Source organism: Dermacentor andersoni, chromosome 1 (genome assembly GCF_023375885.2).
Source record: "Dermacentor andersoni chromosome 1, qqDerAnde1_hic_scaffold, whole genome shotgun sequence".
In the NCBI taxonomy this organism is placed as follows: Eukaryota; Metazoa; Arthropoda; class Arachnida; order Ixodida; family Ixodidae; genus Dermacentor; species Dermacentor andersoni.
Genome location: NC_092814.1, coordinates 216,389,287 through 216,461,375, shown reverse-complemented (window position 1 = coordinate 216,461,375; position 72,089 = coordinate 216,389,287). Strand labels below are relative to the sequence as shown.

General features: G+C 46.1%; 1 protein-coding gene, 1 long non-coding RNA gene and 1 pseudogene across 2 annotated transcripts in view; 1 reads left to right on the top strand and 2 right to left on the bottom strand.

Moving 5' to 3' along the window:
* LOC140215291 (uncharacterized) overlaps positions 1–18,966 on the bottom strand; it is a 23,073-nt gene extending 4,107 nt beyond the window's left edge. The window contains exon 1 of the long non-coding RNA XR_011892248.1: positions 18,845–18,966. This is a non-coding gene — a long non-coding RNA (uncharacterized lncRNA). The remainder of the gene's footprint in view (positions 1–18,844) is intronic.
* On the top strand, positions 4,972–8,843 carry LOC126547909 (uncharacterized; annotated as a pseudogene).
* A 15,179-nt stretch (positions 18,967–34,145) lies between the features above and the next one.
* On the bottom strand, positions 34,146–36,608 carry LOC126548624 (uncharacterized). Its single transcript, XM_050196875.3, has one exon. It carries the CDS (start codon positions 36,323–36,325, stop codon positions 35,678–35,680), a length of 648 nt encoding a protein of 215 aa, XP_050052832.1. The 5' UTR covers positions 36,326–36,608; the 3' UTR covers positions 34,146–35,677.
* Between the last annotated feature and the right edge of the window lie 35,481 nt (positions 36,609–72,089).

Genomic DNA, 72,089 nt, shown 5'->3' with positions numbered 1-72,089 from the left:
GCTCTAATACATTGCAGACAATACCTGTTGAAGATATCGACCTGTAATTGCTAACTATTTTGTCTCATTCTATGCTCCATACACTGACACTTAATGATAACGAAAGAAATGAACTGCGGTTGGTTAGTGGCTATGCCATAAAGGCAATGGCTATGGCATAATTTCGGACTCGGCTCCCCGTACCAAAGGCCATATTCCGGTCTCCGCGAAAGGACAGATCTCCGGTTCGCTGAGATTTCGACGCACGCTAAAAGAATCCGAAGCGACCAGAATTAATTAAACCGGAACACTACGCCGCCTTCAAGAGGCAGGGTGTTCGATTATAATGCCATGAAAGAGCGGTAACTATAGGACCGTTAAACAAAAAAGACGCACTTCGGTTGTCTTATCGTTTTATCCCCTACACAACAATGGTCGCCCGCCTTCGGCACGCGCGCTAGCGAGCCTCGAGGCGTTTCTCGCCATTAGTGCGCGGTCTTCGATAGCGCAACGCGTTGTGCGCGCGCGCCACCTGAGCGTTCCCGTTGGCGAGCCAACAGCAACCTGTCGAAGTGGGCTCACGTTTTATCACCAAGCGCGTCGCTTGGGCGCACTCCAAGCACGCAGCGATCTATGCGTGTTGCTGCCGTCGCCGCGCTGCCCTTGGGAGAGGGCATCGCCGAGTGTCTGTAGTAGTAGACACTACGTGCGAGATGCGAGGAAACTGTATATCTGCGCAATCGAGCGGCAATGAATCAACCGGGAGCCCCCCTTCCCCTCCAAAGCACGCAAAACAGCGCCGACGAGTAACAGGTGAGCGAGGCCTGCGCATGCGGCGATCATTGCGCAATGCGCACCCATCGCATATCCTCCCGTTTCTTCGAACTCGCGTGCCAAAAGTTTGGAAATTGAGACGCGCACCGGGCACTCTGGCGGGGTATTTAGGGAGAGGGAGTGAGATTAGCGATTCAGCAGCAGGTTGGCCAGGAGTGAGGATCGCGGGCAACGCACACGCCGAGGCGGAGCCTGGCGCGGGCTGTGTGCCAGATATACGCGCACGCGAGCTCGCGCTTCCAGGGCGGGCGCGAAGTTCGATACGTTGCGAGCGTGCGCGTCCTTGTACGGGGTGAGCGAGGCGGGCAAACCCCGCCTGTATTCAATTTCTGTAAGAACCCGCACCAACATCTGATTAACGGCGCGAGTGAGCCGATTTTCGGCTTGCCGTGTAACGTACTAAGGTGCCTGCATCACTTTGACGACCTTGGCGTGTGGACATGGGAAATTTCGACGCAACAACAGGAACACAGGACTGTGGTCGTAGAACGAGATAGGTAGTGTTTGGTGCAGAAAACTATGTACCTGCAGTATCCTAAAGAGATGGAGACACGGATTCCGCAAGCTATTTGACGAACTGCGCTTGTGAAGCACTATATTTCAAGCAATAATCATTATGCATGTGATTGTAGTGTTGAAAAGTTATTAGTAGTGCCAAAGAAAGACAGCGCTTGTTGTAGATCTAAAGACAACCTCTTGCACATGCATTAATATGACTCAGTCAGTCAGTGAGTTTGATCTATCTATCCAAGTCAGTTTTGCCATTACGCTCACAAACTTTTAATGCGTTACCATTCTTCGCACTTTCCGAGGACGAACGATGTTAGTATCTATGTATGCTTCTATCTAGCTGTTTTCCAGCCTACCTGGGTCACTGTGTAGTCCCTGGTCAAATGGCTAAGGCATCGGGCCTTTGTTCTCAGGGAACAGGATCAAAGACCAACCGTCGGACCAACTATAGAGTCACTGAGTATATGCGGCAATGTGTACATATACAACGGTCTTCAACGAACCACTTTGCCGCCGACAAGGGTCACCATAGATGCGGGACTGGATATGTTCCGCAATTCAATGAAGCTCTTTGACGCGGACTTGGAGCACTGGGTATGTACCAGTAGGTGTAGGCCACACACAATTACGAAAAATATGTTTGAAGTTTATCCGATGCCGGGCGGAATTGAACCCACGTCACACGGTTTCCACAAGGACATCAAACCGACGCCTTAGCAGGCTTCGCCACAAATGCATCGGGCATGCGCCGCTTTTCAATGGACGCCTTTCACGCCAACGCTTTAGAGAGCTGCGCCATGAATGCACTGCAGGGCCGCTATTTTGTAGCGATGCCTTATGCCTTATTCTATGCTATTCTTATCATCCACCACACACGGCCGCCTGACCGCGTTGATAATGTCGGCAGACCGTCGCTCTGACCAGTGGCCAAGCGCGAAAAGCCTGAAGAAGCATAGAATCGGAAAAGGCATCGCTACAAAATACCGGCCCTGGGTATGTGCCGTTCTTCGATGAGCCTCTCGCCAGCTTGGGTCACAGTGTGTGTGCCTCTGGGTGAACGGCAAAGGAAGGAACAATTCCCAGCGTTCGGACGCGCGAACGCGCCATGCGTTTCAGAGGCCATGCGTTTCGGAGGCCATGCGTTTCGGAGGCTATACGAAGGCTTTGTGACGGAGCCGCTAGACGGCGCCGAGCGTTCTGAAGGAAGCGCGAAAGTGAAGTTCCGCTGCAGTGCACGCCTCACACACAGCTCGTTTCGACGGTGGCAATATGTTGTGTCACTACACTGATTCAATGTTAAACGCATTACCATCGACAGTCATCGTGTGATGGGTTCTGCCGAAATTTCTTCCCATTTAACTTACGCTATTATTCGATGAATTGTTTTGATCTCAAGACGCTACGAGGCTACAATAATTACCGCAAACAAGAGAAACTACAGCGCATTACATAGGTAGGGTTACTTCAAGTACAACTCGGCTTCTTCTGCTCATAAGTCCTTCCTTGTCGATTGGAATTCGAATCTCGAAACTGTATTCTCTATATTTCAGCTAGCACGGGAAAAGAAGTTAAGGGGAAGCTTTAGCTTGTGGCGAACTCCGAATTCCCCATTCAAATATACGTAAAACGCAGAAATGATTTTTGAGAGAACCGCATGACCAATATAAATGAAATCTGTTGCATTTGACATAAAATTAAATTCTCAGAATGGTAGAAAGCAGAATTTGATATCAGGACCTAGAATTTTTACAAAAATTTCCTGAAAGTGGTATGTTTCGAAAAAATTAAAGCGCGTAGTTTACAAATCTGTAAATCTGCACGAAAAACTGCTGTCGCAGTTCTGTAAACTTAGTCTTTTAGACGATCGAAAGCGGACAAATTTGACACATGAATTTACAATTTAAGTCACATTTTTACCACGTTTGTAAAAGTTTGGCAACAGTCGATCCTGCTCACAATTTAACGGTGTACTACAGGGCGGTCTATAATACATCAGTTTTGTCCGCTTTGGATGTAGCGTGAGTTGCAGCTTACAAAATTGTGATATAGCTTTTTTTTATTCCCGAGTTGGACAGTTGTAAACTTGATCCTTGAATTTTTTGAAGTTTTGCGATCTTCTATAATTTTCAAGAAGTCACTAGATTTTAACTTTTGCTTTTAATTACAACAAATCTAATTAACATCGCTTACAATATGGTTGCCGAGAAAAACGATTTCTGCGTTCCGATGTATTTAGATAGGAGCTCGCGAGCTAAAGCTTCCCCTTACATTCGATATGCCTGACATTAATCAGCTTAAGTTCCGTGTTTTATGCGTATCACTAATTAGAATATTTAAACTGGCGTTGCAAGTCGCGAATGATACTGACTGCTTCCACAAAATCACACACAACACTGCATGCAATTTCGTAACCAGTTACGCCAGCGTATATAGTTAAATCAGTACCATACTTCGCAAGTTGTAGTGATAAACCCCAAGTTAACCCTGTTAGCATTACTAGGCGGGAAAAGCGCCGTCTTGCTCTGACGAATTCGCTTGTATTAATCCTTGTGAAAATGTTCAGCATCATGGTAGTTAACTTATTTATTTCATTTTTCGATGTTTAGTGTGCGTAGCAGCGTGCAATAACCTTCTTTCTATTTGCTTAAAGCGGGGGAATTCTTTAAGGAACTGCCAATAAGACCAACTTTCTGAATTAGCGACGGCATCATAACCTTAATGACCCTCATTAATCTATTGTGCTAACACGCACATCGGAAAGCCGATAGAACACGTCATAAGGTTATCTGCACACACCATTAGAGAGAGAAGTCAAAAGAAAGTTTCGTTCGATTGGACGGGTCTTACTTTCTGTCACACAATACCTATATCACTTAATAAAGGTATACTCGCATACTATCTGTCTTAGTCCGGTCGAACGGATTTACACATGCATGGTAGCCGTGTGTAATTCAAAGTATTCGCGTCCTACAGTTACATGGCGGGCTACGAGATACATCGCGATGGAGGTTCCCGGAAATATTTTCGTACTTTCAAAGGGCACAGAAGCACTTTTTGAACTCGGCAAGAAAAAGAAATTGTCAACCCGTACACAGTGCTGCCGTGTACATGCGAGCTACATAATTTTTTGCTGCATTCTTTCACACATAGATTGCGTGCTCACTACTTACCGGTGCCGCCCCAGCTGAGATGAAAGACTGCGTTGAGGGAGAATAGGCATAAGAAAACATTGCACTCTATGTACACATGCATCCGTTCCGAATAGGCCCTTTTCCAATATATCCCCATAAATGTATCCCTTGAAATACGTACAGCGCACATTATTCCAGCGTGTTCATCAGTTTCAAGGAAAAGTGTTTCAGGGCCCCTTTCTGGTACGTTCTCATGCACTTTACGTTCTGTACTTTCACTTTCATTAAAAGTGAATGCCGTGGTCGTGCCGAACATGCTTCGTTCTCAGTAATATATTGCGATATAGTGCGCAGTTGTACTTGAAGCTTTAATCGAGGACAATGATGTGCATAAAGAAAGCGAAATTACAGACTTCAGCGATTACCCCGGCTCTGGACTCATTTGCTGCGACAGTAGCCGGCTCTGACAACGGACGCCGTCACCTTCTAAAGATGATGGTGCTGGGGACCTCAAGCCATGGCGCATGCCTTCCGGCTGGACCGGCCAATTACAATCGAGTGGCGCAGGCAAAAAATGTAATAACTGAATAGACCTTTAAAGACCAGCAAACGAAACAAAGCCCGTGAGAAAAATGAGCGAATTGACCAGCCAGGCGCGGATGATATAATTTTTGTGTTTTTATTGAAAGAACAACTTCCTCACGAGGCGCACAACTTCGTCTTCCTTCGCTACACCATTGCGCTGCGTTCTAAATGCACCCACCACTCTCAGAGTCTGCGCGTTACACAAAACACCGTGCAGACTGTCAAGCGCGAACGTTGCGCGACGTAACACGCCCGGCTCCCATCTGCGCGCTGCCGCTGGGTGGCAAGAGTTTGGTCCCGGCGGAGGGAATGATTTCGGCCCTTCACCGGCGGGGTTGGAAGACTGGGAAATAGCATGGCGACGACAACACATCAACGACAACGTGGCTGTGACAGCGCGATAACAGTGGCGCGACAGAAAGGATGTACCACGAACGGATACAGCGAAAGGCAGTCAGTTTCGAGCTACACTGCTGCAGTCGCAGAAAACACGGATGGGCCATATTTCGGAGCGGAGACAGAGAGATAAGTGATAACGAAAAGGCGGAGATGGCAATCAAGCTGAGCCCGGTTGGCTACCCGGCACTGGAGAAGGGGACTGAAAGATGAGGAGGAGAATTGACAATATACGAGCGCGCACACACGCATGTGTGTGCTTGTAGAAGCGGAAAAAAGCCGAACCGGATCACGAGCCTCAGAAAATTCATTCTCTCACCCTGGAAGTAACATACAAGAGAAACGGCAACAATGCATATTCTTTCGGGAAATCATAACCACGTATTGACGTATATTCACCAAACCTTGCTTTCAGTGCAACGTCGAAGTTCAGTGGTATACTGGAAAGCCCGTAGAAATAGACTTAGCCATAGGGAATCAGATGGGGAGGTTCGAAGCACGCACTTCCTGATGCTTCCATTTCACTTATGGGCTAGGCTAAACAGCTATGAGTAATATATAAAACGCGGCTTGGAGAGTGACGATTCGAGTGACAAAAAAAAAAAAAGTGCTCTGTACCTTTCAAAAATGTTTAGCGCTCTATGTGCCGTAAGTACATTCACACGTCGGCGCCGTCAACAGCAGCAGCAGCAGCAGCAGCAGCAGCAGCGGAAGCCCATGCAAAAGCGCTGTACGGTGGAGAAAGAAACGGGGCGGGCCATAATACGAGTGTACGGGGGCAGACCACTTTGGCTGGACGACGTAAGTGGCGCCGCCGACGGTCAGACGCCAAAGCTCCAGGCACGCGCGACCGCGCGCGCGCGCGTGCGCGCGTCAGGTGCGCACTTGAAAAGAAACACAAGCAACGGCGACCCGAAGGTGCCCCCGCGTAACCGCCTGCCGCCCCCCCCCCCCCCCCCCGTCTCCGCCGCCCCCTTCAGCGCGGTTCCTCTAGCAATGCCCCGCTGCTATTGCTGCCCCAAAGTACCGCCGAGGACGAGTCACGTGACAGCGGCATACGGCAGATGGCCTACCGCGCCGCCGCGGCACGGATGCTCGGGCACACGACACGCACGCTGTCCCCTCCAGCGAGAGAGCACAGGTGGGCGGAGGAGTGGAAGGGGAGCAGCGATGTGTGCACGGGGAAATTGCGGATGATATCCCCTTCCGTTCCTCCGCGCACTCGCTTCTTTATCGATTGTCCGCGATCGTATCGGTATAGCTGCCCGTGTTTGGCTGCCTTCGCCCCTCTCCAACTTTTGTTGTTTTCTTTACTCATTTCTCTTGTCCTGTTCTGTTTTCCCTCCTGTTTGTTTTGGTTCTTGCTTTCCATTAATCTCTGCGAAGCGAGGAACCCGTTGGTTCGCATAATTGCCTCTTTCCTTTTTCGTCAGTTTTTTTTTTCTTTTTTTTCCCCCTCCAATTGCTGCTACATCGCCCTGGTTAAATATTTGTTGGTGAATGCTGGATGTGACAAGTGGCATATTCATCCCATGGTTAGGAGGGGATGATGATGCACGTATGGATCACAAAGAAGCACGTGTTCTCACCGCTTTTCAAGCACACCTATCCACGCCGCAGCACACATATGCATCGCAGGCTAGCATGCATTACGATTAGTGCCTGTCTGTACAGTAGGATGGATACTGGCGCCTTTCACAGAGTATTGTTTGGGGTAGCAACCTTCTCCAAGTACACCGGAGGGATGCATAAGAAACGTGAGAAAGACCTCTGTGGGCATTGCCGAGTCATGAAGCAGCTTATTCCGAAGAGAAACATCTTATAATTCGGAGCATTCTTGGCGAATCATTCTTGAAACAACCCAATATTCTGTAACGACTATCTGGCGACTATCTCGCCGTTTTCGTGCGCCGATCCCGAAAATAGTGCAGTTTAAAATGTGGGACGTTCTCACGCGTACGTGCTACCAGGTATGTACCGCTCTTCAATGAACCTTTCCTGACAGACAACTTGGCTCACTGGGTGCCCACAACGACAGCCTCTCGCGCTACACTCCGCATCAGTTCGCAACACGTGGCAAAAGTATTAACCGTTCGCTGGAGAACCCTTGAATGATTCATTAGAACGATTCTCTACCAAACCGTCATTGTTTTGCATTACGTATATGTCAGTGGGAGTGTAGTTTGCTTATATTTTTTCTCAGCGACGGATTCTTCCTTATTCAAACGTAAAAAAGAAACAAAGAAATACTTTGTTCCATCGATGCAGAATTCCCCGCACAAGAAAAGAATGAACTAAGGAAATGCTCCAAGAAAAATTGCTCTTTTCTTGCATGTAAACTTCGTAGCCAAATCAACTCCACGATTTATTTATTTATTTATTTATTTATTTACTTATTTATTTATTTATTTATTTATTTATTTATTTATTTATTTATTTATTTATTCTCTTGAACATGTGTATTTGGCAGGGACTGCCATATATGATGTATTTTCTCCAGCTTGTCAGCAAGAATATTCCATGCTTTGTCATGAAATCGTTCGTATGCTTTCTTCTACTATCAACCTTAGTTTGCACTTATTACCATATTAATATTACATCGCACTTTTTAAACAAGTCCAAACAACTTGTCGGTGCGTTATATTTTTTGTTTAGAATAAGATTACTATTAGCTGGTGACGTCGAAGAGAACCCTGGCCCTCTGTCGGAAAAGCAAGAGCGTGAACTAATGGAAGCAATACGTTTGTTACCAAAGATATTGGCAGGTCAAGACAAAATAATTAAACAGTTAGAAACACTGCGAACTAAGCACAAGCAAATCGAAGACAAAATTGGGAATCTAACGTCAAAAGTTGCGAAATTAGCTGAGGATTTATCTGTTTTGTCTGCGCTTGGGGACAGAGAAGTGCAAGCGCAGAATAACCAGCTCTCAGAAGCTATGCGAAACGTCTTAATCAATCAGGACGAACTCGAAAATCGTTCACGTAGGAATAATTTACTGTTTTTCGGCATAGACGATGAGAACGAGAAGGAAACATGGGATGAATCGGAACGGAATCTGTCTGCTCAGCCAAACTGGGTATTACTGTTGAACCGACAACAATTCAGAGAGCTCACAGGATGGGGAAACATAATAACGATAAACCAAGGCCCCTTATTGTGAAGTTTGGACTATTCAAGGACAAACAGCGTCTTCTTTCTTCGGCTTCGAAATTGAAAGGCAGCAGAATATCACTGAGTGAAGACTACTCCCAGCAGGTTCGGCGATGTAGAAGCAAACTGATTGCTTATGCGCGAGAACATAACTCTGGAGCTAGATATAAGCTGAAGTACAACAAGATGACTTATGAGGGCAAGACTTATGTTTACGATGATACAACGGATTCCGTAAGGGAGTACATTCAATAGCAAACGAAGCGTGAGCCGCCGTGGCTCAGAAGAAACTCGGCGGATCGCCTGTCCGTCCTCGTTATCAATTGTAGGAGCCTGAAGAATAAAACAGACGTATTCTCTAGCCTTCTGCGCATTTCACAAACAGATATTGTCATCGGAACAGAATCGTGGCTCGACCCTGGCATATCGGATTGCGCAGTATTTCCATTCGAATACATAGCTTATCGAAAAGACCGTAATCACCAGGGAGGAGGTGTGTTCATTCTTGTACATGACGGAATCAGAAGTGTACCGTTATACTGTGATGTTTCTTCAGAATGCTTTTGGTGCAGAATATTGGTTTCTGGTGGTAACAGCCTTGTGGTGGGATCGTTTTACAGGCCACCATCTTCAACAAGCGTAGAACCATTTCACAGCCTTGCACGATCACTGTCGGTCTTATCATCGGAAAATATCCTACTTGGGGGCGATTTTAACATGCCTGACGTTGTATGGCGTGACCGCTATCCTGTAGCGACGAGCGCCTCGGCACTTCACTTGGCCTTCATTGAACTAACACGTAACAATAAACTTGCTCAGTTTGTAAATTTCCCAACGCGTTATGGTTCAGCAAAGGACAGTACGTTGAAGCAGTTACGGCAGCACCAGGAATAAGTCATCATGAGGTCGTAAATGCAACAATAGTGTGCAAGAAGTTACAGGTTAGCAAGAATGGCCCGAGAAAGATTTTTATGTATGAACAGGGGAATTATAATGCCATAGACGAAGAGTTACACTTATTCCTGCCAGTATTGCTGGAATACAGCAGTCAGTACAGCATAGAAAGATTATGGGCTCTGTTCAGAGACAAAATCCTGTTTTTGGTAGCTAAATACATTCCCTCGAGAGTGATATCATCTAGACGTAGAATGGATAAACCTTGGATTAACAAAGAACTGCGTCTGTCAATAAGAAAGAAGGCCGGAGTATACAAGGCATTCAAGATAGCACCAAGTCAGAACTTATATGACAAGCTTAGAACTCTAACTAAAAACTTGAAACAAGAATTAAAGGCAGCAAAAATAACATACTTGTCGTCGCTAGCTGATAAAATAAGATCTAATCCTAAGGAGCTATGGCGATATGTCAAAAGCAACAGAAAAGACAGTGTCGGCGTTCCGGCTCTCCGGCATGAAAGTGATATGTTAACTGATGACACAAAGAAGGCTGATTGCTTTAACGAATATTTTCACTCCGTCTTCACAGCATGTCGTCATACTCCGATACCTGAATTACGCGAACAATTACCTCAAATGCATGACATCGTTTTAAATGAGGCTGGAATTAGGGCTCTGTTGTGCCATATTATTCCTCATTCTGCTCATGGTCCGGATGGTATATCAAACCACGTCTTGAAACGCTGTTCCCACAGTATTGCTCCTATCTTGGTTGAATTATTTACCAAGTCAATAAATTCTCAACAATTACCTAATGACTGGAAAATGGCCAATGTAACTCCTATATTTAAAAGTGGTCGTCGTGATTTGGCAAGCAATTACAGACCGGTGTCTTTGACATCAGTCTGTTGTAAAACACTAGAACATGTTATTTACTCTGGTCTTATTGAGCATCTTCAGGACCATAATTTTTTTCATCCCGACCCAGCATGGATTTCGCATGGGATTATCCTGTACCACTCAACTTACTGAATTCATACATGACGTTGCACTCGGCTTTAACAATAGTACAGAGATTGATGCTATATTTATTGATTTTCGAAAGGCGTTTGATGTAGTCCCGCATAACTTACTTTTGCACGAACTATCATTTCTTGGCCTCCCCGATTCACTTTACGGTTGGATTAAAGATTATTTGTATAAACGGCAGCAAAAAGTGGTTCTGAACGGTGCGACGTCGAGAACGGTTAATGTTTTATCAGGTGTGCCTCAAGGGTCGGTCCTTGGGCCGCTGCTGTTCCTCGTATTTATCAATGACTTAAGTGAAGGCTGTGTTTCAAATATCTGACTGTATGCGGATGATTGCGTTGTGTACCATCCTGTGTCTTGTGTCGAACATACGAGTGTGTTGCAGTCTGATCTCAAAAAAATTTGTTCCTGGTGTGCTAAATGGAAAATGGATTTGAACGTAGCAAAGTGTTATCATGTTGAATTTACGAACAAAAAGAAAAAGGTGCCCAGTTCATACTTAATAAATAATGTTTTAGTACAATGCGTTGAAGAAGTCAAATACCTGGGCGTCACGTTAACTACGGCATTAGACTGGACATCCCACATTGACGCAACAAGCGCTAAAGCGTGCCGCCTTTTGCACCTTTTTCACAGAAACTTCAACTATGCACCAAAACCACTGAAGGAAGCTTTGTATCTTACAAATATTAGGCCGGTGTTAGAATACGCTTGCGCAGCATGGGACCCCTTCACAAAAGTTCTTGAAGATAAGTTAGAGCGTGTTCACAAAAGGGCTGCAAGATTCGTCACGGGCATCTACGACTACAAAATTAGAGGTTCGCAAATCAGGGAAAATCTAGGATGGAAGTTGTTGTCCACACGCAGAAATATAATCAGGTTAAAGCTTTTACACAATTTTAACAGCGGTAACACAGGAATCGATAAGAACATATATTTAAAACCACCTCATTATCAGTCTAAAAGACGCGACAATTCCAAGAAAATAAGGGCCTACCAAAGTCGTATTAATGTATTTAAGTTTTCATTCTTTCCGCGAACAATTGCAGAGTGGAATTTGCTCCCGGATGAGATAGTGTCTGCACCCACTTTTTCATCTGCCATAGAGAACTTTATGTGAATCTGTTTTAGACAATATTTCCAGTGTGCCATTTTATGCATTGTGTAACAAATCTTATAATCGGATGTTGTTAGTATTGGATGTGTTGTCTTTCTTTAATAATTACGATTATTGTATTTCTAATACGTACCACAGATGATATGATGCCGTTGTTCGCGAAGTTGACTTTTATGTTTGTAATTAACCCCCCTACGATAATGCCCAACTCGGGCGCTGTAGGTATTTGTAATAAATAAATAAAAAACAACAGAGTATTTCACATTTGTTGAACAAGGTACGCAGATCTATAGTCAACGTTTCGAAAAGAGGACTCGTCTGCTGCAGGGCAACAGCAGAACTGCCACGAAGTGATAGCGTATCGACGAAGATTTCGTTAACGAAAACATTAATTATGCGTAAGTCAGTGAAAAACTTAGTATCATTCTCAGTGGATAGAAATTCCGGCAGAACCCATCTCCCGGTGACTGTCGATATTAATGCGACTAGCGTTGAAGCAGCAAATGCGTCCATACATGGACGGGCCGAAATGCGTCGTGCATGAAACGCGTATGATGCAGCGGAAGGAGGGGTCTCCTCTCTCGCGCGCGCTCTTAATGATGAAATTTACCAATAAAAGTGAGAACGTGCGCTCTTCTAGCTTACAATAAAAAATAAAGCTTTGCGCCCGAAAAGGAAGCCCGTGCAATCGTGCCGTTTTTCGTTCGAAGTCGGTTATGCTGAACCTCCATTCTACAGCGCCAGGTGGACGAAACTGGCTGCGGGTGGGAGGCCGCGTTTATTGAAGCTTTCATTGCGGCGTCCGCGAGTCCGACGCAAAGGACATGTAGGAATAGCCGGCGGAGACTGTAAACAAAGGTGCCTTCAGCAATCCGGTGTGTCACACGTTCCTTGAATGCTAATCACATGAACGTCGACAGTCATCGTTAGATGGGTTCTTCAGGATTTTTTATTCGTCAAAGCTTGAAGATACACGTTAATGTTTATTGCATTAAATATTCGCCGTAAGATGAACTTTACTACGAGGGAAAATCTTGTAGGAGGTGTTCTTTATGTATCTCGACAGTACAATATATTGAGCGCTCTTTGGGCGCATAAGAATCAGCATGTAGTCACAATCGATAGACGCTTTTGTATACCCTGTGCGCTATAGCTAGCACTACATTTACTGCATATGGCCCCGTTAGTAACTCAAGCTAGAACGAGGCAGCTAGACTCGGTCACCCTTTTAAAAGGACAGATGCCTTTCCTCGAGCAGTCCTCGCAAAAATGCTGGCTGACCATTTACTGCGTTCTCGCGAGATGGCCCACGCTGGCATTAGTGCCAGAATAGGAACAACGCAAGCAGAAGTGAATGGTCGACATGAGCGCTAATAACTGTGTGTTGCCTGGACCAAACCACGTAGTATTAACGTTCCTTATTCCATGGTCGCGTACACGTATACGAAGGCCACTAGGGCCCACGCAATCAGTAATTCTGTCGTTCACAGGCGCGTATCGTGTGCGCCGCGTCATTGAAACTGCGAATCGCTATGGCTACGAGTCATTTCGGTAACATGCAGGCACGCCTATATAGGAACGTGTTGTTCCGCACAGCTGTGTTACAGCTGATAACTGACCGACCTAGGCCAGCACGTTATGCTGCGTTCTGCCGTTTTCAAAGAGCGGTCCTGTTGAGAGAATACGAGAAAAATATCGGAGAAGAAAACTAACTAAGAAGCCCGCAAAGCGCTTTACTTTGAGGCCTTTCTGCTCCTCGACTACTGGCGAGCTAGCTGTGCAAGCGGCGGCGTGCGGTTCGGCGCGCGACAGCCGTCGCATCTTGCCCACTGCATGGCCGGCGGGCTCAGCGATGGCACGAGCCGGTTCGATTACAATTACGGGTCCGCCAAGTGCGTAAACGGCCGGCACACGAGCCGGAACGCATGCTTCGCGTTTGTCGCGCCCGCCCTTCGCGTGAAGAATAAATAGGGGAAAAAGATGCGCCGCTGTTGCCTCCGGGTGCCGCTGCCGACCGACGCGTTCGCGCTGCCTGTCGTGCCCAAAGGATGTAATTTTAGCGAGTGCGCCGCTGTTGTCAGGCTCTCTCGAGGCGCAATATCGCAGACACGCTATACGTGCCTCACGGATTCGCACAGTGAGCGAAATACGCACCATGTTGATGCGCAGTATAACCAGTACAATTTCAAAGGAGCCCGCGGTGACAGCTTTATCGTGTCAGCATGAAGTCTCTGTGACCCGATAGCAATAGCACGCGTTGCGCTCCCCAGGCTCAGACATTTTTGTGATTCCTCTGGTTTTGTACTTTTGGGGCTCGAAGAGCTAGGCGAGCGACTGATGGTTAAAGTTAATTTCGCGGTTACTGAGGCGTTTTTCGTCGCATTGTTCACATTCAGAATATTTGAGCGGGATGATAATAGAAATTGTCCTTAGAATGTCTTCTCCGGAGTCAACAAGTCACACCACAAGCTTGCGAGAAACACTACAATTACTATTTTTCCTATGAATCGTTCGCTACGCATTCGTAGGACAAAGTTACGTAAAACAAGTTTCAAGATCGGTAATATGGGGACGAATTTTTCGAGACGCTCTAGTTAGAGGATTTTTTATCACACTGACTGATTTCGGTCCTGCAATTAAAATACGTGCTTTGCAGTAAATAATTTAAATGCTAACTTGTGTAACGTAATTATGCGTTCATCAGTCACTTTCACAATTCAATATTGCCTGTCAAAAAACGATGTTATCTCCGCTATGTTTTCTTCAAAACAATTGGTTCTCCCTTGAAAGTAACGGAATATGACGTGATTGCAGTGGAGGACAAAACTTGTCTCTCTCTGTGACAACCCCGAAAATAGACAGTTCGGAGGGCGGATTCACCATTTGATGCTTGAGCTTTTTTGTTCATCATGAGCAGTGCAAATCCCACTGTGCGCGGGTATTAAAGTTGCGATCACATACTTATGTCATCCTTTATGTCGCGTATACTTCACATACCGGGTGTTTGAGCGAACACTTTCAATTCTTATTTTTAATTGCCTGTGGCAGATAGCACACTTCTAGTCTATGAGCTGGTCTACTCGAAGGGGCGGGCGCTGCTTGCACAAAAAATTGAAATACATAATCGGTTAACTAACAAAAAAGATACTAATTAAGTTTTTGACTAACTACCTTACGACACATCTTGCAATTTAAAAATTCTATCGGGTGAGACTGCAAGGCATATCCACTTGAAAGGAATTGGGTGAGTGACACCATTTACGAGATATGTGTCGTCAAACTTCTCAGTACCAAATGCACTGTCGTTCCACTTACTTTCTTAAGGAAACGCCGCTTTATGCAATTAAGCAGAAAAGTAACTGGAACGCCCGTGCATTGCTCTGCAAAATTCGGGAATAATTATCGCGAAACTGGTGTCGTCTATAGAATTCGTTCCAATTCGAACCAGAATTCGTGCCAGAATTCGAACTCCTCGGCTAGAATTAGTAAATTGCAATACTTGGCATAAGACAGTCAGTAAAAAAATTAGTAATTTTTGTTAAGTCGTCAGTTATCTACTTCAATTTTTTGTGCAAGAAATGTCCGCCTCTTCGAGTAGACAAGCTCTTGGACTAGAGTTGTGCTGTCTGCCCCAGGCAATTTTTAAAAATTCATGAAAATGTTCCCTGAAATACCCGGTATAGAGAATAAAGCGTTTGAACACCCCTCAAATCAGTGTGATTGCGCCGAGAGTCTGCCCTTCTCAAAGGCCTGCAGTTGTATAGCTCTCAAAAAGGAGACCACACCTCCAACTATATAGCATTGCGGCATTCCGCGCAGTGTATAATTCGCATAAGCGGAAGGCTCAAAATAAATGTCACGTCGGACCACCTCGACGGCGAAGGAAGAATCGACGGCGATGCGCCGTCCATGGAGACTCTCGCAGATAAGAGAGCAGAGCTATAAAAAAGATACAACACTGACAGAAAGATAAAAAAAAAAGAACGATCTCCTGGCCGGCGTCATCGCTCCCTCTCCAAGCCTATTCAAGTTTTTCTTTCAATTTGGTTGCCTTTTATTTTGTTTTGTTTTTTTCCTTTCCTTTCCTTTTTTTGTTCTTTTGTACACTCGAGAGTTGCGAGCTAACGTGCATGACCAATCCGCGAATTACGATTTGGCTCGCGCGCCCACCACCGTCCTTGTCCGAGGTAGCTCCGGCAGTAAAAAGACCTCCAACTTGTTAAAACTGAAGCGAGGGCTGGAAAGAAAGCAGGATGGCCACCGGTGTCCGCCGTGCACAGAAGCGTCGGTGGTGCCTGTGGCGTAGCGGGGCAGGCGGACTAATGACCCGACCGATGCTCGCGTTATCGCACCGAGCTGGGCGGAGGAGGACCTAATATGGCGCAGAGGTATAAGGCATCGATCTGTCCGGCTGATCTAGTATATCGCAGTGTGTGGCCCTCCGAAGGCTTTATGTGTATGAGCTGCATTTGCGCCCACTCTCGCCAAATGTGGCCATGCACGACTGACTGCTCCTGGCGGCTTCGCCCTCACCTCGAGCCCCGTTACTACGTACCGCACTTATGGCGTTCCCTTTCCTTCTTTTTTTTCCACCGTGGTTTCTTTTCACGTTATCGCTGTAGCTGATGGTTTTATTTTTCATTCACCTTCTCTCTGTCTATCCCTCTGTTAGCTAAAGAGACAAGCTCTGCTGTTCAAGGGCGTATACTATACACGAAGACGCGTTCATTGTGTCCGGGCTGTATGCGTTTAATGAGCGATCTTTGGGCGAAAGGCGGCGGCTACCTTCAGTAGCTCGAGTGCATCAACTCGTGAAGGCCATACCGTGCACCCAGCGACAAGTCAGCCTGGTTTCTTTTTTTTTTTTTTTGTGTGTGTGTGTGTGTGTGTAAGCGAGAGAGAGAGAGAGACTGAGTGAAAACAATCACTCAGTTGGGAAGCATCCCTGTTCGCGTATTCTCCACGTACGACAAGGAAATAAATTCAAACCGATTCTGGAATGACCTAAGGAAAACATTTCAGAACTTCGTAAGTTCGCTTTTTTAATAAAGCGTGCCATAAAGCTACGTCTCAACTCAGAGAACCTTCAAAATGACCGATTTCGCTACTGATATTTACCTAGGAAGTACCGCTTGTCCGTCCGTCCGTCCGTCCGTCTGTCTGTCTGTCTGTCTGTCTGTCTGTCTGTCTGTCTGTCTGTCTGTCTGTCTGTCTGTCTGTCTGTCTGTCTGTCTGTCTGTCTCTCCGTCCGTCCGTCCGTCCGTCCGTCCGTCTGTCTGTCTGTCTGTCTGTCTGTCTGTCTGTCTGTCTGTCTGTCTGTCTGTCTGTCTGTCTGTCTGTCTGTCTGTCTGTCTGTCTGTCTGTCTGTCTGTCTGGAAATAACGTCGTGTGATTTCTCATGAGAACCACCTTCCTCTTCTTCTTCTTTCTCCTTTTGTTCCCTTTACCCCTTTCCCCAGCACAGGGTAGCCAGCCGGTACTTACACTGGCTAACCTCCCTGTCTTTCCTCCTCTTTGTCTCTCTCTCTCTTCTGAAGATAATGAATTTGAGCCGACAGGACAGTGATGGCAATGCCAGGGCAAATTAACTTCGCCCTCCTTCAAAATAAAATTTCAAATGCAAGGACAACCAAGTGTGTGCTTAACTGGGCTAATTGGTGCATTCTTAGAAGGTAACCGAACAACGCTTCAGACAGGACGAAGTAAAGACCACAGACACAGAGCTGTGTCTAAGAACATTCAAACAAAGAACAAGCACACATACTTAATTGTGGAGAGGAATGCTGTTAGAAACGAAAAAAACAAAAACAAAAGCCGGAAAGCGAAACAAGCGAAAGCCGGAAAGTTCTTGCGCTGTGCGCGAACATCACTACTGGTAAGACACTATAGATCGCAGCTAAAAAGAGCAACATAACAGCGAGTGAACCAAGGTGTCCATTAGCCGAACATGCAACGCAGTCTTCGTGGTAGATGATTTGCTTTCTCTCCGAATTAGTCTCAAGCCACAGCGCGCGCATTCATCTTCCGTGCGGCTTTGTGGGCACCTTGTCTGGCGCAACACAACAGAGCTGATTGGCGGTTGCGAGGTGAGCTGCAGCGTAAAAAAAAAAAAAAATAGAAAGAAAGAAGAGAGAGAAAACAGGTGGAGAAAACCAAAGAAGGCGATAATGTAAGAACCCATTCTGAATCATTCGACCCTGCGGCACGCCATAAACTCTTTCTTTAATATTATTTCTTCAGCATTCTCTGCTGTGGTTGGAAAGTGTGAGCCGCCGTGCATGAGCAGGGACCTGGGGTACTGCCGTTTTCACAAAGCCATCACGGCGGGCGTTTCGCTCGCTGCACTGTAGTTTCTCTGCAAATTTCTGCTGACGTGGCGTTTTCTCTATATCCGCGCATTACAATTAAAGCGTAAAATTTTGTGTCTCCCGGGTGTATTCTGCAAGCATTGAAATCAGGTGACCGGTAGTATAACGGACATACTCACAAACCATTGAACGAACATGCACGCTCCGACAGCATAGATATAGTACTCATTCCTGACGCGAATGTAATGCGTTTATAACTCTTCCGTTGTTTCGCAAAATAATATTCGGACATTTGATTACGGATCGACAGATACCAGTCGGTGTTCAACATGAGCGGCCATTGTATACTGTATATCGCCTAGAATGACATCGAAACGCCCACAGCAGCTTTTTCTCGAAGAGGACCACAGAAGTATGAAAAAGATGACGACAAAGAACAGCTGCCCAGAAAAACGACACAGCTCATTTTCGACTGCAATAGTTTATTGGCGGCGCTTAATTGCTTAAGAATGTGGGCTGGCGCAGTACAACGTTCGTTTCTTTCAGTCTTACTTATTGAGCATAACTAATAGATGAGAAAGCGCTTAGGGCTGTGCTACGAAAAGATAATAAAGAATTAAGCCACAGATGAGCTACTAAGCAGTTGCGATCCTTTCGTGACTGTCATTATATACCGTGTGCCCTAAGGTGTCCCTAAATAATAGCGGGTTTTAGCCCTTGGAAGCACATTGCCGTTCGCGACAATGTCAGCCATGGTTGGCGCATACGAAGATATAGTGCAAAAGTGAAAACAGCGTTATGCGCGTGATCCTAAGTCTATGTGAATGAACATATATCGGGAAAGCTGGCCATCGCAATGTGCGAGTCTACCTTCGCCTATTCCCGTCATGCGCTTTGAGGACTTACGAATAAACGTGTGCAGGGCCATAGCCGTCCTCTGTCCCCAAGTCCTTGTATCTTCTTGGATCTGAAAGTGAAAGCGAAAGTGAAACTTGTTCAGAGTCGCCCCTTTCTGTTCGCTGAAACGGCTCCGGGACAAAGAAAGCTGCTTCAGCTAAGGCTGCCGTAGAGAATGCATTACGACTTAGGCATGCGTCTAAACATCTGGAGAGCTTGTTGTCTGTCTGGAAACGTTGTTGATCCAGGTGCAGTTAGAGAAATGGGAGGTAATCGCGGATCAAATGCACGCACCTCTACAATACGCTTAGAACAACAACTATTAAAGAACCATGCAAACATTTTTTCCCAAGAGAACGGCAAAAAATACTACGCACCACGGAGCGAATTTCATTCCTTCACTACAAAGAAAAAAGTGGCTCATGATGTGCGTAAATGAGCAAGAGGTAAAAGATAAATAAAGAAACATACCTTTATCTTAACGAAGCCGCTTACAGAAGTGTTGTCTTCCTTGATAGTATTAGATTGAGTGAATGCATGGAGTGAATGCATTAGAATGTTGGGATTCAGAGGAATGTGCCAACTGGCGACTGCACTTCCCGGACCTCTCACTGGGCCTTCGATTGCCGCCTGGTCCATCCCTATTTGATGCAACCTTATTGTGTCGCCTGTGACTAGGCATTGCGTTTACTAACTCCAATTGTTTTCACGTCAGCAAGGTTCACAGTGACTCGCACTGCTTATGTGATTGCGACGACAGCATAGCGCATATGTTGCATCTACTGCCTTGCTTTCGATGACAGAAGAGAGTCTTTGCGTGCTGCTTTAAGCCAACTGCACTGCCGAGCGTTCACAAAAGAAATTATATTGGGACCATGGACTCGACTGTGATCCGCACAGAGAGCCCCTGCTGCACTTTTTAAAGACGACTGGGATCTGCGACTGCCTTTAATTCCACGGTGACTGCTGTTGTGTGCATGTGTGCCCTCATCACTTCTTATTCCTTTCCTTTTCTTTCCCCATCCCCAGTGTATAGGGCAGCAAACCAGGTGAAACCTGGTTTTCCTCTCTGCATTTTCTTGTTCTCTCTCTGTCTGCATTAATGGGGCAGAACACCAGCTGCGCCCGCTTCAAACATGTTTCAGTGTTGCTGAGAGGCCTAATCACAGAAGGCGCCTGGAAATGAAAACGTACCTTTGTACAACAATCCCTAGTTTACACCGAGTCATACCATTACGACGATATAATAGGGAACACCTTAATTTTGAATTAAAGTCACCGGTGATAATTCCTATACCTGCTAACCATAAAGTGTTCTACGAGACGAATTGTTCAGAGGGAAATCTAGCTGGCTCATCAAAGTTTGGAGGACGCTTAAGCTTCGCCTTTAAGAGTGGAACGCAATAGTATTCAAAGATCCCTGACTGCGTCTGACGCTTCCCGGCAACTGCAGCTTATGTTACCGTAATGTTTACTGGGAAACGCTAGCGGCGAACGCTATGCATGAAGGCGAGCTCTGTTGTAGAAACAAGGCCTCTTGCGTGTGCCGCGATGCGGCTTAGGCGAGCGCCATCTGGAGCTGTTGCAAGGAAGTGGGCGCGCCGCTTTGTGGCTATCGAGATTTGCGAAAGAGGTCTTTGTTTTGAATTTCCGCGTAACAGCATTATGTTTTCTCCTATATTCAAGTTACAATCTGATGTCTGTAGGTTGTGTGTAAGTCATACTTTAGGATTTCTCTGCATATTTTACCTTGAGAAATTCCATTAGTTCAGTAACTTCCTTGCGCTACGTGGAGGGCCTGCGTGGTTCGGTATGCGTGGTTCGACATGTCTGCCAAAACGATGGTCGACGCTGGACGCAGGACGCCTGACGCCGTATTTTCTGCGGCACGGGGACCCTTAACGCTATCGCGGTAATACAAGCACGGTTGACTAGAATTAAAGAATGCAGAGTAGCCATTGTTTCAGAACGAATTTCAGCGTCCTCTATTTCCGTACTCACGGGTGTATATGACGCACTTCTTTTCCAGGCAGCCGGTTATCGCACCGAAGAAGTGTGCGCATGTAGACAATCGCGTTCTTTTCTTTTGGTCGCCTTGGTGCGAACGAAGCTGCCCACAAAGCCGCATGACTCGATTGCAACAACGCGTGCGATCCCCCTCCGTTCTCGTTTTAGGACACCGCCACACTTTGGCGGACCCCGAAAAGTCTCTTCGTAAAAGCTCAGCGGGTAGCATAAGCGCTATCGAGCGATGCTCTCCATCTTCGTCTGTCTAGCATCAGCGCATACTTCTTTACTTTTGACCTATTTTCAGCACTACGCGCCATTCAAGAAGGCGGCAGGCAGAAGCAACGATGCCCTAACCGGTGATCGTACACCCGCTGACCACATAACGGGTCTCTTTCTCGCAACGTGCCTTATTGGTGCTCCAACGTTGTGGGCGATTTGCGCCAGTTTGCAGCGTGCAGTCCAAGCTCAGCGGGATGTGGCCTTTGCCACGTCCAGGGGAAACTTCCGCTCGCTGGCTCACCCCGACTATCTCGCCGGCACCGCCACCTCGCGTCAAGTGTTCAAGACGGAGCACAAAAGCGCGCAATTTTCTCGCTCGGCATGACGGCGCCGCCTGCTGCTCGATTTTCTTCTCCGCCGTTTACTGGCTGAACGTGCTGCGATCGCCGCGCGTCGTTGCCTTCGCTTCCGTCTGAGGGTTACGATGTAGTCGCAGGGAACAATGGGGCTTGATTCGCGGTGGCGCGGAAGAGAGAATATGGTGCAAGGTCGAGGGAACTAAGAGAGGAAAAGAGAGCACGCTCTGTTTTTCTTTTTTTTTCTTATTCTTTTTTCTTGTTGTTGTTGTTGTTAAGCGTTTCAGATTTGGTGGGATTTACTATGCTGCGTGAGCATTGAGGTGCGAGCTTCGGGAACTGCGCCAGCGCTCTGTGTATCAGGTTGGCCGGTTCGTGGAGAATACCCTCATCGGAGCAAAGAACTTCCAAGTGCATAATGTGTGTGTTATCTAACACAATAGAACTGCACTCCATGAGCGGGCTAGGAAGCGACGCGTTAACAAACCAAACCAGCCGGTCCAAACGGGCGGCAGTACGCCGTCGCTCAAAAAGTATGGGGAGGCTGAAGCGGCAACTGCAGCAACTTCTCCCAAGAGAAGATGAAGGCCCGCAGTAAACGCGGGTAGCTCGCGCCGCCGACCTGTGTGGCGCCATCTGCCGGATAAGAGAAACATCAACTAAACGTCGAAGCCGGCAGACGCCAGCAGCTCGGTGCTGCATTAGCTTCCCGTTTACGTGCCCCCTCGGCACTGGACGGTGGCGTGCGCTGCTGCCTGTCATTGTACCTCGTATTTAAAAGAATGTTTTATAATTGACTAAATGTAATAGCAGCAAACAAATGAGCAAATACCAACGACAGCCGAGGACGTAGGTATCACGTCACAAATTAAGTCAAAGGAGAGATCTTTTGAATCATTTATCCGTTCTTATCTTTTTCATTAACTTAAAATAACCAAGAAAGGTTACTGCGTTCCCTTTCTGCAGATACCTTAGACATAGCGAACAGTTAAGGCTGCTTTTGTTTGGAATAACGCGCACATGTAAAATGAATGCTCTGACTGGAGTGTGAAATCCTTACTTTAATAAGAAGGTGATGAGGTTAATTAGCCTGGCTGATGGACAGGTGTGGTATTCAAGGCGTTGGGTATACACAGTGGCCACACAAACAGCACGTACATCTACAGATGCTCACATTCAGATTGAAGCTATTTCCAGCCCTAGGAACAAAGCCAGTTACTTCATTCCAGACAAGAAACTGCATGTCGGATTTAGACGAAAACGAGGAATGAATGAGGCTGTTTCCTCCAGCTTTAGTTATTTGCCGACACTTTTGTACCCACCTTGTGCCGCTCTGCAAGCATACGTGAGACCTGGAACAACATGCGCCATTTTTTGCGACGTCACCTTTTTACCCTGGTAATGCTTATTGAATAACCTTTATGACATTGGCGACAGCTATCTTTATAAAGCCTTCAAAACGATTTATTTCTTGGCGGAACTATGGAGCTTTATTCGGGACGCATTTTAATTGTCCTAAGGTAGCAAAAAAAAAAGAAAAAAAGAACACGAAGGAAATGAAAAGAAGAAAACAAAGAAAAACCGCTAACAATACAGTTATAATGGGAGAGCTGTTAAACTGATGCAGTAAGATCCCCTGACGAAGAGAACAATAAAAATGTAGTGCAACCAATGACAGTTTCATTAAAATTCTAGTTGTCAGCTTCACAGTACTGCTAGATGGCTGGCAACTTAATCATAAAACACGAATTAACGGTCGCGTAACAGAATTAGCGCTTCTGCTTCTGGTCCTCAATATTTAGCGCGACTCTTGGAGTCGTGATTCGCATATATAATCTCGAGATATTGTTGACAGTGTCGAATTCCATTGACATTGTTATGGAGAAAGGTTATGTTACGTGGAGAAGCTGAGAGAAAAACCAGGAACAAGTTTGTGAGAATAGACAAGGAGGCCAAGAATATATGCTAACATAAACTGAAGGCATCTCCTTTTTTCCAGTGCCATATTTAGATTTCTTGTATAACGATATTTTCTACCTTTGTTTTGACCTGTAGACTTGGTGGGTGTGTCCCACGTAATATTATATTCTGCACGATACCGCACGCGTGACACGCCCATGAAGGGTGTCAGTTGTGACGTCTGTTCGTCGAGTATCATGCGACTAATACATTCTGTTCACGCATGAGTGGTACTAACTGGCTGCGAAAGTGCTAGGAACGAACACTGTGCTGCGAACTCTCTGGCTATTGTCAAGATTAATAACTTATCCATCACCGGCGACTACACGGCCAACGCCCTATGTGCGCTCCCACTTTGATGGTAAATGCCTTCACTACTTGGCAATTGACAGGCAGTCCTACTATGGCAGCGTGTTTTCCCGTGCGCCGACCTCGCAAGACCCGCCGAACGCTTCTTCGTTACGCGAGCGGTGTTACGCGGCCTATATTGGATCTGGCGAGCCGCGACCTCCTACGATGCGATGACAGCCGGAGTGACAAGAGAGCTTCTCGGCAAGGATGGATTTGCAGAATGGACTCGGAAGCCTTTCTCGTCGCGTGGCGACGGGTCGAACGGCAGGCATTTTACATCAGCAAAGGCTCGTTCTCGTTTGCAGCTGCTGCATTTCACTTTTTTCAGTTCCGACTGGCCGACACCTGACAGCTGTCAAGAGCGTGCAGGCCCTGGCCGCTCGCTGGTGCGTGCGTCTTTCCTCATCACGTATAGCTTACAGCGACGGACACAGGGTGGCGCTGTCATCGTACTGTCGTGCGTGTATGCGACATTCGCATGTTGAGTTGCTGTTACTGTTAACGAGCAAATCCGCGGGAACAAGAAAGACGTAATGAGAGCAGCATTCCGGGCAAGTTGGTAATCCATAACTCAAGTAATATTGCGCAACAAAAAAACCGCACAGACCTAAGGGAAGAAGACACCAAGCGCTGGGTGTGTCTTCTTCTCTTATGTCCATATTTTTTTTGAGCAATATTATTTAAACAAGAAAGACGCATGCCATCTTCGTCGCGACTGCGAGCGTTCTGTCATGCGCGCGGGATGGCGTGGGAGCAACGCCAGAAAAAAATGATAAAAAAAATTAAATCACTTTATTTATTCTCAAGTACAGTGTGGAAACATATTCTACGGAGAAAAAAAAAAACTAGTTTAAGCAGCTTGACTAGCCCGCGGCCATAATGAGACTATCTTACAATGTACAGGGGTGACTGAACGAAAGTTAACGTATGCAATTATTTTTGGTAACGCCAAGCAAGCGTGACCTAAGCACTCAGGCTTAGAACAAACTCAGAATACGCTGAATGAATAATCAGTAATTGAGACACATAAAAAATGTGGAGATTTGCTGCGCACTACTCGTGCTTGATAGTTGGCAATTGGGGCACTATTGCCGCTTCTATAGTACACCACTCAAACATCGCTGCGGCTAAAGTTAATCTATATAGTACTTGGATCAGCAAGCACGAGGATGACTGGACCTCGTAGGGTACGCCTATTAATCATTTTAAAAGTGAAACCTCTAGACTCCGGTGTAGCTTTTCAGAGCCTCTTTTCTTTTAACTGCCATGTCACCGATGAAAGCATTATCCAAGCACCTTTAGGCATACCGCAACTGAGTTAGTGTTGGTTAGCCGCCGCGGCGAGTCACTGGCTGTGGTTTTCTGTTGTCAAACGGCGGCTAAATAAAAACCTTGCATACAAAGCTATATATTTGGTCTAGCTATAGACGTAGACAGCATATACAGACGTGTTCGATATGACCTGCAACACGGTACCCGTCGTTGAAAGGGCTCCAAGATTACATCGCTGCGCCAACGCATACGAAACAGAACTGAACACCCTTCCAATTACTCGTGTTTTTTAGGCCAATTTTTTGTGTGACGTAGACGCCTTGCAGTCTTGGAGGCCCTTCGACTATGGGCGCCGTGTTGCAGCTCATATTTAACGCGACAGTACCTTGCACACTCACACATATTCGCTTTTAATCACGCGTAAGGTTCATTAAATACTTGAGGTAACAGGTCAGAGAGATCATACATGTGGCCATCGTGGGTTTCTCTGTGCAAGACGTGAAGAACCACAGAAAAAAGAAAAATCACCTTGATGGGAGCGATTTAATCAAATGAGTCGTTGCGCTCCCATTTATTGATGTTACCTAGGCTGGTCACTACTCCTTTCATATCGTTGCGCTGATTTACGCAGGAGACAAACGGTACGATTCGGCGTCCCATCCGATGTGCGGGTACGGCGCTGCATGCTCCGGCGTACTAAGCTTCCTGAATAAAACGACATGCAGCATACGATGAGTCAGGATATATTCGACGCGAATCCGAACGAGCGAGCGTTATGTAAACTCTGCCCAGATCCAGCGTCCCAGCTTGTACGCTCGAGAGACCTCATATCCTAGTCGAGAAGTAGAAAATAAGCAACTTCGCACGACGCTTCTTCGCTTTACGGGAACATTTATGTCTGCGCAAGCGACAAAGCACTTCACTATGGCGCGTGCTCCACTGACGGCTTCGCTGACAGCCAGCGATAGAACCGGTAAGCCTAGCTCGGTGGACGCCGCGGCCGACGGTGTTTGCAATCCAGACGGAGCTCGTCGAAGAGCCCTTATTTTAGAGCGCAGCTCGTAGATGCCTGTTCCTGCGGCGAGCGTCGACATTGTCCCTCCTGATCGGGCGAACGAGCGCAGTGAAGGACGAATGCGAACGCGGAGCGCAGCCGGAGATGAAATACGGCGATAGCGAGAGAGCGCGAGGAGGAAAGCGGAGGAGAGGGTGCAGCGGAACCATGAGGCGGAAGGCGGAGGAGGAGGGTATGGTGAAAGCTTTAGAATACGTAGTGTCGCGCAACACGGACTCTGCGGCGACGATGGCTACGAGATGGCGCCAAAGCGCTGCATGAGAGGAGGTCTGTCTGCGGCGGCTGCTGTGAATTGCGCCCACGCGTCACCTACGCGCCGCCTCTCGCGATTAGCGAGGCCGCCGCGCCCTACTTCATTCCGTTTGGAAAGTGCCGCATGAGACAAATTGCCTACGCTAGCCAATGTATCGCGAAATCAAAACACGTATAGAGCTGCGCTCAAATTTCGCATTAGGGAGGGTCGTAGTCGTTGGCAAATTTTGGCGAACACCATTAACACCTTACACTTATATCGCCCGTAGTTAAATTAAATTAGTTTACTAAACGCCGTCGATGCGAAAGACAAACGTGCAAGCCAAGCAAGCGGCCTCGCCCAGACGGTCGGTGTGTTCTCTACCTGAGAAATGCCCTCGCATCGCGGCTCCCCATCTCGCCAGCGCTAATGTACTAGGCGCTGCTTTGCAGAATAGGCAGACGTTCGGGATAACTTTAGTGAACCGCTAAAACTACTTGGTGTCAGAAACGAATTATAGTTGGCAAGAAAAAAGCAGAAAAGAAGCGGCGAGAAACCGGCCCGCCCACACCGCCTATGTGGAGGGAACGTCTGAAAACGGCACACACCAGCCGCGCTGTCATTGGCTGCGTCCAAACTACGGAGCAATTGTCGGACACGTCGGGCGATGAACAAATTTCGAGGACGCTTAAGGCTTCGCCTTTAAAGTAGAACGCGACAGCATTCAAAGATCCCTGACTGCTTCTCGCGCTTCCCGGCAACTGGACGCGTATGTAAGCGTAATATTTACCGGCAAACGCTGGCCGCGAACGCTATGCACGAAGGCGGGCGTTGTGGTAGAAACACGGCCTCTTGCGTGGGCCGCGATGCGGCGGAGACGAGCGCCAGCTGGAGGTATTGCCAGGAGCTGGGTGCGCCACTCCGTGGTCCCCTAGACAGCCACGAGCCGGCGTGCGCAAATGGCGGACGTCGCGGTCGGTCTGTGAATTGTGGAAACACTGGAAAAGGGATTTCTTTGAGCTTTCGCGTAACCGAATTATGTTTTCTCGTATAATCAAATTACAATGCGAGAGCTATCATGTCTATAGGTTGTGTGTATCTCGTAATCTTTCCACGTATTTTAGCTCGAGAAATTCAATTAGTTCGGTAAATTCCTTGCATCAGACGGATGGCCTGGTTATGGGTGGTACAATATTGTCTTTTTTTGCCGAAACGACGTCCGACGCGAGACGCAGGCGCCGGATTTTCTGCGTCACGGGCTCCTTAACGCTATCGCGTTAAAACTGCACCGGTTGTCCTATCCGGCGCTTCGGTACGGCAAAACGCCTCGCTTCCGGCGGCCGTTGCGGCGCGTCGGAGGCCGTGCCGGACGCCGAATCGCACCGTGCGCTGGTCACGACGCGTCTGCGCACCCCTCTATGCAACGGGAGGCTGCGTGGGAGCGGCAGTAGCAGGCGTGCGAAACCGGATTAGCACCGCTCTGTCGTCGCCGCCGCGAACCGCGGTGCGGCAAATGAACCGTGCAGGTGCGTTACGGGCCCCGGTCCGACGCTAATCGACCTGCTAAGCACGTAAGCGTGCGCGTGGCCTCGCTCGTTCTGCTCGAGCAGCGAGCGGTTCCTCTGCCTGGCGCGCGCACGGTGACCGTTGTGCGAGGTCCTGCAGCACTTCCCACAGGCCACGCGAGTCAACCGTCGGCTGACGGCGTCGTGTGCATTGTGATCGTGGCCTCCACGTGAATGCTATCCTCTTGTGCTTCCCAGATTTTTCTCTCTCCAGTTGCATGTCCCCACGGGCTCACTCCGTTTTTTTTTTTTTTTTCACATTTTTATGTTCGGAAGAGGTTTAATAGTGGGCCACCCTAATGGATCACGCATGGAGGATTCGAAAATGCAACGAATGCTTGCCTGCTCTGTTTGGCGGCGGCTGTCATCGGCATCTTCCATAGTGTGCCTGTTTTGCAGTGGTACAGATAGGCTGCAAAAAACAAACAAATAAACGAACAAAAAGCAATCAACATAGTTCGGTATTGAGATCATTTGGCGGAAGCACGACAAGCGGTTGCAGTATAGAGCTTCAACAAGCATGTTCGCCATCGTCGAAAAAGCTGGTGGCGTTGATCATATCCAGGCAGTGAACGTCTGTTCTTTAAAGAAACAAATAAAGTCAGACTTAGTTTAGCTGTGCTTAGTTCGACGCTGCTGTTAGTACTTGCTGTAACGTAAACACTTTTTTCCCTTCCTGCTTGCGTGCGCACCGTCACAAAATAAGGCGGGAGGCGGCGAGTGCACTTATGCCATCAAAGGCCCCTCTCGCATTGGGATGTTGATGGTTTCAGCAGACACCAATCACGCTAATTTCTTGCGACGTAGGTCACCGCAAAACTACGCCAGTCCAATTGCTGGATTGTCTTTGTTGTCGATAAAGCAGTAGGAACCACGGCAGAGAAGAAGATTTGTACAAGGCTCAGTTCTCGTTTAAATACATTTATTTTTTCACGTTTACGCCACAGTAATGCAAGTACGATCACACCAGTGCGTCTCATCTGGTTTTCATCAAATCACAAACAAACATGGAATCGAAGCAGTGAACAAAGCCACGAAGCGAAAATAATGATTTATACATAAAGATAACTGCTACAAGACTCCTCCATACAAAACAAAACAGCGCACACTTTGTACAAAGGTGTAACTACAACATGGAAAGAGCATTGTTAACGAAAAAAAAAAAAAGACGGAGAAGTCTTCAAACAGTCCAAATACCATGCTATGCTGAGACTGAAAGTCAGGTCATACAGACAAGGAAGATAATAGCTTACACAACAGAAAAGGCATGATGGGTTTTAACAAGTCGCATAGATGAATACGCAACAATAAAATAGCCCTTTTTAGCGGTATATTTCATTTCTGCATGCGCTTGCAACATTTTCATCGAAAGCACTCAACGAACAAACACAAAAACTTGAAATGCAACATCTATACTTTCCATGAACTATGCAAAAGTAGGCCAACATTGACGTTCCTTAAACGGTGTCTGCCAGCAGCCGATTTGCACCCAGAAATAACTTTGCCCTTGACCTAAGCAAGTCTGAGCAGATTTCTCGCCCCCATATGTATTCACTGTATGGCCTTTAGAAAGAACAGCCACTTTGAGAACGACCCATCGCATTGTACCTGCATTCAATAAGGCGCACTTTGACCAGGAGATTACCTCAAGCTGCGACCAGTTTCGCAAAGACCATCAGCTATTGTAAGCAGTTGAACGACGCAGAATTTTTTCTTAGTGGCGCATAAGTAGTTTTTCGAATCCCGCCCTACAGAGTTGCAAGTCAAGAGCCTTTGCAGGCATTATATTTATTTTACTTTTCTGGCCTGCAAACAAGCGATGCGCTGGAAACCGCCGTGATCGATTAAGCAGTGGCTTTTATTCTTCCCGACTGTAAATACTAGTTATATATATATATATATATATATATATATATATATATATATATATATATATATATATATATATATATATATATATATATATATAGAGAGAGAGAGAGAGAGAGAGAGAAACTAATGCGAAATTGAATCGAATTGAATTTATATCCGAAATACAACAGAAAAGAAGCAGAAGCTAAAGGTCGTATGACTTGACGAAGCTTTCTGGTCCTACAACAATTGAGCACGCAAGCCGTACGCAAAACGCAAATAGCACAGGCGTGCTGAAATGAACACGAGTGTCGCGATACATTACATTCTTTTCATGAAAACAAACAAAAAAAAAAAAGATGGCTAAAAAAATACAAAAATCCTACACAAATACTTTCAGATTCCTGGTTTCGTCAGAATGCGGCTGCTTTTCGTGGGTAGACAAAGCGTAGCCCGCCGACACTTACACTGCCTAATCTCCCGGTTTTCGGTCTTTGTTTTTTCTACTCTCCTCTCTATTCCTGAAAGGTGCATTGTTAATTCCGTTTACGGGAAGACTGCGCCAAATCTCAACAAACTGTTACTGCTACATGACCGACCGGCTTTCTCTCAATAAAATGTTATCTTTCTTTATCAAAAAAAGTAAAGTCAAAGGTCGATTTCAAAGCTAATATATCGGTAACGTTAAAAACTACCAGAATCCTCCATTCCTTTTCATTTCGTTTTCAGTTTCCATGTTTCGTCAACAAATACAAACTAGATAAGATCGCTTTGCTTCAGTGCTGACAATCGTCTACTGCATCTGTGGTATATATAGGTATAGGTTATGTGGTCCCGCATAAGACGTTATCTCCTCTTTCTCAATGCTGAACTGTACAGGCGCGAAGTCAGGGAGACAGTGCGTGCAAGAGTTTTGACGATGAGAGGAAACCATTGATAGAAGAGCAGCTCGTCGGCGGCGCCGAACATTCATCCCTGACCTCTTGGTCGACGAGCGCATTCTATAGACAGGGCAGCTTTCCATTTCTTTCTTTCCGTTCTTTTTTCCTCGCCCTAATACGCACCGTGCTCGACGGAACAATGCGGAAGACGCGTGGACCCGCGCTTTTATGCTCTTAAAGAGCGAGTTTGTACGGGCGCAGGCGCCACGCCTTCAGCAATGCACGTGACGAGACTCTGCGTTTTCTCGCGTGATTGACGCGTGACGCTTGCGTGAAGGGGCGCGGACAGCAAATGCACGGTGTTTTTGATGCGGGTGTTTTATCGGCACCGCCCCTCGTTAGCGCGTTGCGGTTCGTGCGGGCCACGGGCCAGGCGTGTGTGAAGCGGGGTCGACCCGGAGCACTTTGCGGTCATTACCTGCAGGCCGTGCGTTCGGTTCGTCCATATACCGTTGCTCATGGGGCCAGTGATGGTGTGGAGGTTGGGCGCTTTCTGTGGAACGCATCATCCGCGATGTCTTCGCTATATAAGAGCTGTCAAGTTCGCCCTTCATAGTCACTTACGCGAGAAATTTCCGCCCTCGGGGACTGCGGTTGAACGCCTTGAACAGTTTGAGTGGGGCTAGCAGGCGCTCAGCGGCCGTTACATTCAATCGAAGCACTGTGCGCAGAGCGCATGCGCGTCTTTGATAATGACGCGGGTTGTTAACGTTGTCGGATGGTAGGCTGCAGTAGGTCGCTTTGCGGTGACTGCTTTCTTGTGTGTGTATGCGCATGCGAGGAGAACATTGACCACATATTGTGCCATTGTCCTCAATTTCAAGCACAAAGACAGTATTTGTCCGACACATTGAGGAAACTAGACGATCGTCCTCTGAGTGAACAGACAATATTAGAGCACCGTCCCGACCGATCATCGGCTCAGAAGGCAGTGAAGGCACTTTTGTGTTTTCTCAGAACTTCTGGTTTGCTCGAGCGACTTTAACTGAAGTGCTCTCCGTACACATACCTACACCTTCTCTCTCCCTTCTTTCTCTTCCCCTTCTCCCTTCCCCCAGTGTAGGGTAGCCAACCAGACTATTGACTGGTTAACATCCCTGCCTTCCTGTATTCTTATCTCTCTCTCTCTCTCTCTCTCTTGTGTGTGTACGTGTGCGCGCGCGTGTGTGTTTGTGTGTGGCTTCCGTAGCATCCCATGTACATTTACATCCGCGTCATTGAAATGTAAAAAAAAAAAGATACTGTAAGCAGACTAAAAGCTAAAAAAACGTTAGGACGGATCTGCTGACCGGTCCGCCAGCCGAAACTAAGATAGCTGGCAAAGGCAGTGTGCTCCACTGTTGGAGATGACGTGCGCTGCATTTAACAGCACCAGCACGACAACGACATTTGTCACATACAGTGCCCGTGGGACACAGGGACTAGACTGTACCCACAAGCAGTGCAGTGGTTACAGTTCTCGAAACTCACCTATAGCAGAAACACTAAGCAAATGTCATTGGTGCGACATTATCACCGAGTTCGTCGTGACACATAACCAAACACAGGGATACTGAAGCAAGAACGCGACGATACTCAGAATGATCTGCCTGACAATATTGCTTCGGTCTTCATGTGTTTTAAGTGTGCGGCGAAAACTTTCTCAATAATACCATACCAAAAAACTCTCAGATGACCCCCATCATATACCATTTGTTGCTAATGCACCAGATTGAAACGTGCTTGCTTGTAAATACCATAAATAGCTCCAAACGCTCAGCGAGGTTATACATGCAAAGCGAAGAATCAAAAAGAAATATATGTATGTATACAGTGCTGGAGGCACGTAATTATTTGCACGTCTGCACGCACACAAAAGTTCGGATAAATATTAAACAAAAACAGTGTAGCTGAAATTGCTCAAACACGCTTTCACAGACACATGTACGCATGGACAAGCAAATACAGATGTATATAGAGGGTGCGTCAACTATCATGCAGCAAGATTTAAAAATATCCAATTGCCACGTAGCTGGACAAAACCAAGGTAATGTTGTTAGGCTGGAGATACTGAGGTTATTTTTTCCATTCCGCCTAATTGCATAAGTAGTCTTAATTAATTAATAAACTTCTGTTGCTTAACACGTGCTACATAAAGTGTTTTTCCAAGCATGGCAGAAGCCCGCGAACACACAAAAAATTGCCGTGCGACTGACCGCGGGAGGCACTTTGCACGTATTCGCGAGCGTCTCTCAAACTCGGAAAAACACTTTTATGTAGCCCGTATTAGCAACAGAAAGCCGTATTTGGAGTTTTTCATGTTGCTCTACAATTTTCTCATTTACACTTTTCATTTAATTATAACATTTGAGAGCTTGATTAATTAGTACTACTTATGTAATTAGGCGGAATGAAACAAATAATTTCAGTATCTCCAAGCGACGTCAAACAACATTACCTTGGTTCTGTCCAGCTATGTGGCATTTGTATATTTTTAAATCTTGGTGCATGATAGTTGGGACGCCCTGTATAAGCAACTTCGCCAGCACCTATGTACTGGTATTACAATCAGAGATGCACGAATGCTCCCTTTTAATCAATGTTCCTTACGAGCTTTGACGTTCGCTCTATATATGGTCGCCCAGCTAATGTTAGTGAAGCTGTTCAACAAAAAAAAAAAACGACTTCAAAAGCGCGATATGAGACACGATCTTAAGACCTTCAATGTACGGTCGTCACACCACTGACGATCGAATACCGTAGATTTTATAGTTGTATCTTGCGCCATCTTTCGAAATATTTCTTTTCTTTTTCACTGAACAGTGTGGCTAACGTTAGCTGGGGCGCCCAGTATATGTGAAATGAGATATTTTCATGGGGATTTACGCAATGGCGCGGTTAATTCAGCCAACGTTATGAAATTCTATCAATGAAAAAATTCGTGCGACAACTCGCTATAACGAAATGAGCGCATGGAGATATTATAGCAAGACAATGTCATAGTATGTTAATAGGCAAGTGTGCAGCAACAATTTTTCCCTTAACTTTTCTTGCATAAGTTATCTTGCTTCGGAAAAAAATATAGGTATCGCAGTGACATGGTAAAAAATATGCTTCCAGAAATCACTCTCTCGCTATCGTCTCAAACGTTATCTTAGTTTATAGACTCATCCTGCCTCTCGTGGTCCATCGCTGACTTTTTCTATTGAATTGTAGATAATACTGATAAGTAAAGTAGGACAAACAAAATTTCTCGACATGCAAAATTCAGCACGCCTGTCTGACGCCCTCGATAGAAAAACAAGTTGCGATGGTAGCTTACCGTGCCGTTTAAGCGTGCTTGTAAAAAATGAAGAACATATATTTGAGGCTGCATGGATAAATACAAGCGTTCATACTTGTGCACAAATATGATTCCCTTCTAATGTCAAATTCCTATTTTATGCAACTTAATTTCGGATGGCTGGGTGGCCGCACGTTACTCCACTGCAGTTTTTGCCTCCAGCTAATGGCGATTTAAAACCACGGTTTCCCTTAAGCATGCAGTATGTGAGGAAGGCTTAGGCACATTCAGTACCGCGTCCGACTCAACCAATACAATTTCAAGTAAATATACGCACCATATATTACTATGTAGATTACATACATATCCTCTTCATAACGCCTGTATGTTTGTCCCAAGCGCAGTTCCAGCACTTCGCAAGGTCTACACAGAAGGTGCAATGACTAGACAAGACTTATATAGTGTATAACTGATTTTTTTTTTATTTCCAACTTCGTAAATGTGTATAAGGCACAAAAGGATAAGAGGGCGAAATATTTTACAACAGTAACATGCAAATGCCACGCGACGTCAAAATAGACTGCAATTTGAAGGCAGTGTGAAACTTTAGACAGCGCTGTGGCATAAAACAACGCTTTGGCACTAAGAGGTTGACACAAAACACACAAAGCTTGAGCAAAGTCTGTACCTTTATCTATGGCACATTTTGCGTGCACCTTCGGCACCGTAAAGAATCTTCATAGGTATCATCTAAGATGGGAATGCCTCGTAAAACGTTATAGAACCGCAAGTATAGGGACTAGTATGATGCGCTCAGAATTTGAAAACACTGAGCAGCTCTATGGTTCTCCACTTGGCAGTTCTGACCGGGCCCAACCGGACAATACGACATAATGAAGTCTGCAATATACAATGCCACTCGGAAGCATTAACAACTATATCAACAAACGCATGTAGATGAGAGGATTTAGACGGAACAAATGAAAAACAAAATGCTGGAAATCTTGGCTGTATCAGAACTAACACAACGCAAGGCAAATGAATAAGCGACTGATATTTGGAAATATTGGAATGCAAGGATACATTTGGTAAGCTTCAGAAAAAGTGAATAATACTATCCGTATCATAAATCCCTGACATAATAAATTTTGGCCTTGTTGCGGAGGTAGCTGTGGTATTTTGGAATGTTGGCATAGTGGCACATACGCTGAGCGCTTGAGTATTATCTGATCTGACATAATTATGGACATTGACGAAGCTACTTACTTTCCGTAAACATTAAGAGCTTTTCCTGCCAGTGCTCAGACAGTAGTGCAATATATCAGCGCCTGGCTACGTGCAAAACAAGTAAAAAGGCACTGGGGCGTGTAATACATACGCGGCATGCCACATTCTTCCTTTTGACTGTGGCTGAGTTCGCTCATCAACACACCTCTGTGTATATAAAACACGACGCTACTCAATTTAACAATACTGATAAGAGCAGGGGCTGACACCAGTCACGTGAACAGAAAAAAGTCTTTCAAGTCCCACATGCAAAGGCGTGATGTCGCCGAAGACGGCAGTCAGTTCGCAACAAATTGTTCCGAGTCCTTTCATGACCGCATACCTTTTCCAGCATGCCCAGGCCAGAAACTCCTGCGTACATGTGTGTTTGCACCATGTGCGCAGCAGCTACATTGGCACTTTCAATAACAGAGAGGAGTGGATACCGTGGAAATGTCAGGTGCGCGGCCTGGATGAGCGAAGTCACTGTCTGAGGAGCAGTTCGCTGAGTGCATTGATGTAGCTCTGCGCCATCTGGAGCGTTTCGAATTTGGAGAGTTTTCGGTCGTTTCCCAGTGACGGCACCACCTCCCTTAACCTGTCGAAAGCAACGTTCAGCGAGTGCATTCGGCGCCGTTCTCGAGCGTTGGCGGCCAGCCGCCTCTTTTTGAGGACAACCGGGGGCGGCGGAGCCTTGTCCGAGGGTTTTCTTTTGCTGCTGGACCCTTTCCCGAAGGGCGAAGTGCTATTGCAGTCTTGAGAAGAATACTCGCTCCCATTCTCAGCATCCGAGTCGAATTCGTCAGACTCGCCTTCGTCCCTTGTGGGCCCCCGGAACGGCAGCACGGAGTCCAGGTGTGCGCCGGCTCCAGCCCGAGAGACTGGACAGAGCTCGGTGAGGCTCGCGGGGCTCTCGGAGTCGGGCGAGCAGGGTGGCAAAGTCGCTGGGCTTGACGCCGGTGTTGGGCATCCGTCTGACAGAGGCACCCCATACGATAGAGGCTTCATCTGTTCGTGTTGGTGGTGCAGCGATGTGTAGCACGTGAAGTCGTGGTGCTGCTGCTGCTCAAGAAGGGCCATGTCTGTGAGGCAGTTGACAGCCATGGCCAGGGCCGCACTAGCAGCGTTCATTGCAGTGCTACAGGGAAGAGCGCTGATCGGAACACGTTGCGGCGTAGCCCGGCCGTCCAAAGTGTTGCATTCAAACTGGCCCGCTCAGCGTAGCGAGATGCAAGGGACTGGGTGAGGAGTGCCTGGCTCACGACTGGGCCGGCGGGTCTCTGGAGCAAGGAGGCGGCACGGCTTGGCCTTGGCTGTTACGGGCCGGTTCTCTCCGGCAAGGTAGCGCCGCGTGGCGGTGGATGCTGCACTCCGGGGCGATTGTCGGAGCACTTCTGGCTGGGAGCCGCTTGGCTTCTGGTGTGTCTGGCAGCGGGACCCGAGGAAGTCTTTGCCTCCGGGGGCGCCGGCAGGAGCATCCCCCTCGGGGGAGGAGAACTGCGACAGCGACCAATGAACGGGAGGCGTCTGCCGACCAGGTTCCGTTCTTGCTTTTGTTTCTTGGCGCGCAGCCCTCGGCTGCCCTTGCCCGGATGCACCCCACCTCCCATTCTCTCTCGTCTCAGAACGGTTCTTTTTCCCCTCTTGGTCTTAGCTACCTGAACGGTTGTGGCACACCCGGGAGCTGTCTCTCAACTTTCTTCGCGTGGTTTCCTCTTCAATGATGGGAGAGGGTCAGGAGAGTGGTGGTGGATGCGGCTACCGTTCAGGAGTAAGGGTGCTGCTTTTCTCTCTCGCTTGTTGTCGTCCGCTGGCGGCTTGCGCGTGATTAAGCCTGTGTGCGGGTTCCGTTAGAAAAAACAGCAAAAGAAAGCGAATAGGTGCGTGCGAATTCCCTCTCCCGCGTCTAGTGGGAGCCCAGGGTGCCCGTCTGTCGCCCCGCAGAAAGGCCGGCAGCGGCGCGAGATGCGCCTGGCAGATCTCTCCTCTGCAGCGCATGCTGCTTGCGAGCCTGCGTTCGAGGCATGGGGTGCGTGCTGCGCACTCGGTTGACCGGAAGGGAGGTCTGCTCTTTGGGGAGAACAGAGGAAAGGCTTCTGCCGCGTGCGTCTTGTCAGGGTGTTGACTTTCACGGGGCAAGCGGCAGTCAGCGGAAAGGTCCCGACCAGGCTCACGGTTCGTCTGCTTCTTGAGTGAAGCCTGCAGGCATGCTCGCACAGCGTGTGCATGAAAAACGTTGCGACGTTTCAGTCGCTGTTGATTTTCGAGCCGCTGGCCTGACGGAACTCGGAGATCTGCGAGCGCGCGTATTACCGCTGACCTAAGCGCGTTCGCTTTCTCGTGGCGCCAATCTGCATTAAATCCCTAGGGACTGAGATTGCAATGAATGCATTAAATGTAAATGTATGAAATACGAGCATGATAATAAAAATTGCACTTAAAAACAAAAAAGAAAAGATCATTATTATACTTAAGTAAGGTGGGAACTGCGGAAATCATGAACGTCATTTCTCTGGTGAAAAAGCAGGACTTGACATTTTCTTACTTTCGGATGGTGCTGTCAAATTCTCAATATAACTATGCTACCTTGAGCCGTCGCTATGCCTCTGTACTAAGTGCAAACACAACGAAATCCATCGATGCATCATAGTACGGCGTCGAAAAACCCCTCTAAGCCATTGCGCACGCTCACCCAATGCTAAAGTAATTTTGGTATCTTGTGGGCAGCCTAAACTTTGTAAGGTTCGTAAGAGCGCAACACAAGACACGGACAAAAGGAAGGTAAAAACGCCCACACGGCGCTGCCTCTCAACTGATGTTTTATTGAAGATATGTCTAACATATATATAAGTGGCAGTTCAGCAACCATGACATGCACGAGACACAGATACATCAAGGCAACTGTGAACAACTGACGCATAATCAAAAGTGACAAACGTAACGCAGTTCCTTGTCATGAAGAGAGATACACGGTTCGCTGATACATGCCTTGTCCCTTATCTTTATATTGTAAGCCTCAGCAATTTCTCCTGTCAATTGGCTCAATTAACGCGAGCCAATTGACAAGAGAAATCGCTGAGCCTTACAATATAAAGAGTAGGGACAAGGCATGTATCAGCGAACCGTCTATCGCTCTTCATTACAAGAAACTGCGTTACCTTTGTCACTTTTGATTATGCGCCAGTTGTTCACAGTTGCCTTGATGTATCTGTGTCTCGTGCATGTCATGGTTGCTGAACTGCCACTTATATATATGTTAGACATATCTTCAATAAAACATCAGTTGAGAGGCAGCGTCGTGCAGGCGTTTTTACCTTCCTTTTGTCCGTGTGTGTCATGTGTTGCGCTGTTACGAACCTTACAATGAATCCTAACAAACTGGCCCAACTAGCCGCCTTGATGCAGCCTAAACGACGGAACTTTTCGGGCTGTTTACGGTGTCGTCGCGTATTCTCTAGAGGTATGCTTTGCGCTTTTTTTTCTTCTTTTTTCAAGCTGAGTGGCAGCCGTGAAGGCTGCTTAAATATACTTCGTGATCAACGGTAACTGCCTGCGCATGCGCAATGATTTGCACTTTGTATACGAGATTTTGCAAAGTACTGTGCCGATAGATCACAAAAATTTGGGACTTTAAAGAGAGAACAGCCTTTCTGCAAACAAAAAAAAAAAAAGACTGCTCACAGGCGTAACATTGTCCTAGCCATAACAACGTTATCTTAGCCATTCTATTACGTTTACCGCTCCGGCAGTGGTAATCTTTTTGCTATGCTATTAGTAACGTAGATCTGTCAGATGTAGCGTATAGGCTTCGGGCCTGACGTGTAAACGTACCGAATTATTCACTCACTTCCTCATAGGGCTTATTTCACGTATGGCCGTATCGAACTATTCGGGTAAATTCTCATCAGTTACGCAACGACATATATTCGATATTTCTCGTTTCCCCTTACTTATTCGCGTTTCATACCAAATGCCTGTTATTTATCATTCATTTATTTCAAAACAGCGATGCGACACTTTATGTTCCTGAGCCTTGGGTGCAATGTCATACTTTAATTAGCCACGACCTCTAATTTGTCCCTATGATCTTCATCTGTAAGAAACCACACAAACAAACAAACATACAAACAAACCAAAAACCCGTATATGCCAGGAACAAAGGGCAGGGGCGTGCTCTTGTTGCCTGTCTCTGCCTGCGTTGTTATCCGCCCTCTCGTATATATTCTCAGTGTGGCGCAATGTTTCCGGGAAAGTCTCGGTCGATGATAGGTCACATTGTTGAGGCGTCCATCTGTCATCTTTTCAGTGACTTTTCACAAAGCAATGCTCATTTTGTGGCTGCGGGACATCTCAGAAAAAAAAAAGAAGAGAATTGCCTTAAGGATGAATAAATGCCTGAAGCTAACACAATTCATATGTTCGCCTTTAATCTCCCCGTGACGAGGGGGCACCTTACTAGTATTGTATCTGGAGCGTACTTTCCTGCTTGCCATGCTTCCACATCTATTCGTCGTTGTTGGGTTTCTGATTTGGGGGGAGGGGGGGGGGGTAAGAAGGCACCGGTAGCGCATTCTTCCCGTTCCTGGGGACCACAAAATGCACAGCGGCGCTTTCTGTTTCTTTTATTATTATTTTGGTCAAAGGAAAGAAGGTAAATAAATCATTCGCGTCTCGGATGCGTCTTCTCCATCCCCCCCCCCCCCCCCCCCCCTCCTCCCAAATAGACGCGGACGTATACTCGAGACGCTGAACTCACCACTGATGGAAGGACTTGCGCGCGGCAATTCCTCATTTTTTTATTTTTTGCCGTCCCTGATTCACGTTTCCGTCTTTCGGCTCGCCTAAGGAGTGCGTATTCAGCTCTGCTCCCATTGTGATGAGAAAGACATATAGGGGGATAGAGCTTACGGGAATAAAGGAAGTCAGACGCTATTTCGACGAAACGTAGGTTACCGTTGTCGAGTTCATTTTCTATATGATGTTAGGCTACACTCGAAGCCCACTCCATTCTAGTCGTAGGCATTTTGAACACGAAAAGGGAAAGTGGAGCACAAGCTTTAGGTTCAAACCGAAAAATTGAAACAGGCGACGATGCCTTTATCGATCATCTGCTACATTCATGCGCGGTATCCAATTTTCGTGCCCTAAACAAAATTTAAAAAAAATGGGTCATTGAATCTCGCCTTTCATGGTGCACGGCATGCACTGTCACGTACTTCTTCTATAACATGTTAGCTATGCTAACACCATTATGAAAACACGTACGGCGCAATTGGTGTCACCATGCCACAGATGGGCTCTTATGTTACACAGCGTAAAACGTTCAGAAAAAGCCTTTTTTTTTTTTTACTTCAGTAGTGTTTCTATAGCCGGTAATGCTACACAGTGAGCAGCGCGTTTCTTTTTTTCCTATTTTGCTGGCGGGTTCGAGCGCATCTGACAGAAAACTGCAATCACGGATTCGTGAGCGAGCGCGTGAACGAGTCGATGTACCTATAGCGATACTTGTTGCAACACCCTAATTCAGGCACTTTACAGCATACTACAGCATACAAACGAAGCCTAATGATACCCGATAGAGAAATCAAGAAAAGAAAGAGGAAAAGGTTAGCCTGACCAATGAGCAAGTGGTCCGAAACGTAACTGAGGAGATAAAAAGAGACGAAGAGAATGCCTATAGGGTTCAAACAATTGGCATCGTATGAACGGAAGGCATCGCCGTAGCGCCATAGCGCAGTTTTTTTTAAAGCACAGGAAGTGTGAGACCGCGCTTCCATCATTATGGCTTCAGTAAAAGGTGGTGTGCCCGATTGGGTCGACGCATGTCAGAAAGCCCGACGTTGCAGTTCGAAGCAGGAACAGTCGGGGAATACATAGCTTAGTTATGCATCTCTTTCTGTAGACCACTTTAGTTACGATGGATATACGGTATCACCTGAAGAACGACAGGATATAGTAGCGGAGCCAATTTAACGAACTCGCATAGGTTTAATGTTAAAAACATCTATGCATATTTTTTTTCTATCGTTCACACAGTGACCCTAAGCATCGTGCATTAACGGTATGACCACAGTATACCGCTGTGGTAACAACCCAGGGCAGTCGAGTGTTCTTGCTTGTGTTCAATCGTTAGATCATACAAGCTGTCTTTTATTAAATCATACGTGTAAAAACACACTATGGCAGCCATTCATAACCGCTCTGCATATGCCTCAAGGCTTTGTGAAGAGGCGGAAATAACGGGCAAGAGAAATAACAACGGCGAAATTAGTGATTGAATAAAATCGTGTAACGTGCATGGGCACTTATTCAGGGTGGTAACAAGCAGCACCTCTAGCGGCAGCGACTACAAAATACGTGCTCAAACGGCTTTTTTTTTTTTTCACGAATAACTATAACGACGCAGTCTATAAAACGAAGTTTAGGCGGGAGAATGCATTGTATACTACTGGCTCAGTCACGCGTCACGCATGCAGCAGTATGAGTTATGCGGCCGAATTGTTTGCCCAAACGCTTGCAAAGTTTGAACCATGAGATCTATATAAAAAATATTCAAGCATGAAGCAGAAAGGAGCTGTTTGCGAAGAAAATATATACTTTGTGAAGTAAAATTTAGAAGCATGTAGACGTATAGTTTGATGATTACATACATCCCCAAACTCTTGCGCAACCTTAAGAAACTACAGCACTCCGTGATAGCGAGCGCCCTAAGAGCTATATAGGGAAGGGAGCCTTTGTAAGAAGACAGATCCGGCAATGGCGAAATATTCATGTGCAGAAGTGTTCTTGAACTGTTCGTGAAGAAGTTCGTGAACTGCAGGGGCCGAATTCACACAGATTTTCATTGGCCGCCCTGTTGCGCTGATAATATACCCGGCCTCACGATTTTGTAGCAGCTGCTCTTCCGAACAGCTTGAACGTAAGAACTTTTCTCTTTTGTGAATACTTGCCCAGTGGCTGAATTCACTGAGCTGTACCCTTGGTACGCCTTTTGTTACGAAGTGTAGAATTCCTCCGCAAGTGTGGATATCCTGTCTGCGCCAAGAAATGATGGCTCGCTAGGTGGCCGAATAGGTTTCAATTATCTATTTCACCCGATGTTATTATCCTTGAATCATTGAATTATTTGTAGTTTGCGGATTATGGAGAAGCCTGAGACAAAATAACTGACAACGGTTCCAATTAGGTAAGAAAGAAAATTAAGAAATACCTCTACTGATCCCGATGGTATGTGGGAATCGGTGATAAGCGCAGCTTATTTCGATGTTTAAAGAAATGTTAAAGAATTATGTAGACGTCACGCTAACGACGCAAATGTTTATGTTTACGCCAAACGTCGCAAATGCAATGAAATTTTGTGCAAATCACGAAGCCAATTAACAACGCGAATGGAGTGCAATGTTTATGCAAATATAACAAGACATGCAAATGTAACAAAATGACATAAATGTTTCGATGGAGCGGCGTTCCTATCAACGCGACACAAGTTACGTTTATTTGTCTGTCGTTGTTTTGTTATGTTCACCGCGCTCCTCGCTGCGCCTCTGGTTGTGCGGTGTCCTAGGTTGTGCCGAACCTAGGATACCGAAAAAAAAAATATGCAAATCCAGCGCACATGTACGAATCTACGCGAAGTGAAACTTTTTGGGAAGTGATTCATGAAATGCTGTAAAGCTGTTCATCTTCTGCATCGCGTTTTGCAGCACAGTGGTGACGTGGCTTGCCGGCATAACGCAAAGGTACCGCAATGCAAACCACGTTACTACGCGACCGTGGGTCACACTGTCTCCGGGATAGACCCACTTTTCGTTACACCATCCTCGGGATCGGCGCACGAATCTATTGCATATAGACTCCAAGATCGGCCCACTCGGCGAGAAAGCGACCAAACAGACGCGCCATCTATCGGGACAAAAGCCGTAGAGAGCTTCGCATAAATAAAGCAATTATGCACTCGAAGACGTACATTTCTGGTAGTGAGGATATTTAGGTACCGTTTCTTGTTTCGGTGCCTAATTTTGTAGTGAACAAACCCGGCCACCAGCACAACCGTAGGAATCGTACAGGTGAGGCTACATATAAACCGATTCGTTGTATGAGTGATGTCCTGTGTTCGGCTGCCTGTCCTGTGCTGTGCGTGTTATGGGATGTCCTGTGCGAGTTATTCGGCAGGAGAACAGCAGCAGCCACAATCAGCAACGTACCGGAGGGTTCGTGACGAAGTCTTTCAGAAGTATTTCGTCTAGCACCGGAATCCAAAAAAAAAAAAACCGTCTTTTTTCTTTCTTTCTTTTTCTACCAGCATGATGAACAAGATATTAAGGCATGTTAGACGCTTTTCCCTTCCTTCTGCTTGCCCCTTTAGCTTCGTTCGAGCTCCTTGCCTGAGCAATTATTTTGCTTTGTGCTTATATGGGTGCCTTTCTTGATTAGGACAAGGTGGCTGTCACCCTAATTGCAATAAACGTAGTCATGGTTACGCATTCTCTGACGCGATCACATACCAGTCACTGAGTAAAGCGATAGCGTTGCATCTGAAATGCATCCATTGAGAACAAAGCAGCATCAGCTCCGGAAGAGATTACAGAAACTTAAGGCTGGGTGCTTGAGTGTTTCAACGGTGACTTAACATATCTTACAGAAAAAGTGCAGCAGAGATAACAGAGTTTATTTTTAAGACGACACATTATCCGCACCGGTGTGTACGAAAAACTGCTCTACACTCACCACTGAACGCTTTCATTGACTAGACTAATTGCTCAATAATTAATTTAGCGCACGTTGCAATTTCATAATTAAAGTTGGTCGGTGAATAGGGAGCGCCTCCGTAGAATGCAATCCTTGAGGGTACCACCAGTGTTGAGGCAATCATCCCCTAAATCTGCCACGACGCATACGCTGGCATTCCGTATAGTTCTCGCCAGCATAGCGCAAGGAAAGCTCGCTGGGAATTTAATATGTTGCGAGTTTGCAGACCGATTTCTCAAAACTGATCATAGTCTGAGTGTACGTACTTACAGGTGTAAACACGTGTATGTCTATACGCTTATGCAAAGACAAAGTCTTGCGGGATCTGCAAGCGCGTGCCGCACTGCAGTCTTGAGCCTCAGCTCTCACGAAGCGGTCGTCTGCTGTCGCACCATGGCACTGCGCATGCGCGTCCTGCCAAAGCGGCCGCTTCTGGCTCGCGTGACGTCACAATAGCGATGAGCGCAAAATATTACGCTATGAGAGAAGCGTGTCGGTTTTGGGTGGCGGAGCGTGCATGCGGTGCATTATCGCTCGGGACAACGATGATGTATTTTTTCGGAAAGCCGCACAATCATTGAGGATGCTTTTTGCTTGTCCCTATAGTAATCGTGAAATTTACAACATCATAACAAGTCACATGCATCGGCAGCACTCAAAGAAAGAAAAAAAAAGCACAAAAGAAAACCATTTGACAGCGTTAACGGATGATGCAGGCCAGCTGTACAATGATACAAAGGGTCTCCGGAAGTTTCTTTCTTTTGAAAGATTAAAAGTAGTTTCGGGCGAAATCCTCTGAACAAGCACTTTGCGAGCTCTCAGAAAACCGGTCCTCATTTTGCGGGCGTCGAATTCCCATTTGTTAACATATAGACAGTATTTCCTGGATATTAAAATGAATAACAAAGGACCTAGAAGATAATCAAACGAAGGTTTATTAAAGTTAACCAAAGCAAATTATTGCACCGCAAGGAGTGGCATAATTGCAAAAAGAGTGCTATTGGTAGCGTTTGTGTTAGCATTCACCGTAGCAAGTCTGTACGAAAACTTGCACTTTGTTTTTAACGTTAGAAAAATTACTTTATTTCCCCAAAAAATGAGGCGTATGGACGCTTACCAGAAGTTAGTGTGTGAGTATCAGTCAAAGTTATTCAACTCAAGCTATGATAGAACGGCTCGGGTCGACCAGCAGAGACACTGTCATTAATATTTGCGATTTGCAATGCACTAACACTAACGTAAAACGTGAGGTTGCCTAGTCAGTGTTGAGCCCGTTGCTGTTGAGCAGAGACGGCGATGTGACATACTTTCCCCCCGCCCCCACGCCGCCCTGTTACCCTGCAAGATATTATAGATCCGGACACTCCTTGCCCACTATCTGTTGCCTCGTCCGTAGGCGCTGCGTGCCACTGCAATCGCTGCCCGCCAGAATCGAGTTCATGTGAGCGTGGTCGGATCTAGATGCGTCAGCGCGACTTCCAGTGCGACTAAACAAGTCGCGGTTCACATATGCGAGTCATAACATGATTGGAGCGTGGCACTCCTTGTGCGTCATACTTTGAAACACTGCTTAATAGGGCAACAAGGCTAAGTGCTGGGCGACATGGTACATGATCCGCTAAGGCAAAAACAACGCATTTACAGGAGATACAAGAAGTCCACCGGACGAACGTGGGCACGCAAAGTACGGAGGACAAATGCAGGACGATCCAGCGTTCTTTCGCTAAACTTCGTCGTAGCTGCCTTAAAAGAACACTATAGGGAAAAATAATTTTGAGCTATATTAGTAAACTAGCCTTCTGGAATACCGCAAAAGTTCCTCCTGCCGCAATAGGTGGCTTGGTAATGCAGAATAGACTCAAATCAGGAAGGACGGCGCCGCCTCAAAGTTCGCGCGCCAGCTCACGGTGATGTCGTGAATTTTGACGTTTGCTCGGGTCTAGTTAAGTTTTTATCGCGAAATATAGACAACATTGCATTTTAACAGAACTAAGGACTGAACTCAGCAAGTTCCGAGAGTTTTTACTTACCCACAGCGGCCCCAAATGCGAAATAATACGCTGAAATCACTGACGCCCCCCTGACGTACACCGGCATTGGGGTTACCGCGCAATATTTGAAAAATTCAACTTTCACCTTCATGTTCTTTTCCAATAGCCAACGTAGCATCGTAAAATGAACCAAAATAGAGTTTTAAGAGACCATTTAATCAGTTTAAACTCATTGCGTGATTCTTTATTGTGTTCCCTTCAAGGGGCTCGTAGCTCTTCTTTCGCTTGCTCTAACGTACGGCCATGGGAAGCGCGCGTTGTATACCGAGTCTTGCGCAAAGCCGCGGAAAGGGTTACATACGATACGCTCTCGTCGATATGGGTAAAACTGCGGCACATTATTTTTATTGCCAATTATGGTAATATGGTTTTGAACTTACTCGCCTTGTCCGCTGAAGAAGCTCGTTTCCAATGAGGGCTTTCGCCTCCAATAACCTCTCTGCGTGTTCTGGGACTCCTTTGCTCTTTACAGAACTGTGTGCGTCATTTGAATGTTCTCGTGATCTGTTCATTCCAGTACATTTATTTCCGCCTTAGAGGCCCGGAGGGATAACATATGAGATGGCTTCGTTCCATGCGACAATGCCAAAACAAATTACCGCTTTTGTTTCTTCCTTTACCATGTAGTATGTGGAACATCGCAGACGTTGGCGCTTTTAAAGGTAGGTAAGTACGGTTAACAGGGCCCAACTGGAATGGTTGCAAGTGACGCCACCGGCAACTCCATTTCTGTGGAAAATATAAAATTTCCTAAAGAATATAACTGATATACAGGAAAAAATGTACAAAGAGGACTTTAGCATTCTGATTGAAACAGCGCGTTAAAGGGACACAAAAGGGCCGCTATATTGTAGCGATGCCTTATGCCTTATTCTATGCTCTTCTTATCATCCACCACACACGGCCGCCTGATTCCGTTGATAATGTGGGCAGACCGTCGCTCTGACCAGTGGCCAAGCGCGAAAAGCCTGAAAAAGCATAGAATCGGAAAAGGCATCGCTACAAAATACCGGCCAAGGTTACCAGAAAGTCAAGTTAAAGTGATAAAGCAATGCTATAGAACGTCTAAGGCGTCAATATCATCGCGAACAGAGCTTTAGTAACCGAGAAATTGAGGTAAATGCATGACACGATTTGAGACCCCCCAGCGACATTCCGGTACCAGCCCGATGACGAAAGCACTCCTCATCATAATTTATGTCACTAGTACTCAACTACTCGTATTAAAAAGATCATTTCATTAGATTATAAGACGGAAGAAAATGCTACTTGCCTACTTCTATTCGATTCTAAGAAACAATAACATTTTGACGTTACCCTTGAGTAGTATGGGTGATCGAAAGGTTTCGTTTTCGCTCGACTTTGCGCCGCGCGCGCTTTGGAGTCTCAGTTGTTTCGTTATCGCGTCGTGCTGCGCTGGTCCTGCTGGCTCGCGAAACTTGCATTTGGAACAAGCAGCGAGAATGCCACGTCCATGTGATGTCGTGGGATGCGCGAACGGTCCGCGGAACTTGGCCAAGGGCAGTTGCAGCGGCGAATCCATCGTTACTTATCACTGTGTGCCAATGAGTGAACCTCTCCGTTCGAAGTGGTTGAGTGCCGTACCTCTGCCACAGCGCGCTGGCAAAGAGCCGAAAAATCACATAGTCTGCTCGCTGCACTTTCGTCCAGAGGATTACGAGTTCAACGTCGACTTACTGAAGTCGCGTGGAGTGCCTTTCAAAGCAGGCCGCCGGCGTAGTAGTACGCAACGACGCCGGCAGCGCGAGCCCTCAGCAGCAGGTCACGTTCATCAGTGCTTAAATCGCTGAACTCGAGCCTAGCATTGCGAGCCAATGTGTCGTTGTCAGGGTCGTACATTGCAACGAGCGTCGAAGTTGGCGTCATAAAATAAAGAACAAGCTTATCGTCGCGGGCTTTCCCTTCCGCTAGCCATCATAGTTCCGCTTTCCCGCTGCTGTTGGCTCTGTCTTGGCTCTGTTTCTGGCCGCGCGCTTGCGTTTTGCGCAGAAAAGCCGTAGCGCCGTCTGCGGGAGCCGTTTTACCACGTGCGTTTCACTCACAGACGGCGCAACGTCACTATGAGGCCATGACGTCAATACTCTTCGATCGGAGGGCGGGTGCACGTCATGATTTGAACTGCGCTCGAGGTACGCGGACGCTTCAGAACGCATTTTCTCTTAAAATAAGTCTCTTCTTCGCACGAAACAAGCGTTTCGAGGTTTCTGGGATGGTGGTTTCGAGGTTTCTTGGACGTTGACTTAATATTAACTTTTAGTGTCCCTTTAACTGGGACAAGAAGAAACGAGAGAAGCAGGTAAAAAGATCGCTTTTATCTGCTTCTCTCGTTTCTTCTTGTTCCAGTTAGCGCACTGTCTCAATCGTAATGCTTTCCCAACAAGCACAAATCGCAACATTGTGACACTTTAGCACGCGCAAACGCTAACACCTAAAAGAGTGCAGTCAATTTTGTTTTTTCAATGCTTTTCGTGCTTTTATATGTTGTCTGCCCTGTGCTGGTAGCAGGCGCCGCTAAAGGCGCCAACCTCTCTTTAAAATTCACATGAATAAAGAATGAAAAATGCTGCTGATGCAAGGCACATTTTGGAATCGGTGTGAAACGAAGCGGTTAATGAAATGCTACAACTTTGCCCATTTGACTCCTGCGGCTTTGGCGCAAAGGAAACTCGCACGCGCGCGTATGCTCTCGCGCACCAGTGCTATACGCAATGTTACAATTTAAATGGCCTCGTGTTTATTCATTTCTTCTTATTTAACTTAAATATACCTCCCAATCCTTTGACAATCCCCTGTTGTGGGCACGTGCCATCGTGTGGAAATCATCATGATAACCAACACGCGGAGACCATCTCAAAGAGGTAGTTGTCGTTTACACGATATAAGCAGACGTGCGATTGTGGCCTAATGGTTTGAAAAGTAGGCACAGAGTGGTTAGCAGAGCTTGCTTCATCGAAGTAATTGTGCTGTTGATTACGTATATTTGTAGCAACGAGGGTATTTGGGTATCACTTGTTTTATGACTGAGTAATTCCGTAAAAAAAAAAAAAAAAAAACGAAGGCCGGCCGCAGCCTGGGCACCTGCAAGGGTAGTATAAAGGTGCTAGTGCTGTCCTGAGTGCGAGCCATTTGGCGAGAGAGCAGAGGCAGCACCCAGCCAACAGCCACGGTCAGGAAAGTCCGGCAGGGTGCGCGAGAACAACGAACACTGTTGCTGCTGATGATTAGGAAGTATCACTAATCACGAGTGTGGTGGTCACCCCACAAGCGAGCTACGAATAAACTTTTATATTGGCGCTCTGTTGTAAATAGAATAGTTACCTTCTTTACATTATCATTTCTGCTGTCCTATCTTCCTGCCTTTTATTGCCATATCAGTTACATGGACTCTACAGGCAGATTTCTGCCGTCGCCTTCGCCGTCGCCGTGAGGTTCCGTATGAGTGAAAGTGTGTGAGGGAGAGCCGGCGAACGCGGTTCAATCTCGCGTGGGCGAGCGAGGAACGCGGTCCGGATGCGTGCCCCCTCCGGTGGCGCGCGAGGCAGGGTGGTGAGGCGAGGGAGGAGGGGGCGTTCTTATCCGGCGGCTGCTACAATGCCTCGATGTCCTCCTCGTCCGCCGCTCCGTACAGAGTGGACACAACCCCGGCGTCTACAACGGCTTTGGCCACGCGAATCGCGGACGCCGTATAGTAGACGCCTTTGGCGGACGCCGTGGGGACGCGTTGCTGGCGCTCGTGCGTCCTGAAAGCCGTCTGCGACGTGGCTAAAGTGCGCTACCGCGCGGGCCTCATTTTCAAAGCGATCTGCGATGTTTGCGGAGTAGTGCCGGTAGCTTCGTATGCGCTGTGCTTTCGACATTTCGTACGCGTTGAAGCGACAGATGCACGGAGGTCAATTGGCTCGCGGCTACTGCAGCGATTATTAACTCCAGCTTTTTCACAGACAGTTGCCGCTGTCATCGAGCGATGTCTGTTCATGTTTACCTGTGCGCGCGTGACATTGTGCTGGTTAACTTAGTTAAAACACGTTGACGGGCTAGTTGGTTTGAATCCATGATAGAAATGTGTAAGCGCGACTGAACAAGGACGTAGAAAGAAGCAGATCATAAAGAGAGCGCTGTCTCCGTGTGTCTGTTTCTTTCTACGTCCATGTTGAATCACGCTTACGCATTCTGTCATTGTTAATTTAGTTGGTAAGCGAATGTTTACAAGCTTATACGGCCGATAAAACTATCCTTACTTCGTACAGTTATCTACTAACTTGCTATCGCAATCGGTGCCTCCCATTTCGGGCGGAACTGCGAATTTCTTACGCCCCTACCCATCTCCCCTCCCCGTACATCTGACCGTCGTTCAGGTATCAACATGCTGTGCTAGACAGTCACAGTGTAGTCAGTAGCAATTTCCTTCCCTTCCTTCTTCCTTATTTACTTTATTTATTTCAATAAACAATCAATTACTACAACTAGCGCTTGCTTCCCAAATAAGAAAGCACACGAAAAGAAATCGGATACTCATATTCGCCAAAGCAAGATACACAGGCAAGGACACATTTCCTTGAAAAGCATACGGAACACATGCAGATATTTTTGTACCTAAAAGCAACAAAAAAGAATTACAAAAATGCTTTTGTGTCAGCGTCCCACTTTTATTGCGTTGAACGAAAAGGCTTGTAATTTCTGTAAGCGACATAGCGCAGACGTAATAACTCAACATTCCCCTCTTCCTACTCGTAAAATAAAAAAAACATAAAGGAAACAGAACGCTTGCAATATATTTTTTATTTTCTTTAGAATTCTTATTTATTTTTTTAGAAACAGTCGTAATGTCTATCTTTTTTATCATTTACTTACTTTTACAGTTTATACAATTTTTGTCGAGGCATTGTTCATTTAGCTGTATTCTGCTATGGGTCATTGCCCAAACTCGGGTTTTACGCGGTGAGCTGGCATAAATTTTGTTCTTTAACTGAACAAGTGCTCAAAGTACCCTCACAACACTGAAGATATTGTTTGCTCCGCAGGGCTAAATTACAAGGCAAGAGGTTGTGCACCGATATTAACCGAACGTCGTTGACGAGCGGATTAAAGTGCGCCGTGTAATGGTTGTACCGGCCTCATGACGAACAGCTTTCCTTTCTCGACGGATGCGCGAACAACTTATGTTACTTTGGGTAGGGTTGCCCCAGATCAGAAAACGGTGTAGACCTCTATCGTGCACATAGATTTCTGAAAGTCTGCGATTACCGTTTAACTTAACTGAGACACAGATGTTTGAGTTCTTCGAGGAAGGAAGTCTCACTAATCCTACTTGTATTAACTGTCACGGTTGTTACTTATTCTCGGATGGGTGACTTGCTTTCCTCGCAATTATCTGCCCCGTTTTCATTGCTGCCTTTGGTATGTGTCAATTTGTTCAATATTCGCGGCTCAAATAAGCAAGTCCTAGAAATACTATACACATTCCAGCGATCAGGCTCTCTTCGGTCTGTAATTTGCCATGGCAGCGCATCAAGACCCATACACGTTTGAAAGCTCATCTTCCTTCCGGCTTTCGAACGCATCGGCTATGGCATAGCTCCATTGATACCTTTTACGACCCTTGAGCTGTTTGGACCACTTAAGTACGTTGCAGGCACCACTTAATTTGGGGCTACTTTGGCGCCCTTAATTTCTTGTGGCGCGTGCACGTTGCCTTAGGCATCGTCGTCTCGTCGAAACAATTTCCCGGGTCACTTTGGTCAAACGACCTTCAAATGTGCTGCTAATTTTTGTGTCCCTTCGGGTCACTGCTCCTCCCATGGTGCCTTCGAACACAGCTGAGAAGCGGCACGCCTTGTGGTCGGCGTATTTACGGCGTTGATAATCGCTAAGCATGCTCGTTCGCCACTGCACGGGAACGCTAGCGTCCTTGTGGAGGTGCGAAGCCTTTCCTTCCAAAGTGCCTGTGCACACTGCCTGCATTATGCATGCACGAACGCTTTATTCAACACGGGCGACAGAAAATACGTGACCAACACTTTTGTACGCTTATGATCACTATTTTCTCGAAAGTAAAAAAAAAGAAAAAACTGGAATAGCATAGAAGGAAACAACTGATAAATGCGGCAAGGCAAGCTGTCTCTTTGTAAGCATGCATACGCATGCGCGCACACTGTGTGTTGACTGATGTTAGCCAGATCACATATAGTCGTGCAACACTGAGGAACTAATTAACTATACTTTACTGCGACAGCAGTTAAAAGCGCAACACTGAATGGCTTTGCTGCGCTGGTGGCACCTATAGGGAGTCCTGAGGGCCACCTATATGGTGTTCAGAAAATTCGTGCGCTGTCAAAATTGAACAAGCTGTCAAGTGTGCCCTATAGAGTATAGACAAGCCACAACTGAGCGCTGTTTGTCGGTGTGTCCCCTTTTTCCCCTTCTCCTCACTTCATATTTGGCCATCCTCCCTCTTCTGTACTTGAAACAGCCCACATGCGAAAAATTCCGGCAGGAATCTCACGATGAATGTGGACGTTAATTCGATTAGCAGTGAAGTAATGTAGCGACACGCAGCACTGCCACCGCCGAAACGAGTCATGTGTATACGAGGCGCGTATGCAGCCGGGCTCCTCTCTCATTGCGCTTCGCTCTGGCTGCGCTGCGCCCCGCACGCTGGGTGTGTGTGTATATATATTCAGACAAGATTGTCATAGTTTATATAACACGCGTTCAATTGCACCCAGCACCGGATACTCATTATAGGATTTTCTTTATTCGTCATTCAAGAGCAGCACATACCCAGTGGTACATAACTAGTGACACGTCAAAAAGGTTCGCTGATGCGCGGCACATACTCAGTGTCACTACCCAGGGACCCAAGCCGGTCCTCCGACGGTTGGTTTGGAACCCCCGGTTAGCTGGAAATTGGTTAGATAGATAGATAGATAGATAGATAGATAGATAGATAGATAGATAGATAGATAGATAGATAGATAGATAGATAGATAGATAGATAGATAGATAGATAGATAGATAGATAGATAGATAGATAGATAGATAGATAGATAGTCGCGGTGATAAATGCTCCAGCGTACAGCTACTCACTTTCAGAATCTCTGTAGCTAACAGTGCTTTCCGACACTTGTTACGTAGCATTGAGTGAGTGAGTGAGTAAAGACTTTATTGAAAAACAAGGTATTGACGGATGACCTTGTTTTTAGGCAGCCACGAGCCCCTGGGCCCGGGCGGCATCTTCAGCTTTCTCGATGACCTTGGCCTGCAGGTCAGGGTCGGAGCTGAGCAACACGGCCTCCCACTGCTCAGTATTACTTATTTCGTGGTTTGTGTGATTTTCGGCTGGGCACGACCACATAATATGGAATAGATCCGCTTTTTGCTTACAATGCTTACATGTATTAGGGTATTGGTCCGGGTAGTAGCAGTGATAGGCTACGGGGTTGGGGTAGGTGTTCGTCTGAAGTCGTCTCCAAGCTGCTTCTTGTCGCTTGTTAAGCGATTTGTGTGCTGGCGGGTACACTGCTCTGGCTAACCTGTAGTGCTGGGTTATTTCCTGGTAACTGACCATGCGATCCCTTTCTGATCCTAGCGTCAGCCGTCCAGGTGCTCGGTTGGCGAGTCCTCGAGCGGCGGTGTGGGCGGCATCGTTGCCGGGTAGGGAGGAGTGTGCTGGTGCCCAAATGATCTGGATTGGTCGTGGGTGTTGGTTGGTGCCTACTATGTGTTTTACGGGAGCCGAGACCCGACCTTACGCAAAATTGCGTACTGCTGCTCTGGAATCGCTAATAATGTAATGACAATGTGTGGAGGCTATTGCCAGAGCGATAGCCTGTGAACCTATGATGTTCGGTCGTTATACACCTGACTACCTAACACCGTAGTTCTTAGAATCTTATCTTCCACCGTGTTCATTTAATATATATATATATATATATATATATATATATATATATATATATATATAACATACAGCTGGACAAAACTTAGTTGGAGACCCTATATACCCTGGCTGACGAACTCTCCGGTCACCGGAAGTCTTTTCGTGGTCATGGCGCGCTCCCGTCATCGAAGAGCTTTGGCGTTGTATGCTGTGTGGAATGCTGAGGGAACCGCGGCTGACCACGAGGTCGATAACCTGACCCTCTCACCCAGCTTCAACATGCAGGCGAGGAAAACAAGGAGGCAAATGAATACAAAAAAATAAAGGCGACAGAGAGTAGGACACCCGCTCGATCGACCAAAAACGCTCGGCACGCGTCGCTGCACCCCTTCTGCGACGACCCGCTATCGTATAAAACGTAGCCCCAACGAAGCTTTGCCCGAACAGTCCCGAAAAGACTGGTCGCAAGGTCCCACGGCTACGGCGAGCGTAAGTGGCCGCTCTGGCCGTCTGGCGAGCCCCGTCTCCGGGGACCCATCGTGTGCCCGGCACGAGCGCAATTAGCAGCGGCGACAGACACAAGCCGTGCCCTCGGCGCGAGAGGCCTCATCACGGAAACACGCCGCCGGTAGAACTGCAGGAGCGGACGCTCGGATTGCCGGGAAAGGCTTTGATTGGGTTAATAAGATATTCCGTTAATGCGAAGCCCAAGAAGAAGGAAATTATCTGGCGCCATGGATAGAACCCTCGTTTTCTTCTTTCGTTCTTGCTCTAGTTTTTTTTTTTTTTTGTCAGTTGAGTACCTATTGCGGGCAGCCGGGGGCGTTTGCATTCACTGCTGTTACTTTTTTTTCTATATTCACTGCAGTTTTTTTTTTCTTGCGTTTCTAGGTTATGCAGTGTACTAATATGTATTTAGGTAATGCGATGTATTGAAACATTGCATTTATTTACGTTTGCGTTGCTGGAATTGTGTACACAAATAAACGCGGAATGTAGTACAGCGCATCTCTGCGGCTAATTTATTTCAGTGAGCAATAATTACGTCATGGTGCCATGGCCGCGATTCTCGATCGTCAGTTTCTGGTATTGCCGGTGGTAGACATAGCCAGATATGCACTCTTAAAAATAATGTTACTAAATAGCTAGTAAATGCACGCGTTTAATAGATTACTATGCATGTTACTACCTGTTTACTAGTTCTGCACTAGCCAGTGGATAGTAAAGTTAGTAGGTACTAGCTTTACTATCCTTTACTTGTTGGAAAGTTTTACTAGCTTAAAGCCTTTACTAGCCAGAAAGGCTTCTTAGTAGTTTTTACTAAGTAACTACTAAGCCACTACTACCTCGTCTGGCCGTGGCCTGTTATGCTGTGATTGTGACAGTCTCATGCAACATTGAGATAAACTGTATAGTGTTGTCCATTATGTTGGGCTAACAGTTATGTTCGACGGCGTAGCACACATATGTTCAGAGAGTACGCTTTAGAAATCTGTGAACAAAGCTTTGGTTGTTTACCCAAATAAATAGGTGCTCACCGGTGCAACATGTGCTCCCTGAAAGTAGGGCTATAAATACTCTTGAAGTTTCTCGTCATAAGCGTCTCGTAGCACCTTCGCCGTTCTGCATGTGCGTTCTTGCGTATCATTGCTTGTCGGAGATATGTAGTACATTCTTACCCGGATTCAGTGTGTCTTAAAGTCCCTGCAAACACTACGTATATATACCCTTAATTGATGCCGTAATATATAGAGAAAGGGCGCGATTCTGTTTTTTTCAGCATATATTTATTGCTTACTTTCTTGTGCTTTTACAACACCATCGATTTCATGTGCCAATGCAAGCTGCACTTATAAATCGAATATAGGCCCCATTGTATTGTTGGTAATTATATTTCAGCTGCGTTAGGTTGCACTACCGCACTACTGCCCTACCGCAACTGTACTACCGAGGTAGTATTTAGTGCGTACTAAGTTGGTGCTTTTTTCTGGCTTCTGTCTGTTTTGTGTGTTTGGTTCTGTCCACCTACGTGGCATATGCATCTTTTTAAAGTATTTTTAAACACTCCTCGGATTAGTTCTAGTAGTGAAAACTTCAATACCCAATAAAGTGGATGGAAAAACGGCGGCGCGGTAGCTCAATTAGTAGAGCATCGCACGCATAATGCGAAGACGGGGGATCGTTCCCCACCTGCGGCAAGTTGTTTTTTCACCCCCTTTCATTTCCATTAATTTATCATTTCTTTGATTCAGTAAGTAGAAGTAATTTCGCCTATGTTGTCCTTGGTGTAATTGTTTGTTGGCTTCTTATGATTAATAAAAATCCGGCCCCCCGGTGACAGATGACAGAGGCGTTTCCGCATTTCCGTCGGAATGCGATAGGCGTGGCCGAAGCGCTAAAACCACCGGGTTACGGTGGCGACTTTGCTCAAAAGAACGATTCAGCTGTTTGAATATGTATAACCAGGCGCGATTTTGTCGGGGTATCGAAGATGAAAACGGCTCCATTCCTAGCCTTGCAAGTCAATGGCTCGGACTAAAAACGAGCCTGGAATAACAGCGATTTGCCCATTTTGTCTTGTGCTACATTTGTAAGATCAGCACTAACGCAGTAAGAACTTTCTGCTATCTGGAATGTAAGCAATTCTCCGCGCAGAAGACGAGCCGTATTCATGCACAAATTACTTTAATTATGTCAATAAAAAACAAAACAGAAACATGCCGACTGTATTAAAGTGGACGCGCTGTATTAAGCAGGCACGACGCTATTGTGCTGTTTGTCATGCAAAGTAAGGTGTGCTAGGCAGTGGTTGCAAGCAGCTGAGATGGACTGCACGCTTGCATACTCAACTATCTCCAAGGAAAGATTGAATCAGGATTCAGGTATCGTGTACAATAGTTGAGTGCCTCTGCCTTCTTCATATTCATTATTTAAACTGCGCCCCTATGTACGCAGTTATTAAAAGCATAAGTTTTTCTCTTAACACCTTAAGTACGCTTTAGCAAACTGTCCACTTCATGTGTGTACGCAATCTGAAAGCATGCTGCACATTCATGCACACATGTTCATGCAAACTTAGACACAGAGCATATTTTTCAAAGGAGAATGATTTATTTACAATACAACAAAGCGCACAGCGTAGTTTCATTCTAGGTTCTTAACACAGAATGAGGACCTATATACCAAGCTATGACAGTAAAAAGTAAAAGACAAACTGCAACAGGAAATACAAAAGCAGATGGCCATTGTTCGCGCCTGCAACATTTAAAATGTGAAACAAGCATAACATATGAACTTGCATCAACTTCATGCGGTTGTGTCCAACAGAAGTTGGGCCTCTCAGTTCTCCGCTTTCTCGTTCATTGAAAAAAAATTGTTTATTACCAAAATTGTGCAAAATAGCAGATAAGTATAATATCAGGAACAGAACACACATACGTCACAAACTTAGTGTAAGGCCACATTTTCCATAGATAAGTTGTCTAAAGAGGAACTTGAACCGCGAAGTGCGCGCAGCTAATGAAAAGATAGGCTGAGGTAACATCATAAGAATGTTAGAAATGAGAGATAGGGCCACCTGGTAATTCATTGTAGAGACTGCAAATGTAAGCCAAATTTTCGCGCCTGCGCTTTGGTGGCCAGAAGCCCTGACAAATGGGCTGGATCAGTAATTGACGCCAAAACGATCATTGGGGCAGGTGATAGGTGCGTGAGTGTTGCACCAATGTCATTATTGCAAAAAGAACTGCATTACCTGCACGCGAATGTGCACAGATGAACTGTGGTAGCGATTCTTGTATAAAATAGTGGCGTTTATTCCTGACTAAACATTGTTGCAAGTAAAAAAGGCACAATATGTGTGTGTTTCTCTTTTTGTCCGTCGTCGTTATGCTCAACCAACGCGCCCAGCTCTCCATCGTAAGATTGTAAAACTAGGTGTCGATGATTCACTGCAGAAAGCAGAGCATTCTATATCACACTTCATATGTGCATAACTTTTAAGAGATTGTGAACGACATACCGAATGTGTCCAGCCTTTCAAGTTACCGTACTGTCTTTGTCATTTCACTGGCATTATTGGCACCAAAGTCCATCTCTATACTTAATCTGAATACAATGAGCGCATACGTAGTGCAAGCAAAGTATTCGAGCCATGACAATAGACGAACACACGTAATGTTCAGAGCGAGCAACTAAATCGAGAAAAATACGCTCAGCTGCGTTCTCCATAATTCTGCACAAACACATTTCACACATACTTGTCCTCTTCGAAATCAACTCAATGTACTTTCGCTTATGGTTCATTTCACAGCCATATTTCTTCACACTTGCAGGTAATAACTAATTGGCCCACATTGTCAGCTGGCACTGACGGGCAATTATTTCGCTCCCTTACACTTACTGGCATTCAACTGCATTTGCGTTCACTTACACTCACTCAAACTCAGTGACTTCCCACTCTTGTGAAATCATGCAGCAGAAATGAGTGAGAGCGCTCTTGAATGTGTGTCAAGCTGTAATGATAGTACAGCGCGCGCAAGTGTTTCAATGTCATCCGCATGCGATCGGAGTAATATTGTAAACACGTGACTCTTTCTCAGCCCCTCCCCCCTTTCGTGCTGGCAAAATATAAGCTTTTTTTTCGTGTGCTTCATCATAAGCATAGGATCTTTCTGCAGGGCAGTGAACAGCTATTCTGGGCCTGATTTTCACTTACCAGTGCTGTGGTCCACTCTATAGTTGCACTGGAAAGCCGGGGGTTCTGCTTTCTTTCGTAGTGTCACCATTAGTGTCCACCTCTCCCGCTTTAATCCTGTATAGAAAAAAAAGTTCAGTTAGGTGAGAATAAAAAGAAATTCCAGAAATTTGATAATTTGAGAAAGAAAAGCTCATAGAAAGGTCTTATTAAGGCCTAATTTGGGGCTAGTGGGTACCTCATAGCCGGAAATCAACGCCACATAGCAATCACTGCACAAAACCAAAATGTCCACCTTGTTGATATGTTTCTTTTTGTTCCTTCACGTCCTTTAGCAACGCTGCTTTTTGACAACATTATGAAACGGCGCAATCACTGGATTCCACAGATTTTTCAGCCTGTGATAAAACTTGAAACTGCTAGCTCGACGTGAGGTATTTTGCCACGGGAGTAGAACTTCGCCCTTTCTACAAGTGACGAGTATAATGCTCCTCTCCAAGAGGTATTTTCTCCGGTGCTGCAGCGTCGTCGGAGTTAAAGGATTATTTTCGCGTTAAGCAAGCTTCGAACGAAATTGAGATTTAATTTCCACTGAACTCCAGCATTGAAAAAGAAAGCCAGAAACCCACGCAAATCTACACATTACACAGAGGAAAGTGCATAACACACCAGAAAATTGTTCAAAATAAAACCGTCGTTCGAGACACTTACCCTACGAAATGCAACAAATTCATTTCGCAAAGTTCACGAAATTGCCCTTATGAAATTTCAACGAAAGGACACCTGGCTACGCAAGCAAAGATATCTCCAGCAACAATGCAATTTGAGGAAACCGATACGGAGCCACGCCTGCAGTTATAGCTAGCTGACACGCCAAAATTTCAAAGCGCGTGTACGCATTAATACTCGACGTTCAGATGCTTAAATCAACGAGATTCGTTATCTGCTGGCTCATAACACTGCAATGGCAGAAATCAAGCATCTAATAGTATGGGAAGCACAAATGAACCTACCGAATCAACACTGTTCGCAGCTGTACAGCACACACTCCAGGCCCCGACGATCCAGCGCACATGGAAGCTCACCGCCGCTGATCTTCACATACACGAGTTGTCGGTGTTTGTACTGGCTTCTTGCAATTTACGGCAACATCGGTAGAATTGAACATCACTGAGATCACCGAGAGCGTTCATCGACGTGGGCAGGTGATTTCACAACACGAACACCGTCGCATAACGTCGCCGGTACAAAGATATGACGATAATTGCCGCCGACAACAATCGCCTCGTCCGCTGACTCACGCCATGTACTTGCTCCTTCCCGGCCGGCGCAGTCTACCTCCTCCTCCGCCATAGAAGCTACGCACAGAGGCGACGACTCTTTTGTTTAGTCTATTCGTTCGCTCCTTTTGCTTTTCGCTCTTTTCTTTATAGATATCATATAAGGAGGCGTTAACGCACAATTTAAGGCGCCGGCTACTCCTTAGCTCTTGAAAGGGTAGCTTACAACTTACAGGGTACAAGATCACATATCAAATGAACTTTTCATACAAACACCAGAACTTGTTAAACAACGTTTTCACAGTAACACTATGACGTAAGAAGCACATGTTACATGAAATATACACGTTAAATGACTCCACAGTTCTGTAGAAAAAAAGTCTCAAAAATACAAATGATACTGCCGCCTAATAACAGTCAGCGCGTGGTACATACATCGTGTAAATGCATTATTACATATAGTCACAACAGAACAGTCAACATAACATAATCCACAAACACATACATTTACAGAGCGACATTGAAATGAAAGGAATAATAAAAACCTTAATAACGGCCAACAATGCCGCTGTCTTCAAGAAAAGTCTTTAGTGCTTTTAAAGCGTTCTTCTGCAAGGACGTTGTTGGCCAAACATGCAAAAGTTTCTTTAAACTGAAAGGTCTGCAGTCTAATGTAATTAGGGTTGATCTAAGTCGGCGTCTTGGTGTGTCGTGATGTGGGCAATCTAGGAGGAGGTGGTGTATATCTTCGTCTACAAACTCACAATCACATTCGGGGGCTTCCGCACGGCCAATTCTGTGTAAGAAATGTTTTGTGCCGGCAGTGCCTAGCCTTAATCGATGAATAAGGGTTTCCATATCTCTATCTAATGACAATTAAAATTTGCATTCAATAAACGAATCAATATGATACAAATCCGAGCTCTTATATATATATCTATAGAATTCTGATCAAACCCGGTATTTCTACACATTTTGAAGGACGTTGTCCTTATAATGCAGCGTAATTCATTCTTTGACATTGGGAGTGGAACCACATCATCTTTGAGGCGTGCTTGTCGTGCTGCTTCATCGGCTGCTGTGTTGCCAGGAATGTTACACAGCATCTCCCTCAGACGCTCCTTCAGCTTTTGCTTTGTAACACTCTCTCAACGCTCCGGCGAGCTTTTTTGGGCGTCAAATTTGCAGCGCTGCATATGAACGTTGCGTTTGCTCATTGGCCGTATACAACGGTGAGCAGCGGGTCGGCCGCGTTTTATCACGCGTGATCTCGATTGAAAGAACGCTTATATGCGGTCGTCTGGGCTGAACCGAGAACGTGCCGCTTATACGGAGGACGTTGTGCATGACTTGACGAAGAGTTTACTGGCGTCGGGAATAACTGGAAAATGCGATGTGTTTGCCGGCACGTGTCTCTGTTTCATTGACACGCCCTTTTCAAAGCGACGTCGTCAGAGTACTTGAGAGTACTTTGAGTACAGAGTACTCGGAGTACGGAACTATTTACTCCGAAAATATCGGCACTTCATTAATCGACAACCTTTCCATGCCGTGTCATGTTTTCCATAACACACTCATCCACTCATCCACACGCTCGCGTGCGCGCGTCGACTAACACGTTTTCTTCATAGATGTATAATAGTCGTACGGCGATAATACACGTTATGTTCGCTCTACAGACGATGGAAATGTACGAGGTTCTTTTTTTTTTCTCGGCTATATGGAAATTTAAAACAATGTCTTTGGCAAATAACAACACAATTCTAATTATCGATCTGCATTACGCAAATCACTTGCTCGAGAAATGTTAATAGCTAATTTACTAATTAAATGTTTTATTAATTAGGTTTCTAACTAATTACTTTAGGGCAGGTATTGTAATTTATGAACTATAGCCGATGAGCTTGCGCGGCATATCCTCAAGGAACGAATTTTCAGGATGACGGCAGTTTCTAGATATGCGTTGTCAAACTTGCAGTGAAAATGCGTTGTTTTTCACGTACTTTTCTTATCAAAACTCCGCTTACATGCGTTGAAGCACAAAGATAACTGGAACTCCAATGTAATTTTCGTCGCACACTTTGGGAATAGGTAGCTAGGTACGGTTAAAGGGAGTCTACCTATAAAGTTTGGAAGCAATAGGCCCCCGGCTACATCATTTCACTTCTATGTATAATAATAATAATAATAATAATAATAACTTTGCTTTAAAAGATATGACTAAAAATGACCACAAGGAGTACACTTTAGCACGCGCAAACTCTCACACAAGAGTGAAATAAAGAAAGGACGAAACACCTAAGGTGCGTCACTGCAATAAATCATCTCTTATACAAAAGTTCACGTAGAAACACCCCTGGGAGTTGTCTGAGTATGCATAAGCATTGTGCCATGTGCTCATCTCCGCGCAGCCAGGGTCGTTATCGGTGTTAGGAAACTTGATCCTACGAGTATAAACGACAGCGTTGCGGCAACACGAACTGCTTCAGACAGCGGCGCAAGGTGAATTGATGACGCAAGCAAACTACCGCAGGTGGCGGCGCCAGGTGCGCTGATGACATTCCGATCATTATAAGCCGTTATCGCTCTTTAGCGCCTGATCGATCCGCTTCGAACCATTATCAACCGCGATCAACCGTACTCCGGCGGATGTTGCGAATGCGGCGGCCGCGCGCGCCTCTATTCTCGCCGCTTATTTCGCGTTGGAGCGAGACGCACGGGCCCTACCTGGAAAGCGACCTGCGATGGGGACACAGTGCGCCGAGTGCTGATAGCTTCGTGTGTGCTGTGTTCTCGCCGCTTAGTTCGCGTTGAAACGAGAGGCAGCACGAAGGGGAATTCCCTCGCTGCAGCGGGCCCTACCTTAAAAGCGATCGTCTTACGTGATGGACGGATGGACGGCTTTCCTCGTTGGGTAGGCATAGAAATACTTACGCGCTTAAAAGTATTTCACACTTTGGGAAAGAATATCGCAGAATTGGTGTTTCCCTGAGAATTCGTTCTGAGTAGGTACTCCTTGGGAACTGACCGCGTATAATTCGTAAATTACAATATAGGCAGTAAAGAAATGAGTTCAAAACATAATGTGTGAAATTTTGTTAATTAGTCAACTATGCAGTTCGATTTGTCATGCAAGTAATGTCCATGTTTTCCAGTAATCCAGATCAAAAACTACGAGTTTGCTCTCCGCCACTGGGCGATGTTTAAACATTCTCTATCGTCCTAAAAAAAGGAAGAAAAAACGCATGTTCGGTATGTGCGAGGCGAAAGCATTAGTGCAACCCAGTGTCGTATATCCTCGCACGTTGGCCCTTATTTACAAAGCTGTAAGCGTGGTTGAGCTGCTCGTAGGAGCAAATGCCAGCTGGAAATGAGGCCTCACACATCATTATAGAAAGGCTGCGGGCCTGTAGTAGCAGTAGCTCTAGAAAGCATTTTCATTTCTTTCAGAATAATAATAAAAAAGATGTGAGAAGCCCTTTTCGTTCTGGATCACAATTCGTTATACGTTGTCCGATTTTAACAACATTAAGGCGGATGAGTGATGTTCACTTGGAATGGGCATTTAGGCTTTCACTGCATGTGCATCGTTGCCCTTTCAGGCAGTTTTCTGGTCGTTCTTACATTTATCTTAACACATATGCCATGCCATTTGTTTAAATTACGGTCGCCGTTAGTGGTTCTGCGAGAAAGCCCACTGCAATTCGCAAGCGCAAGAAAACAGTGATATTATTATTTGTTGTGGCTGTTGTTATTGTTCGACTGCGTCGCATAACAACGCTTTCCCATGGTGAATGTAGCGCAATAATTTCCGCAGCACTGCATTTATCTGTTACGGCAAGAAGACGTGTTAAGAGCAACACACGAGTCTCACGGCCGTAACGAACAGCCACACAGCGCGTTATATATAGCGGAAGATAAAACAAAGAAAAGACATAACCGTGTCGTTTCCGAACGCGTACCGGAGTACTGCGAGAGATTTATCATACGCGCAGTTCTCAAGGGGGCGGAAGCGTGTACAGGACGTGGCAAGACACGTATGGCTCTCTGTTTCGCGCTCACCCGGACCTGCAGTGACGACGCCGTTCTCGAAAGGGCGGCCACGACGGAAAAACGCACAAGTGGCAGCAAGCACATCGCATTTCCCGGTTAGTTCCGAAGCCAGCTCGGCCCCGCGTGCAGATGCAGCCGTCGAGCAACAAAGGAGCGCTAATGGCCGCGAGGCGCCGTGTATCCGGCACCTCTCGGCGTGCAGCGCTCGTGTCCGCGTCTACAGTCATTTCACTTCGCTGTAAGCGTCTGCGCGCGGCTACGGACGTTCGCTTTATCCGAGTGCGCGTAGGCTAGGAGCCCTCCTTGAACATTGCAAGTCCGTAGGGACGCCTATTAACTTAATTAATTCCCAAGAGCTCCTTTATAGACAGAACGAAACATTCTGCCTCGTTTATTACGCGCACTCCGTTCAGTAATGTCAAGAAGAGTGCGAGGCACCCTTTTCCAGAGTAAGCTGGCCTGCCGCAAATTGCGTTCCACTTGCTCGCTTTTTCAGCGTCGATATAGTAATCCTTAAACTAAACTTAATAGTAGCTACTACCTCATAACGAAATTACCACAGAAAGATAACTTTGAACATGGTTGATGAGAAACGTCAGAATGATGCCTCAGGGCTGCTTTATCAATACATGAGTGCTTTTCATCGTTTCCATTCGAGATGGTACTACGATTTTGAAGAATTTTCTGCACCAGAAACAGTAATTGCGCAGGAAAAGCTAGGAACTGAATGTCGAATCTTCCCACAAAGTGCTGGGACTGATTGGCTCTGGCGATTCATGAGCCGTGAGAGTTACAGTAGTGCGGTGCTCCGAAGTTTGACCACTATGGATTCTTTATCTGAGTCTGTGAACACGAGTGTCTTGCGTTTCTGTCCGCTTAGAAGGGCGGCCGGGAGTATACCAAGCTATCAATTCAGCCATTCATATGTAAGATGTGACAGAATTAAAAAGGAATATGCGGGACCGTCGCTTGGCGCGTTTTAGCAGAACCAATGTTTTCGTCACAAAGTGCAGACTTGAAAATGATTATTAGCTACGCCTGCTGTTCTTTAAGACATCAGTGGAAAATGGGACGCGAGAACACAAACGAAATGGCTAGAGAGTTGTGAAATGCCAGTTCTAAGAATTCTTTGGGCAGCAGAAAGAAACAAAGAACCGCGTCTTCGTAAGTCACCTGAATGAAATGTTCACCATAAAAAAGTAAAAGAAAAAGAGGGAACAACAAATAGTTATTGACAAGCACTGACAGTAGTCTCGCGGATTATTGTATACTCGAGCGTTTCGCTTAAATAAAGAAAAATGCATGAGTTATTCAGCACTTCATTCCAGAAAGAAAAATATTCCCGCCACTGTTTCATAACGTTAGCTATTAGATGATTCCGGTAACGATAAATGACTAAATCGTCGTTACTTCTACATAATGATAGAGAAGCGGCCCACTTACTCCTAAAGTAAGAGACTGCGAAAGCCAGTGCGTATGATATCTTTTTTTCAATCGGTATTTACTACAGACAATATCATTATTCCCCTTATCCTAACCAGACAGGGTGTACACATTGGCAAATTAGACATTACGGACGCTGTCATACTTAATATTCTGCTTAATATTTACTTTAAAAAAGGCAGTGGTCCTCACAACGTGCCTAATGACTTTCTGAAAAGGTATGCGGAACGGTATAATTTGGCATAATTTTTCGCCAATCACTCACGAATTCACAGCTACAAAACGACTGGAAGATTGCAAATACCGATACCTGCATCAGGCGACTAAGCAAAAATTTCTAAATTTTAGATCCATTTCATTAACTAGTACATCCTGCAAGCTTATAGAGCACATAATCCTAAAGCACATCGCGGTTTTTCTAGAGGGCATTGACTTTTTGTCTCCCTACAAACATGGCTTTCGCAGTGGTTTATGAACAGTAACCCAACTAACAGAACACTATCTTGCGTTTGCAGTCAGCCACCGCGGTCAGAGTGACATGATTTTATTTGACCTAACTAAAGCATTTGATTGTGCATGCCATAACAAATTAATTGCTAAAGTTGAAAGTGTTGTTGGAAAAGGGCCCCTTTTAACCTTGATAAAAGAATTTCTAGACAATCGTTCACAATTTGTAATCTACGAAAAAATGCTATCTAACACTGTCGCAATTACTTTCGGAGTTCCCCAAGGCTCAGTTCTGGGGCCTTTGCTCTTTGTAATCTATATTAATGACATCACAGCTAATAGTGATTTCAATATAAGACTGTTCGCCGGAGACTGCGTCATTTACAGCGAAATCACTAATTATAGCGACCACATCGCACTTAATACATCTCTGAACACTCCAACTACTTGGTGCTCTAAGTGGCAGACGGGAATTAACGTAAAAATATCTGTGATCATGACCGTAACAAAAGAAACGAGACCATCTAACTTTACATATGAGATTAACGACATGCCGCTAACTAATGTAGAACAACAGAAATACCCAGGAGTAACACTAACCTCAGACATCAGGCGGGATAAACACATTACGAATATCACCACAGGACCATTCAGCAAATTATTCTTTATCAAACGAAGCCTTGCGATCTCTACCCTATCAACGAAGCTACTAGCCTACACAACGTTCGTTAGGCCAGTTCTCGAATACGCAATCACAGTCTGGTTTCCTCATTCAATGACTAACATTACAAAATTAGAAGCAAGACAAAGAAATACCATCAGAGTCATTCACAATTAATATAAACGCACTCACTCAACGACTAATCTTCTAACGCAGTCTGGATTGCAAGCGCTAACTATACCAGAGCAAAACAGACTCGCCTGAAGTTCTTGTTTCCGCTGCTAAAAAATAACTATGAGATATATACGTTCAGGTAAGCTTCATTCCCTCACGCAGCGAAAACACGTAATAAACATGGCTTCGCTCTAATAAAATACACATGCAACAACGACACTTTTAAGTATTTACTTAAGGAAGGGAACTGCGCTAAAAAAGACACGGACGAGTAATGACATGGTCTGTTTGTGCTGGTAAAATAATGGTTTCCATCTGACGTCCACAGCAGTCACACTCCATTCGGTTCAATCCCTCAGTAAGTGCGGATTGATCATTCTTGGTATTTACTTTTGTTCCGCAGTTTCTAATGCTTGCGCTAGTAGCCTGGGGCTTGGGATAGCCCAGCACCACTGATGAGTAGAATTTCGCTTGGTGTACAGACGCGCGGCCAAGCTGTCTTGGTGGGTTTCAGAAGATAATATACGTGGAATGCGGCATGTTAGGCCGCACGTTCCCCTTCTTCTGCACGGTAAACTTTCATTTCTCTGGGTCGCCCTTGGCAAATATAAGTCGGCAGCCTTCGCTGCGTTGTGTGTCCTGCAAGCACCAGCGCGACCCTTCTACGTTTGCGCAGCGTGACGGGCTCCTAGAAAATGAACTTTTGGTCCCCACTGCGAGCTGAAACCCTTTGCCACGCGGGCACCTCCATTTCCTTTGAAGGCACGCTAAGCACGATCTTGCACTTATTTGCTTCCAAAAGTTTGAATTCAGTGTCCACGTGCCACGTTTCGTGGGCTCTGCGCTTATTTAGGCACGTGTTTCTCGAAGAAATGCGGGTTGGAAAAAGTCCGCAAATATACTTAATTTCCACACTCTCGATCGCGTAAGAAGACCGAATGGTTCACGTAAGCTTAACCAAACCAGATTTTAAAACTAGATCGGTGCATCTTAGTCAGACGAGACCAAAACGGCATACTGTTCGTCGTCGGCTTGAGTTACTCGTGCTATTTGTCGCAGTGTGGTTAGTAAGCTAATTGATTGCCGTTCAATGACGCAAAATTTTAAATGATCTATTTAGGGTACATATCGTACCTTAAAAGCTTTAGAGCACGCACAGAAACATACAATAAAGTTGTTTGCCCATGACGTTACCTTGCGCGTAGTCTTTTAAAATTCTGGGGTTTTACGTGCCAAAACCACTTTCTGATTATGAGGCACGCCGTAGTGGAGGACTCCGGAAATTTCGACCACCTGGGGTTCTTTAACGTGCACCTAAATCTAAGCACACGGGTGTTTTCGCATCTCGCCCCCATCGAAATGCGGCCGCCGTGGCCGGGATTCGATCCCGCGACCTCGTGCTCAGCAGCCTAACACCATAGCCACTGAGCAACCGCGGCGGGTTGCGCGTAGTCTTGTTGAATGCGAAAGCATTATATGCCCCCATTACTCGAAAATGCGGCGTTGTCGTCGTCGGCATGGCCGAAAGATGGTACCAAAAAGGGCCGACGGCGCGACGAGTAAAAACAAGTTAAAAATGCTCGGACTGACGCCAAATTTGTCAGGTAGATTTCCCTAAACAAACTCAATTAATGGAATTCAAAAAAAAATTTCGTACATTTTGGTGCGGGAGGAAATTGAACCCGTGCCTCCGAGGTGCGAGAGGAGCTTGCGCCCCCATGCCCCGGTGGCTCCACGGTTATGGTTGACTAAAGTTGTGCCTAGCGTTGGCGTCGTTGCACACGTCACGTCCGTCGCCTTAACTACTCGGCCACCTGGCCCGCACATACGTCAGGTCACTGCCTCCGCCACTGCCTCCCACACGTCACTGGCTATTCGGATTTCATTGGTGCTGTCTCTACAGCGATGCAGCCTCGACGCCAAATCATGTGTGCATAAAACGAAGTGGGCCTAGTGCGTGCGTCATTGCACACGTCACTTCGTTGCCTCCCGCGCTTGCTTTTCGAATTTTATCGGTACTGCGTCTACGGGGATGCACTCCGAAGCGTCCACCTTAGCGACATCCGTGAAACGTGATCGCCTACGGAAGTACGCCGCAGAAGACTAAGCAAAGGAACACAAAAAGGAACGCTGTGCAAGTTTACAACGCACGCGACGACCTAAGCGAAGGCATTGCCCCAAAGCGACTACAATGCTTTCGCATTCCCACACGTAAGCAGACTTGAGTGTCTCTGTCGAACTTTGTACGGGCTCAGAAAAAAGTCAGCAAAATAAGAAATAAATATTATGCATAGGTGACGTAACTGCGCACTTCGCGCATCGGATTTCAAAGATCGAAGCCTGCATGCCCATCGAAAAAAGAAAGAGAAAAGGAAAAGATAATGATTATAGCAAATAAATGAAAAAAGAATATAGAGGGCGAGAAAAAAATGAAGAAATGAAGTTGAGACCACTGCCATTCAATACGCGTCGCATTGACGTCGTAGATGAATAAGTTTTTTTTTTTTTTCATACTACGGCGGTCTTTTTTCAGAGCCTGCGAAAAGAGTAATCACGCAAAATAGAACGTCATGGAAAGAACTATACTGGGTATTTCAGAGCACGGGGGCTCTACAACTGTTTACATACAAAATGTGCACCAAAAGGAATATTTAACATTTCCTGTAATTAAACGTAACTAATTTGCTAATGTATCGCACTAACTTATCCTACGTGATAGAGTGCCACTCTAGCGCGTACGAATACACGTTCCCGTGCGCCTTAGTCTACGCTGGTCATGGCGCCATGACAGAGGGTCACGTGGGTGCACAAGTTGTTGAGATTTGGACTCTCCTCTACTACGCCGCTACCCGTTGTGTGGCACGACTCTGTTCGCCTTTTTTTCTCTCCGCCCTCGGACCCGGTGCATGGAGGACCCCTTTGCTTTAGATATGGGCACGTGTTGCTTGCTGTTGTGCTGGATTTACTACTTGCCGCAGGAGCAGTCCGCATACTTACTGCAAGATATGTTGTAAAGCAGCTTCACTGCTATCCGTATTTGAGTGCTGATTTATGTAGCGTACAGTTTCTTGATGCAAACAAGTGCGGATGACAGTTCCAGCACCACCCGCCGCAGTGGCTGGCTCTGATGCTCAGCACGAGACCGAAGGTTTCATTCCTGGCCACGGCCGACGCATTTCGATGAAGGCGAAATAAAATTAAATAAAAACAATAATAATAAAAAAATGCTCGTGTACTTTGATTTAGGTGCGCGGTAAAGAACCTCAGGTGATAAAAATTAATAAAGAACACTCCCTCTCCCCCCACTACGGCATCTCTAACAGGCCCGGTGTTGCTTTGGGACGTTAAAATCAATCAATCAATCAATCAATCAATCAATCAATCAATCAATCAATCATTAACCAGTTAGTCAATCAAGCTCCAGCCCTAAAGAGGTGCAGTTGTAGGCATTGGCACATACAGCCACAAATTGTGTCGTTCGCTTGAACTGTAATGGAAACCGCACCACGCTGAGATGGATGAATATCGAAACATAGCTGGGCACATGAACTGCTGCTGGGAAGGAGCGCCGTTATGTACTAACACAACTTGCCGACGTTTGGATCGGTTAGCTTACCTGATTTATATCGTTTCTTATTTGCTGTGTAATCCGACGTCATCCAGAGAAGCGCGGGTAAACGCGGTGGGACCGAGTACTCACGACCTGTAGCATTGATGTTTCACCCGTCGGTACGTGGCAAACATCACGCGTAACTCCGTGGTCGCTTATTCGCAAACCTCTTCTATATTATAGCATCTACTCATTGGCCGGAGTTGAAGCACCAGCCATCAATTTAGCGATTAACGTGCATCTTGAAACTGTAAAAGCGCACAAAGACGACAACGAAGAAAAAGAATAATGTGATAACGAGATGTCCTGTACGGTGATAGCTAATCGCAGCCGATAGCTAATCGCAGCCGATAGCGACGTAGGAGAAGTTATGTGGTTACGGATCCCGGTAATATATACAAATTGACGCCTGCTACAGCCCTTCTTCATTTACAGTGTACATTTGAGAAGTACATCGTATGGAAAACCAAATGGAACTTATATATATATATATATATATATATATATATATATATATATATATATATATATATATATTGCGAGACAGCGTTGAGCTTCAACGGTTTATTTCGCAGGTCGCGCGCTGAAGGCGATGACGCTGGCCGTGATAATGAAGAATATATACAGATGAAGCAGATCAAGGGGTAATATAATGCTCACATAATTTCCCCCGCGCGTGGAAGCGGGCAACCTGGCCGCTGGTTAGGGCGGGAAACGCCGTATGAAAGGCTTTAAACGCGAAACATGCACAATCTCTGTGGCACGGTAGCAGCCGTCCAAGGGCGGAACAACTGGAGTGACACGATGGTTAACTGGCGAAGTTTCTTCCCGAACAATGTAGGGCCCGATAAAACGGGACCGAAATTTTTCGCACAATCCAGGAGCGCGAACTGGGGTCCACAGTAACACTTCGTCTCCAGGGTGGAAGGAAACGACACGGTGAGATGCATCATAGCGAATTTTGCGGTCTTGTTGTCTGGCGTCGGTGTTGAGGCGGGCACGTTGGCGACACCGGGCAATGCGCGAAACGAAGTGCTCAGAACACCGAAGAAGGGAACGTCGAAGGTAGTGATCGGTTGGCGACCATACACAAGGAAAAAAGGCGAGTGCCCAGTAGTGCGTTGGACGGCCGTGTTGTATGCGAAAGTGACGAATGGTAGAATGACATCCCAATTGGTGTGGTCAGGGTTTATGTACATTGATATCATGTCGGACAGCGTGCGATGAAAGCGCTCTGTGAGACCATTAGTTTGAGGGTGGTATCTGGAAGTCGTTTTATGGTTGGTATTGGACGCACGGAGAATATCGTCGAGAAGTTTAGAGAGAAAGATCCTGCCGCAGTCACTCAAAAGGACACGTGGGGCTCCGTGTCGTAAAAAGATGGCTTCCACGAAAAAGGCTGCAACCTCCTCTGCGGATCCCGAAGATAGTGCGGCAGTTTCAGCGTACCGTGTCAAGTGGTCTACATCTGTGACGATCAATCGTTTACCGCCAGCGGTTAAGGGTGTTATGATTGGGGGTTCAATCCCATCGCTCGTGATCCGTTGTCAAGATTGGAGTCGGGCATGAATTAGAAGGTAGCTGGCCCATGCCGTCGTCCAACTTATCCACGCTGAGGACGTTGATGAAGGGAAGGACTGCTTCTGATCTAGAACGAGGAATATGGGTTTATTTACAGTATTTATATCAGTCTAACATGACTGCTTGAGAGAGAGTCTCAGTCTAACATGACTGCTTCAGAAAGTCTATGGAGCATCCGCACAACAGCCGTTTATAAACACTCGGTCCTCCCCCGATTCCAAGGTGGCGGAGACGTTCGTCCAGCCATCGTA

Bases quoted from the DNA above. Each gene is read 5' to 3' on its own strand.
- LOC126548624 (XM_050196875.3), bottom strand. From the start codon at position 36,325: ATGAACGCTGCTAGTGCGGCCCTGGCCATGGCTGTCAACTGCCTCACA.